The 72,089-nt window shown below is 35.6% G+C and overlaps 2 protein-coding genes across 9 annotated transcripts; both read left to right on the top strand.

Annotated features, from left to right (window-relative positions):
• The first annotated feature begins 24,788 nt into the window (after positions 1 to 24,788).
• BNIP2 (BCL2 interacting protein 2) lies at positions 24,789 to 48,503 on the top strand. 2 transcript variants are annotated; one of them, XM_036903034.2, is made up of 11 exons: positions 24,789 to 25,000; positions 31,720 to 31,826; positions 32,838 to 32,905; positions 33,397 to 33,573; positions 35,335 to 35,511; positions 38,081 to 38,183; positions 38,887 to 39,018; positions 40,174 to 40,260; positions 40,380 to 40,478; positions 41,206 to 41,241; positions 43,801 to 48,503. In XM_036903034.2, exons 2-11 carry the CDS (start codon positions 31,777 to 31,779, stop codon positions 43,850 to 43,852), a joined length of 981 nt encoding a protein of 326 aa, XP_036758929.1. In that variant the 5' UTR covers positions 24,789 to 25,000; positions 31,720 to 31,776; the 3' UTR covers positions 43,853 to 48,503. The 2 variants fall into 2 exon arrangements, with proteins under 2 accessions (XP_036758929.1, XP_036758930.1); XM_036903035.2 differs by lacking the exon at positions 41,206 to 41,241 and having other exon boundaries at positions 24,790 to 25,000.
• On the top strand, positions 44,891 to 68,576 carry GTF2A2 (general transcription factor IIA subunit 2). Of its 7 annotated transcripts, XM_057488857.1 has the most exons (6): positions 49,391 to 49,542; positions 58,907 to 58,979; positions 62,385 to 62,505; positions 63,322 to 63,426; positions 66,662 to 66,788; positions 68,276 to 68,576. In XM_057488857.1, exons 3-6 carry the CDS (start codon positions 62,434 to 62,436, stop codon positions 68,299 to 68,301), a joined length of 330 nt encoding a protein of 109 aa, XP_057344840.1. In that variant the 5' UTR covers positions 49,391 to 49,542; positions 58,907 to 58,979; positions 62,385 to 62,433; the 3' UTR covers positions 68,302 to 68,576. The 7 variants fall into 7 exon arrangements, with proteins under 7 accessions (XP_057344841.1, XP_036758931.1, XP_057344840.1 ...); XM_057488858.1 differs by lacking the exons at positions 49,391 to 49,542; positions 58,907 to 58,979 and adding an exon at positions 44,891 to 45,006; XM_036903036.2 differs by lacking the exon at positions 58,907 to 58,979 and having other exon boundaries at positions 49,386 to 49,542.
• The last annotated feature ends 3,513 nt before the right edge of the window (positions 68,577 to 72,089 follow it).

Genomic DNA, 72,089 nt, shown 5'->3' with positions numbered 1-72,089 from the left:
CAGTTGAAATCTCTCCCGTTTAAAATTAGTGCTGTCACTGGAAATGACCACTTTTAGGATGATCACAGAGAGTGACTTACTGAAGAAGTTATGATTACTCACCAGCTTAATGCCAAATGATTGCTCCCATCTTTAAATGGGATCTGGGGGCTGAATGGCTCTATAATTAGGGATCAAATGCACCATCTTGGGAATGAAGGCAGAATGAAGCTGATTGGGGCTTTCATTAATTCAAAGTTTACTGAGAATAAAAGTAATCTGGGAAGCTCCCTAGTTATGCAGATTCTCAACCACCTCCCTTAGAAATTCTGATTCAGGAGGTCTTGTGTTGAGCCCAGAAATCTTTAACAAGTACCCTAAGGTGTTTCTATGGTCAGTAGAATCATTTTATATTCTTAAACAGTAAGCCCCCTAAGAACCCACAGTATGCTTTATATTCTTCCTGTATCCTCCATAGGTTCTAACTTTATGCTGTAAATGCTTGATATACATATCAATTGAAATCTCTCCCATTTAAAATTAGTGCAGTCACTAGAATTGACCACTTAGCATGACCACAGAGAGTCACCTACTGAAGTAGTTATGATTACTCACTAGCTCAATGCCAAGTGATTACCCCATCTTTAAGGTGTGAAACAGTGTAAGGGAAACAGGTAAGCAAAACACAGAGCCTGCATTTGAGGTAATTACAATCAAATGCAGCAACAGATTTCTTCTAGAAGTAACGTAATACAAAACAGAAGGAAAGAAGGAAGGTAGGAAGGATAGAAGAAAAGAAGGGAGGGAGGGAGGAAGGAAATAAATGGCTATTAGTAGTTGATTCTAAGCCAAATTTCTGTGAATGCAGTCACCTTGAATATTCCAAGGGATTTTACTAATGTTTGGTGTAAAATAATGGGCAAGCTCTAAAAAAGACCAGAAATTCTCATTTACTGAAATGTTACTTAACATTTTACAGATGATAATGTACTTTCACACATATCTCACTGGTCCTGAAGTTTAGCTGCCAAGAAGCTAATCCTGTAATACAAAATTGTTATTACCTTGATTTTTACAGATCAAGAAACAACTGCGTGAGGTCAAGGGACTTGCCCAAGGTGATACTACTTCGATTGCTGGGCACAAACTCTAGGTTTATTTCTTTAAATCCCTCTAAATTAAATTTCTAAAATGTTTTGATCTTTTAAAATGTCCTTCTTCCCTCCCTTATTTATGTGAATAATAAATCTCAATTTGTACATACTGAGTGTGCTTAATGCTAGACACAACTAATTTTCATATAGATAATTATCTCTTCACAGTACCAAAGGACTTTCTTGACAAATATACAGCTGGCTATGTTAATAAGGAGGCTATGCCAAGAGGTTATTGACAAGTTAGTCAAACAGTTTTCACACTATTCAAGTATGCCTTTCTTTATACATGATTTCCTAAAATGCACGAGAGGATTTTGTTATTTAAAGACATCCTCCTTTCAATAGTGAATTCTTTACCTAAGGAAGTAATCATAGATAATGTTATAATTACCATTGCCTCCATGAAGGTTTTCAGTTGTAAGCCATCAAGACCAGTGCTAGATATCTTAAGCAAAGAGAGAATATAGTGGGAGGGTCTTTGGGACTCACTTAATCAACAGGAGGCTAAAGAATCATGATGGAAAACTGGAGTACAAGGGAACCATGCAAACCAAGGCCACCCACAGGAACAGTCTGGCCCTTTACCACCACTCATGAGAAGGACCCTGACCGCCAACCTTCCCTTTGTCTGCGTCGCACTTGGTCAGGATCCAAAGTCCTGGGAGTAAATGCCTGACTGGCCGAGCACACCATGGCACTACCAGGAAATGAGTTGAGGAGGAATCAGGTTCCCTTAATTTCTGTTCATGCTCACCAGTGGGGTGGGGAGGAAGCCCTGGGGGTCGACCTGTCACTAAGACTAGCTACAGTGTTGAATTCCCCAAAAAAGGAAGCTCCAGATACTAAAGGAGGAGGGGTGGGAGTGCTGAATAATGATGGGGGGAAAAAAACCCAGCCCAAAACTGTTGATCACAGAATTGTTAATCATATTTAGAAGAGGAAGGGGCATGGGAACAACCTTCTCTGACAATAAGAGATTTAGTTAAATAAATCACAGTTTGATTTATAAAATGAAAACCCAGAAGCCATGAAAATGATGTTAAGGAAAAATGATTATCTGAGAAGATAGCTATTAAATATTATTAAGAGAAAAATAGATTATAAAGCAATATTTAAAACAGGATCCTATTTGGAAAATAGGAACAATAGAAGGATTTGTGCCCCAGAGTTAATAGTTGTTATCTCTGGGTACCAAAATTAACAATGATGTTTATTTCTTTTCAGTGTTTATCTGTACAATAGCATTGTATTATTTAAAAAATTTTAAGAGCTAGTTTAATGTGTGTATTCTTTCATTAAATAGATAATTCTTAATTTCTTTGCTTAAATATTAATAGCCATTATTTGTATTTACTTTAAATAATATGTGTGTATGTGAATATGTGTGTGAATATATATATATTCATGTATAAAAATGGGTGTTTGGGGGTGTATTTATATTCTTCCAGCCTTGCAAGATTTTACTAAAACTCCTCAGTTGTAAACTCCCCAAGGAAAATGGCCAAGTCTTTACTCCTTTGTATTCTATAAAGCACTTGCCACACACATTGTACATATTTAAGTACTCAGTTATTATTTATTATTGATGAAAAAATCTTATTAGCCAGTAAGAGCAATGTGGAAATTTACAAAAAAAACACAAGTGCTGTTAGAATCCTGACCTCAGTGTTTAATGACTGTGTGTCCTTGCGTGAGTCACTTCACTTCTCTGAGCCCTCTTATGTGTGAAATGCTGCTGTGGTTGAAAATGACCTGTGGATGCATATACTCTGACCCAGGTAATGCAGTTCTCAGAATTTATCTTACAGGTAAACTTGCATCCTTAAGAAATAATTATTTATAGGTTTATTCATTGCAGCATTCTTTGAAGTTACAAAAGATTTAAAATAACCTAACTGTCCAGCAATTAAGATCTGATTGAATAAATTGCGACATGTGTACAATGACAACATAAAAAAGATCGCAAAGGATCTTTTTTTATTGATAGAGTACAATCACTAAGATATACCATTAAATGCAGAACCATTATCTTTAAAAGGGTAGGGAACGAATGTATCCATTTACATATATATGCATAAATTAGCTCTAAAGAAACTGATAACACTAAGTACCTGTGAAATATAACATCACAAGAAATGGTTAACATTGTTGCCTGTGGGAAGGGTAGCTAAGAGGCTGAGGGACAAAAGTAGTAGGGAGTTTTCACTGCATACTCTTTCGGACTTAAAAAATTTTGGAACTTGTGAGTATTTTTAAACTTAAAAATAAATTTAAACCTCAGGGATTAAAAATGAAGAAATAGTGTCATAAATACCTAGCTGGCACTTAGAAATCACCCTCTGATAGGTGAGGTCTCCATCCCAGCTGTGAGGTTTGACAAGGCTGCTTGCTTTTTTCCTCCCAACATTAACCTTGATCACTCTGCTGGAGATGCCGAGGAGTGACACTAAGCGGAAGAATAAAAATTGATTGAATTGTTGGAATACCTACCTTCATCTTCCCTAACCAGTTAGGCCATGCCTTTCTAAGGTAGTAGCTCCAACTTACCTTGACACACCTGAGTACCTCCCCGTGGCACACACAGTTAAGAACATATGTGATTGCAGTGGCCAGGGGATGTAACTCAGTTTACACAAACCAGCAGATGCATCTTATAAAACTCTAAGGCAGCACATTTTACTAGAAAACATAGAAATGTGTCCAACTATTGTCTAGTGATTGAGGTAACTCAACTACCACTGTTCAAACCAAAAGCATGATCTTTGATGAAGATAACTAATTCCAGTAGCTTCCAAAATTCAAGAAGTCCAAGGCAGTTGTGCTATTCTGTGTTAGTTGATATTTGTGTTGTGACAAGGAGTGATATCTCCATCTATGTCAAAATTTTTCCTACCATGGGCCCCAGTGAAACCTCAGGAATGTTTAAATGCCATTAGAACTGCCCCCACTGGAAGAGCAACTTAATTAATTGGGTATCAATACACATTTTACTCCTCTTTGGGAGAAAAATCTCAGGACCTGGGTGTGATGAACAGAAACAGCTGTGTATAGCCTATGAGGAATGATGAAGCTATAAATTTCACCTTTGTTTGCAAAATGAGAAACGCTGCTTTCTTTTTAAATGTGATCCACTCTTTTCCCCCCAACATTATCTGTCTAGGTAAATATAATTAGGTAATGGATGATGGTTTGTTAGCATTTTATTTCCTGTGTTTGCAAGGGTATTAACAGTGAGCATAAAGCTCACAACAAATATGATCAGTTTCTGATTTTCAGAGGCAAGAACGTGACTTTTGAGAATCCGATGGGCCAGAAGCAAGCATCCTTCCAAATTAACTCTTCCTGTATTCTGAACAGGATCAGAGACTTTTGTCTTAGCTGATTTGCATGCACTAATTGCTAGTTCTGAGTAAATGTGGAGTGATCACCTACACAATTACATTCATAAATTAATACTTTTACTTCAGTTATTTACACACAGGAAGAAACAGTATAAATAATTTGAAGGCTGTGTCTACACTTACATAATGAAATGGTTAATTAAAGTAATGAGCTAGTTAATGACAGGCCTAGAAATTTTTCATGAAATATCCATATAAGGGAGGAAGAAATGTCTCTGCCTGAATAATTCTCATAATCGCCTCAACATTTGATTTCACTTTCTACACACAGAGACATGCCCTAAAGGAGACTTTGGTAGTGAATCTGAGTTATCCTTCATTTTCTCCTGGGTGGTATGGATGGCAAAGCTAACTGCCAAGGTAACAGGGTTAAACCAGGGATATCACACAGAAAAGAGATAGCCCTGCCCCCGAAGAAGTGGACACAGGCTGATTCAGGTAAGCAGGTATCACTGAATACACAGAAACAGAGGCTTAAGCTGAGTCTAGAATAAATCAGTCATCAACCCTCAGTACCAAGAGGCTCCTTTATCACCCCCAGCCCAGAGGGACATATTTCAGTTTTAGAGGTGCTTCCTTTTAGGGAGTTCCATCCTTTGGTGCAATAGACCTCTGTCCTTAATGTTGGAGACCAACTTCCCTCTAATGCTTGCTTCAAATCTGGAGTCAAGGGCCCTGCAACAAACCCAATCACCTAGGTTTGGACCTCAATCATTTAGGAAAAGATCTGACTTTTTCCCTATTTCAGTGAATAACATCCCTGTCCACTCAGCCATTCAAAGCAGAACGCCAGCAGTCATTTGATGCGCTGCTTTCCCTTGTGTTGGTCTGAGCCACCGTCCTCACTGACGGGGATCCTTACAACAGCTCGTCCCAGGTCTCCTTGCCTCCGCTCTTGCTCCCCTCAGCTGTAGCACCAATCCCCAAAGCTTATTCCCAGTGAAGCAGCCAGAATAATTCTTTAAAACATATATCATGTCAATCAACCCTCTGCTCAAAACCCTGCAGTGGCTGGGGTGAAGCTGTAGATTACACTCTGGGTCTGGAAGATACATAGAGGAGGTCAAGAGTTCAGCTTCTGAGGGACAGCAGGGAGTAAAGTACCCAAGAAGAGGTGGGGGACTAGAGCCCCTCTTACCATTTGGAGTCGTGAATACGAGTGGAGCTCTTCTGCTTAAGCTCAAAGGTGCTTTGGCACAGGTATGCGTTATGAGAAGATGAGCATCTAGGGAGATGGGAGGCTACAGACCTTGGCCTAACCCAATATTACCTTGGATATTATTAGTATCCCCTAGGATGGGAGCTACAAGTAGCTGGCAAGGATGCAGATGCAGCTTAATTTGAAGTCATCGGACAATGGAAGCAACCCAATTATCCATCAGCTGATGGATAAACTATGATATATCCATACAATGGCATACTACTCAGCAATAAAACAGAACCAACTTCTGATATTTGCAACAACATAGAAAAATCTCAGAAAGCATTATGCTAAGCAAAGAAGCCAAACTCAGAAAACTACAGGCTGTATGATTCCATTTGTATGACATTCTAAAAAGGGAAAAATTATAGGGACCAGTAGTAGATCAATGGTTGTCAGGGACTAGGATGGGGCAGGTAACAGGGAACTACTCAGTATAGTAGAAATATTCTGCACTTTGTTTGTGGTGGTAGTTTCAGGCCTGTATATATTTGTCAAAATTCATGGTACTGTACATATCAATGGAGTGAATTTTAATATATTCAAATTATACCCTGATAAGCCTGACTTAAGGAAAGAAAGCAAAAATTACCATACACCAAGAAGCACTCTATAGTAGCTTCATTACCTGTCTTGTGAAGTAGGCCCCATTCAGATCATTAGAGCTTTTCAAGGCTGTTGGCTAAGCACAGTATCTAATACCCTTCTCCCAGCTCCCCCTACAAACCACCTGCCTGCCGACCTTGGCAACAAATATATATGTATAAAATTAAGTAAAATAATATTTACACAGAGAAATCTCACATAAAAAGCAACAGTAATGGTTGTAATAGAGGGGGAAAAGAGAAGAAAATATTTCAGTAGATCATGTTTAAGGCGATGAAGAGGTCTGAAAGCAGGAGGGCCTGCCAAACCCAGATAACATAAATGCAAATGTGTACTAGGGCTTCCACTCTGATTTAAGCACCGACTGGTAGCATTTCTCCATCCTCCACTCTCTTTGGTACTGTGCAGCAACAGCTGAAATCCTGAAAGAGTTTAGAACCACTCTAAACACAGTACTCTGTGCAAGTTTACCCCTGCTTCCCAGACCTGAGAGAGGTCTCTGCCTATAGACTTACACAGGTGTCTGTCTGTGACAGGTCAAGTCTTTGGAAGGTCTGTGCAGCATTCTCATGTTCATATATCTACTGATACAAAATGCAGACATAACTGGTAGTTTCCTATTATGATTTGACCTGACTTGAATGTAATTTCTGTATGACCAGAAGGGAGTGGACTACTGAAAAACCCATCCCTAATCCTAGGGAAAAGGGGGAAGATTTAACCTATTCTCTTCTTGTAATTTCAAACACAGACACACAAAGCTTCCCCAGGCACCCAAATGACATAGTTTAGGAAAGCATGTCAATGAGAAATTGGTTTGTGGTAGGACAGGAAGGAACAATAATAGTTCTAGAACTGGTGAAAGCATTAATTCTGAGAAGACATCAGAAATGAATGGTAAAAGAGTTCTATTTTAGCATGATGGCATTTACACATTCAGAGAGATGTAGGCATTTCTGTTTTACTATATTGGCTGTCTTTCTTGAATTTCATCTTTAAATTCAAGACAGGGGCATACATTTAAAAAAATGATTAGACACTGCTCCCTTTGAGAACAGAGGAATTTGAATTTGAAATTAATAATATTTCCAGTATGTTAAAAGTTAACTACATCCCATGTTCAATATTTTCTTAAATAATGATTGCATATAGCAGGCCATTCTAAAGTATAATAAATGATGTCTTCTAAATTCTAATAATGGCTGGTATTACTTATGACCCTTTCTGTAGCAATAGCCAATAAAAAAAGATCATATTTTCAGAATATACATATCATTTTGAAGACCCTTACATGCAGAAGTGAGTCAATTTATTTAATTTATAGGAATATGAAAACCATTCTAGGCATTACACTTTATGATTCTACTCTCATCAATATCTGTTACTCTAAATTTTCTTTTAAAGCATCTCCATTTTCTATTGTCATGTCTGAATTACTTTTATTATTGTATTTTACCTATTTCAATGTCTATTTCTTTTCTTTAATAAATGGATTTACCAGTTGAATTCAAAATGAGCCTAGAGACCCTTAAGATTTAAAACATTTTAATTACCGTATATCATGCCATTAAGAAAAATCAGATATAGCTTGCTCTCTGATAAGAATTGTGTTTACATTTATCTCATCAAAGACTTCCTAAAAATAATTTTTAACAGCAATAAAAATGGAAACAACATACTAAAAATTGACTTATTTTATTGTCTTAAATTTTTTAAACAATTGAATGCTGGTACAATCATATTTCCATCATTCCCTTTGCTTGTTTTACTTAAGAAAAAAATGTAATAGAACTTAGACATAAATATATATATAATGAATATATATACATATGTATATCAGCAGACAAAACTGTAAAATGATTCTGTAAAGCCTATATACTATTAAAGATGCTTCAAACACCAGTGATCAGAAAATTATCAGCGATTTCTTTAGTTTAGAGACCAGCATAATTAATTTCATATAAGCCTTGTCTGGTCAATTAAGTCCATGAAAACCTCTTCTGGTTTTTCATTCATCATTTATGTTTCCTCATTTGGCATTTTATAACAAACCAGAAGAATAAATCCTGTTTGTTATGATCTAAGCATTGTGAGTATTTACAGTATCATATTTAACCCCCACACATTTGCATTCCATTTGAATTTATGCTGAGAAAAATGAGAGAGAAAGAGAAATATGGCTTTGTTTCATAAAGACTAAATATCATCTAAAAAGTTAGTTTATTGTCTGTGGTTAAATACTTGACCCTCATAAAGAAATTGCATAATATGCTTTTGAATCACTCTGTATTATTAATCGCATTAAACCTGAAGGAAGCTTTCACTCCCGTAATTACCTTCAATTCTCACCTATCCCTTCAATTACTTTGTCCCTTTTACTAGTTTATTTTAATCATCATGTTCACTTTTCCCAAACTAAATTTGCATTTTCCATTATAAATTTTGTATGTCCATAGAATAAATAAAATTCATTCTTGCCTGAATAACCTAAATATGTTACAAGGGCAGATATTATTAAACGTGTTATAGAGTTTTTAGGATTAAATATCAGAAACAGAAATTGATGACAAGTTTTAAGAATTTTACTGGGAATTTTTGTGACACTATATTCTGATCCTAACTTAGTGTTAGGAACTCACAGCAAAATAACCCATGTACATATCAACAAATAAATAACCATGCCTGACGTAAATGCCTTATTTCTTATTAATGTGTCTCATCTCCCCTACTAGATGATCAACCTTTCCAGGAGAGACCCAAAGTAATGCCCCAAGCATCTAGCATATATCTAGAAAATATTAGGAAATACATTTTTGAGTTGGTTTTGTGAAACCAGTGAATCTTGGCCGTGTGTATTTATTTATCCCAAAATGAAATCTTATGCCATTTAATATGTACTACTACTAAGGTACTTACACATCTTACAAGTTCTGCACAAGTCTAACAAATCAATTAACTTCATTTTCTATTGAGGTCCTAAGTTTACATTTCTTCAATATGCCAATCATTGGGGATTGTATTGTTCCCCTTTTCTTAGATTTTATGTCAGTCTTCACAGTATTGTACAAAGCAGAACATTTCTTTTAGAAAATGTTTGTTTCTGACTTACCCTTTTAGCTTAAGGACATTGTTTGACATTTTATGCTAGTAGAAAAAATTAAAATTTAATCGTGCAAATGAAATAAAGGCCCACAAAATAACTGTTCTCTGCATTGAGTAATAGAGTTTTAATGTATTTCTGCTGTTGGGTTGGTGTATTTATGTGATAATTTTATGTGACAGTGTAATTAAATTGTAAAACAATTCCCATTTCCTATGTATTTTATCTATTTATCATCATTTATTTCTTTACCTTCTTTTTCTGCAATAAATATTATTGTAAGGAGAGTTAAATAAGTTAAACCAATGCAATTACTTTTACAGATTGAAATTAACTTCATATATCAATTTGTATACATTTATACAAAGTACCTACAACTTACCTGGTATAAATAAATGTGTTTATTGCAGTATATTTATGATGTCACTGTGGTTTCCATGTTTGCCTTCCTTTTGAGTAATGATCTATATGTTTAAATTTGACATTTTAACAGTATTTTCAAACAATTTCATTCATTATCAAATAACCATTTATTACACTATGGCAATTTCATACCATTTACTGAATCCTTTAGACACTCCTAAACAATGATTTATCAACCAATATACAGATTTTAATGCTTATCACAGCAAACATAGAAAATAACATTAAACAGTGACTTGACAAGAGATAACTAAATTGTCTTTCTAAAAAAATCTTGATGAGTCATGTTTAGTAATAGCCAGTGTGCATTTATAGCTGTACTAGAAATTAAGTATATTAGATTGTCATATTCTTCATGTGAATTAAGATGGTTAATTATAAAACCTTTATGGACGTCAACCACATAGCCACAAATGCTGATTTTAAGGGAATGAAAGAAGAAAAGGTATTTTAAATGTTTTGGATGCTGACCTGCTTGGTAGCTTTTTGTGTCTGGGCTCCTCAAAAGGAGGCACATTTCTGCTCAGAAAAGTCATCTCTGGGTGACAAAGCTGGGAAGATCCACGTGGAACATGTTGTATGAAACCAATGGCTACTTCAAATAATCTTATATGCTTGCTGCACACAAGACATATTCAGGTCATCCTCGTGAGATCTGACCATATCATCCTCGCTGGAGCTGAAGTTATGTGGTTGTGAACTTTATTAGGGGAGAAATTTAATTTCTCCACCCAAAAGAGTCAAATGAATGGCAGAATGTTATCTTTATAAGATCACACATTTGATCCAGTAGAAGACTATAGTCCTCACAGAAAGCTGAAAGATTAGGTTTAAAAACAAACAATTAACAAGGATGGAAAGGGAGGAGGTAGAAACAAGACAAGCTTCCTTTCAAGCAGGATCATTTCCATAAAACATTAAACCTGATAAAGGTTTCTGTCAGTGTGTGGGAGGGTCTGTATTTCTTTAGTTATCCACATCCGGAATGAATTAATTTGACACTAATTGCAGAAGGATTAAATTTATTCCGTCTCTATAGACTACTCCTTGACTATTAAAATTAAATGAAGATAAAAATGAATTATTATTTCCTAGATCAAAAATTAAACACCAAACCAATTTATGAGGATGTGGGGGAAGATGGGCAGTATGAAGACCACAACCTATGACTTTTTTTCTTAAGTTGAAATAAAATTATTTTTTGAGAGATTTATTAATTTAACAGAAAGATCCCTATTTAGGAGGTCCCTGGAACACCTTTAGAAAATATACCCTAGCTTATAGAACCTAAAAGTGTTGCCGGGCAGCTGCATCTGGGCAGGTATCTCCCTGCACACTAGGTGAAACCTCAGTTTGGATGGGGGAGAGTTCTTTACTATGGACAAGAAAGAATTCTTGAATAGGTCACACAGGTAAGGGAGGAGTTCATTAAAGGGAGAATAGCAGGGAATGGCAGCTGTTTTGCAGGCAGCAGAAAGCAAGAAAGAACAGAGGGAGGAAAGGGAAGTTCATTGGACTCCTGCTCTGCATAGGGCAGATCCCTTGCCAACTCCTAAAGCCAGGGTCACCTACCACCCGAGGATTTGGGGGAGCCACAGAACACTAGATGGAATGAGATTATGTTCTGAGAATTTCCCAAAGGCAAAGAAAGGTTTTCAGGCAGGCTTCTAAAGAGCGTGATCCTACAGCTGCAGTCCTGTCTGGGTCACCCAGGTGATGGGAACATGCAGGCCCAAATCAGAGCCCTCCGTATCTCCTCCCTACTTATCTGGAGTAGAACAGAGACAGAGTGAAGACATGTGCTTACGTCTGAAAAATAGAATGAAATAGCAAAGTGACAAAGACACAACTGGAAGAGCACAGAGACAAAACATAGTAAGTTGAGCAGTGAGAAGGCTTTATTTAAAATATACACACTGGAAGAAAGGGGAGTGTGGGCAGCCTCAGACAGGAGGCACACTTAAGGGCTTAGGAATCTCTCTTTTAAGGCTTTCAAGAATGGGGCAAAGAAATTAAAACCACAATGGGATGTCACCTCATACCAGTTAGGATGGACAACATCCAAAAGACAAGAAACAACAAATGCTGGTGAGGATGTGGAGAAAGGGCAACCCTCCTGTACTGTTGGTGGGAATGTAAATTGGTGCAACACTTGTGGAAAACAATATGGAGGTTCATCAAAAAGCTAAAAATAGAAATACCATTTGACCCAGAAATTCTACTCCTAGGAATTTACCCAAAGAAAACAAGATCCCTGATTCAAAAAGACGTATGCACCCCTATGTTTATTGCTGCACTATTTACAATAGCCAAGACATGGAAGCAACCTAAGTGTCCATCAGTAGATGAATGGATAAAGAAGAGGTGGTACATATACACAATGGAATATTATCCAGCAATAAGAAGAAAACAAATCCTACCATTTGCAACAACATGGAAGGAGCAAGAGGGTATTATGCTCAGTGAAATAAGCCAGGTGGAGAAGGCAAATACCAACCATTTCACTCATTTGTGGAGTATAACAACAAAGCAAAACTGAAGGAACAAATTAGCAGCAGACTCACATACTCCAAGAAGGGACTAGTGGTTAGTAAAGGGGAGGGGTTGGAAAGGGTGGGTGGGGAGGGAGAAGGGGAATAAGGGGCACACAATATAGGTAGGTCAAGGGGAAGGCAGCACAGCATGGAGAAGACAAATAATCACTCTATAGCAATGACTGCAATGAGCGGTGAGGACTTGATAATATATATGGGTGAATGTTGAAACCACAGGGTTGTTTATGTGAAACCATCATAAGATTGTATATCAATGATACTTTAATAAAAAAATAAAATAAAACAAAATAATGGGGCAAAGGCAGGATGGAGAGGTTGTTGGGTATAGGTTTGACTTGCAGTCTCATGATGTCTCTCTCCAGTGAGAAACATTATGTCACTATCCACAGTCAGTCCTCCAGATAATTCTATGAGATAAAATTAACACAAGGAATTTATTAATCCTGTTCTTCTCCAAGATAATGATTTCCCTCAAGCACTGGGAACAAGTCAGTTAGGACTGCTTGCCCTGCCCTAAGATGGGGTGCGTTATTGTCTGACTACCAAAGAATATGTTAGGAATCTTACCTTCTAACTCCCTGGTTTTTAAAATGGAATCTTAGCCTTAGGGTGGAGTCCCTCCTGTTACTATACTGCTTATAGCTTGGCATTTTTCATCATAGGCAGGAAAAGTTAATCACGATGCTTGTCCCATGTCCCTGCCCTACCTCAAAAGTATATACATTTTTTATCAATACTTAAAAAATATGTCACTCCACCAAGAAATTGGTTTGCTGGAGAATAGCTTTTTAATTATCAAAACACAAGAAGAATTATTAAAATGAAAAAGAGGAAAGAGTTTCAAGGGATTTCATTTCAGCACATATCCTCTATACCTCCAGGTCAGACAAAGAATTAAGCACAAACCATTATAAGAGGCCTATCATAAACTAGACTTTGAAGGAACTCATCATTTTCAGAATTGTATTTAAACAAAAATGATCAATTCAGCACAATCCTTGAGACTCCCTTAGACTGCCATCTGTTTCTTCATTTAACTGTTGCTGTTTCCTAGTGTTAGAGAATGCATGTTGCATATTGGAAGTGGAGAAAGTGGGGAGATCTATAAATTCAATGGTCAAGTTGGAATTTTAAAGGAAATTTGCTGATACTGAGTTCAGGGCTCTATTTACTGTATTGTGAAAACAATACAAACCTGCAAAGTGGGAATACGAATATGCCTGGTAAACACCCAGATTCTTTATCTTTCCCATTACCTGGCATGGATCTTACGTATGTATTCGGATTGTTCTATTTTTTATGCCATTTCTTTTAAAGATAGGTGATAACATGTAAGCCATGTTATTTTCTGATGTTGTACTTAAACCCATGTAACATTTTAGTGAACTCCTAAAAGTTAAGGAAATAATGAGGCCCGTGTTAGGGAAAATGCTAAATTAGGTAGAGTCTTTGGTACTTCATGAATTACTAACAGAGAAACTGTAAGTCTGGTGAAGCTAGGTAACTTGTCCAAGGTCACAGAGTCTATAAGGACTACCATGCATCCCCTAATCCCAATCTAGTCCCCATCCTTCCATGTGAGAATAAGGTTTATGTGTTAAACCCATCTGTGAAAAATAATTGCATTTTAACACAATCAGTGTCATAAGCTAATTAAGGAAAGACTAATAATGTAATTTCAGATATTAGTCCCTTTATTTATTCAAATTCACCCCCACACTCTCTCATATCCCAAACTACACAAAAGGCATATAGTCCTTAAATATTAATGCATGTCCTGCTGGAGTTAGTATTCCACTTAAAAAAAAATCTAGAATTCTAAAGATTAAGGATCTTTTAAAGATGATAATTCATGCTTAATTTCTGTCATTGCCTCTCTTCCCATTACATAAAAACCTGAAACTGGAAAGTGTTCTTTTTTTTAGTAAGTATAATTTGGGGCTTTAGCAATTACATTAAAAAAACTGTTTGTCTTTAGATATAAGGAAATCATGCAGATGAAAAATAATGTTACGGTATTAAATATTTTCTCCTCACTTGTACTGAAATTCGTTTAAAAAGAATTAGTATATTTTACCTGTGTACGAAGTACCAGTAATCCCCTAGATTCTCTCATTTGAGGTAGTTATTTTTAGACACTGAAGTATTTTTAGAATTACATTTGTAGAACCTTTAGCGCATTGGAGTAGTGACCTATATGATATCGCCTTTTAATTTTTATATGTGCATTAAATAAAAATGTATTTGGCTTACATAGAGCCATGTTAGCACTTTGTCTTGTTAAACAGAATGAAATTCCCAGTTGACTCAACAATTGCTTGTGTATTTGGAAATGCACTTGTTTTCCTGAAGCAAGTTTGTACTTAAAAGATGCAAAATAAAGGGTTAATGCTTTGTTGAATGACAGCGTTACATCTAATGTTGTGTTAATCTGGATGCAGGGACTATAACTGACTACAAAAGAGTTCACCTTGACTAATCAGTTCTCATTTTTATTTATCCAAACCAGGAAGAATCAAAAAAGCATTATCACTGATAAAAATCATCATCATCATTATTACCAATCAAACAATCAAGAGCTTTTTCCTTTTTTTTAAGTTAAAGTTTCATGGACATACAATCATATGTTGATTTCAGATACACAACACAGTGGTTCAACATTTACCCTATATTATCAAGTTCTCACTACCTGCATTGTGGTCACTGTCCCCCAATGTAGTAAGATGTTACAGAATCATTAACTGTATTCTCCATGCTGTACTACCGTCCCCATTACCAACCTATATTGTGATTGCTAATTATTGTGCCCCTTAATCCTCTTACCCTCCCCTCCCCTTTGGTAACTTTCTTGATATCTGTGAGTCTACTGCTATTTTGTTCCTTCTGTTTTGCTTTGTCTTTATACTCCACAAATAGGTGAAAGAGTTGGTATTTGTCTTTCTCCACCTGGCTAATTTCATTGAGCCTAATACCCTCTAGATCCATCCACGTTGTTGCAAATGGTAGGATTTGTTTTCTTTTTATGGCTGAACAATATTCCATTGTGTATATGTACCATCTCTTTACCCATTCATCTATTGATGGACACTTAGGTTGCTTCCATGTCTTGGCTATTGCAAACAGTGCAGCAAGAAACATAGGGGTGCATATGTCTTTTTGAATCAGGCATCTTGTTTTCTTTAGGTAAATTCCTAGGAGTGGAATTACTGGGTCAAATGGTATTTCTATATCATTATATATATTTTGAGGAACCTCCATACTACTTTCCACAACTGTTGCACCGATTTACATTCCCACCAACAGTGTAGGAGGGTTGCACTTTCTCCGTATCCTCTCCAGCATTTGTTATTTCTTGTCTTTTAGATGTTGGCCATCTTAACTGGTGTGAAGTGATATCTCATTTTGGTTTTGATTTGCATTTCCCTGATGATTAGTGATGTGGAGCATCTTTTCATGTGCCTGTTAGCCTTTTGTATTTCTTCTTTGGAGAATTGTCTGTTCACATCCTCCACCATATTTTAATCAGGTTGTTTGTTTTTTTGAGTCTTGAAGTGCATGAGTTCTTTATGTATTTTGGATATTAACCCCTTATGAGATAAGTCATTTATGAATATATTCCCCAAACTGTAGGATGCCTTTTTGTTCTGCTGATGGTGTCCTTTGCTATACTGAAGCTTTTTAGTTTTAAGTAGTCCCACTTGTTCATTTTTTATTTTGTTTCCCTTGCCTGAGGAGAAGTGTCCAGGAAAAAGTTGCTCATGTTTATATTCATGAGATTTTGCCTATGTTTTCTTCTAAGTGTTTTATGGTTTCATGACTTACGTTCAGGTCTTTGATCCATTTTGAGTTTACTTTTGTGTATGGAGTTAGACCATAATCCAGTTTCATTCTCTTACATATAGTTGTCCAGTTTTGCCAACACCAGTTGTTGAAGAGGTTGTCTTTTTCCCATTGTATAGTCATGGCTCCTTTATCATTTATTAATTGACCATATATTCTTGGGTTTATATCTGGGCTCTCTATTCTGTTCCATTGATGTATGGGTCTGTTCTTGTGCCAGTACCAAATTGTTTTGATTACTGTGGCTTTGTAGTAGAACCTGAAGTTAGGGACTGTAATACCGCTAGCTTTGTTCTTTCTCCTCAGGAATTGGTTTGGCATTCCAGGTCTTTTGTGGTTCCATATGATTTTAGAACTATTTCTTCTAGTTCGCTGAAGAATGCTATTGGTATTTTGATGGGGATTGCATTGAATCTGTAGATTGCTTTAGGTGGGATGGCCATTTTGACAATATTAGTTCTTCCTGTCCATGAGCACAGGATAGATTTTCATTTATTTGTGTCTTGTTTAATTTCTCTCCTGAGTGTCTTGTAGTTTTCAGAGTACAGGTCTTTCACCTCCTTGGTTAGGTTTATTCCTCAGTATTTTATCCTTTTTGATATAGTTGTGAATGGAGTTATTTTCCTGATTTCTCTTTCTGCTAATTCATTATTAGTATATATGAATGCAACAGATATCTGTGTATTAAATTTGTATCCTGCAACTTTGCTGAATTCAGTTATTAGTTCTAATAGTTTTTTGGTGGGGTCTTTATGGTTTTCTATGTATAATAAACAGTCTAAACTCACATAGGGTTTTTTATGTCATCTGCAAACAGTGACAGTTTAACTTCTTCCTTACCAATTTGGATGCCTTTTATTTCCTTGTGTTGTCTGATTGCCATGGCTAGGACCTCTGGTACTATGTTGAATAAAAGTGGGGAGAGTGGGCATCCTTATCTTATTCCTGATCTTAGAGAAAAAGCTTTCAGCTTTTTGCTGTTAGTATGATGTTGGCTGTGGGTTTGTCACATATGGCCTTTATTATGTTGAGGTATATACCTTCTATACCCATTTTGTTAAGACTTTTTGGATGTTGAATTTTTTCAAGTGTTTTTTCAGTATCTATTGAGATGATCATGTGATTTTTGTCCTTCTTTTCATTGATGTGATGTATTATATTGTTTGATTTTTGAATATTGTACCATCCTTGCATCCCTGGAATATATCCCTCTTGGTCATGATGGATGACCTTTTTGGTGTATTTTTAAATTTGGTTTGCTAATATTTTGTTGAAGATTTTTGCATCTGTGTTCATCAGGGATATTGGTCTATAATTTTCTTTTTTTGTGGTGTCTTTCTCTGGTTTTGGTATTAGAGTTATGCTGGCCTCATAGAATGAGTTTGGAAGTATTCCCACCTCTTCTACTTTTTGGAAAACTTTAAGGAGGATGGATATTAGCTTTTCTTTAAATGTTTGATAAATTTTAGCTGTGAAGCCATTCTGTGCCAGTGGGGTTGGTCTTAGGCAGTTTTTTGATTACCAGTTTGATTTCATTGCTGGTAATCACTCTGTTCCTTCCTGGGTCAGTCTAGGAAGGTTGTATTTTTCTTGGAACTTGTGCATTTCTTCTAGTTTGTCCAATTTGTTGGCACATAATTTTTCATAGAATTCTCAAGTAATTCTTTGTATTTCTGTGATGTCTGTTGTGATTATTCCTTCTTCATTTCTAATTCTTTTTATGGGTGTACACTTTTATTCTTGATATATCTGGCTAGGGGTTTATCTATTTTGTTTATTTTCTCAAAGAACCAGTTTCTGGTTTCATTGATTCTTTCTATTGTTCTATTCTTCTCTATTTTGTTTATTTCTGCTCTGATCTTTATTATGTCCCTCTTTCTACTGACTTTGGGCCTCATTTGTTCTTCTTTTTCTGTTCCTTTAATTGTGAGTTTAGACCGTTTATTTGGGATTGTTCTTGTTTCTTGAGGTAAGCCTATATTGCTATATACTTTTCTCTTAGAACTGCCTTTGCTGCATCCCAACTACCTTGGGCTATTGAATTATTATTTTCATTTGTCTCTATATATTGTTTTATCTCTGTTGAATTTGGTCATTGATCCACTGATTATTTAGAAGCATGTTGTTTAGTCAGCCTGTGTTTGTGGGGTTTTTTGTTTTCTTTGTGTAATTCAAAACATACTATTGTAGTCTGAGAAGCTGCTTGATACAATTTAATCTTTTTGAAATTATTGAGGCTCTTTTTGTGTTCTTGTATGTGATCTATTCTGGAAAACATTCCATGTACACTTAAGAAGAATGTGTATCCTGCTGTTTTTGGGTGGAATTCAACAGCTTTTTTTCTACTTGGAGGCTTTTATTGGTCTGTTTCTAAACATAGATGGTCACACTGCTACTAATATTTCATATCTTAAAGGAAAAAAGGAAGTGTGAAATCTACATCCCTCTTCAAAATTAATCTTTATTTTAGTAATAAACCAAGTGTGGTGATATCATGTCTCAGTAGTATTGCAAGAGCATCAATTAATAAGTGATTTTTTTTGTAATGACTCCTATCAGGGTAGATGGATCTGAATATCATCTTCTTTCCAAATGACAACCATGATCTCCAATCTACTTTTTGCTATGATTTTGCCACATTTTGTCCCTTCTTATTATAAAATGTATTGCCTCAGATTGTTTTAAACTCATATTTGTCATATCTTATATGACATTGCAGAGATATGTTCAGAGAGGACTTGAATATGAACTCTAAGACTTGTTCATAGTATTTTTTTTGCTAAGAACTCTGAGGTAGTATTATTGGTCTTTCCTAACTTCTGTTGAATGAAATGCACAACACTTCTAGTCCTCACCAAACATGGTTTTCTCCAGATCTGAACTCTTGTTCTCATATGACTTCAACCCAAAACATTGCTATTTCTCTGAGTGAGTTGAATTCTTAAAGTCCTGTGGACTAAAATTCTCCACCAAATAAGCCTGGTTTTCCTCCTGAATCGCCATAATCTAACTCTGCATATGGAAATTTCTTAGAAATGTGTGCTGCTGTTTGCTTCTATGTACTTTGTGGAATATGCAAGCATCACACAACAGTGATGTGTAAAACATGTGCAGTCCAATTTGATTTTCTGAAGGAGGGAAACACAAATTCTCTCCATAACAATTTTCTGTATCAGTTCATTGTAGGAAAGAAATTGTCATCATGCCAAAGATGAAACTATTGCTGGGTTTAGCTTTGAATTTTATAAAGTGAATAAGTGAAAAATATATACACATTCATTCCAGACTCAAATTATGAATAATTAAGTGAATATATAATTGTATCCTGTTTTATCCTCAAGCTGAACCAACAAAGAGGAATCTTCAGCCCATGTAAAAAGGATATGTCACATTTTTTTCAAAAATTATGAGTGAGTTGCCAAACATCACTGAATTTATATGCTCATGAACAAGAACAGTAATCTGTGCATAAAAATATACAGTGGAGAGTGCAGAAGCATTCAAGAGTTTAATTTAATGTACTTATGTTTCTGAAATTTGAATTTACATGGGCATTTTCTTTGAGTTGTCTCAAATGTCTTCATCATCTGTCATTTACCTCTAATCCAAGGTTGGGGTAGGATGAGGACTGGGTGCATACTCAACACCTCTTCAATTCTGTTTTGGCTAAGCGCTTTTGTTTCAATATATAAAGTATGACAAAGTAAAATGAATGATTTAAATATACATATTGAAGCATATATTCAAATGAACTTTGTTCCTCTCAAAGTTGTTCTCTTAGAACTTATCCTAATGATGGAGTTGTACAGGGCATGTTTAAATCTCTTCTTTTGGAGCATGATTATAAAGTAATAATTGATTGCTTTTCCATGTTGCTCATTATATTGGCTCTGATGAATCCCTGGCATTAAAAGAATCCATTTTAATCTGGCCTTTGACTACCTATTTTTGTTACTGGCTGTTCACACTCACTTATCCCTCCACTGCTTGTGCTCTAGTCATGATGAACAATCTGTGGTTCTCAGAAGCCTCTGTGCATTTGCATATGCCATTCCCTCGCCTTGGAAGATCCTCTTATTACTCAGCTCCAGATCACCTCCTTCAGAAATGCTTCCCTTATTGACCCCAACACTTCCCCCAACCCCAGAATGTTTAGCTCCCTTCTATTTAGCTATACCTTGGAAGTACCAAGGTCACCTCAATCCACTAAATTGTTTACTGCCTTTATTTGCCCCGCTCCCTGACTAGTCTGTGAGCAACTTGAAGGCAACATTGTCTTTTCATCTGTACCCTCAGAGCCCAACAGTATTTATTGACTCATAATACTACTTAATCAAGGTTTGTCCAATGGTAGTTTGTGATTAGAGTAAATAGATACAAAGGTTTGTCAAAAGATTTGTGAAGGGAGACTTGAAAGAAGTGGATAACCTAAGATAACTTTGAAGGTAAACATTAATTTGATTGTATCCTAGTCAAGTTCAAGAATTACTGAATTATTCAATAAATGTTAGGTAAACTGTTTCACCAGTTCAGTAAAATCATAGTCCCTGTCTCATATCATAACATATACAGAAAATTCCAATTGGATTTAATGTTCCTATTTTTAAAAAGATGAAATTATAAATAATTATGACTACTTGTATAATTTTAGAGTGAGGAGGGCCTGTTTAAACATAACTCAAAAACCACAATGAGATATCATCTCACACCAGTAAGGATGGCCAGCATCGAAAAGACTAAGTACAACAAATGCTGGCAAGGATGTGGAGAAAGGGGAACCCTCCTACACTGCTGGTGGGAATGTAAGCTAGTTCAACCATTGTGGAAAGCAATATGGGGGTTCCTCAAAAAACTAAAAATAGAAATACCATTTGACCCGAGAATCCCACTCCTTGGAATTTACCCAAAGAATACAACTTCTCAGATTCAAAAAGACATATGCACCCCTATGTTTATTGCAGCACTATTTACAATAGCCAAGATATGGAACCTAAGTGTCCATCAGTAGATGAATGGATAAAGAAGAGGTGGTACATATACACAATGGAATATTATTCAGCCACAAGAGAAAACAAATCCTACCATTTGCAACAACATGGATGGAGCTAGAGGGTATTATGCTCAGTGAAATAAGCCAGGCGGAGAAAGACAAGTGCCAAATGATTTCCCTCATTTGTGGAGTATAACAACAAAGCAAAACTGAAGGAACAAAATAGCAACATACTCACATAGTCCAAGAAGGGACTAGTGATTACCAAAGGGGAGGGGTGTGGGAGGGCGGGTGAGGAGGGAGGGAGAAGGGGATTGAGGGGTATTATGTTTAGTACACATGGTGTGGGGGATCACGGGGATAACAGTGCAGCACAGAGAAGGCAAATAGTGAATCTGTGGCATCTTACTACACTGATGGACGGTGACTACATTGGGGTATGGGTGGGGACTTGAAAATATGCGTAAATGTAGTAACCACATTGTTTTTTCATGTGAAACCTTCATAAGAGTATATATCAATAATACCTTAATAAAAAATTTTAAAAAATAATCACTCAAAAGCCAGAAACCACAAAGGAAAGGTTGATGGTGGCTCTGAGCTACTGTATCTTTTTCCAAATGATAGCTTCTATTTAGGGTCTGCAAACCACACTTTTGCCCCCCTCTGAATTATTTTCCAATTTTTTTTTTTTTTTAATTATTATTTTTTATTGAAGGGTAGTTGACACACAGTATTACATTACATGAGTTTCAAGTGTACAACACAGTGGTAGAACATTTATATACATAATTCTAGGTTCCAGCTATCACCCTACCAGGCTGTTACAATATCTTGACTATATTCCTTATGCTATACCTTACATCCCGGTTACTAATTTATTTTACCATTGGAAGTCTGTCCTTTTTTTTTTTTTTTTTGTGAGGGCATCTCTCATATTTATTGATCAAATGGTTGTTAACGACAATAAAATTCTGTATAGGGGAGTCAATGCTCAATGCACAATCATTATTCCACCCCAAGCCTAATTTTTGTCAGTCTCCAATCTTCTGAGGCATAACAAACAAGTTTTTACATGTAGAACAAATTCTTACATAATGAATAAGTTACATAGTGAACAGTACAAGGGCAGTCATCACAGAAACTTTCGGTTTTGCTCATGCATTATGAACTCTAAACAGTCAGTTCAAATATGAATACTCATTTGGTTTTTTTTTTTTTTTTTTTTTTTTTTAGCTTTTAATAATTATTTTTTATTGAAGGGTAGTTGACACACAGTATTACATTACATGAGTTTCAAGTGTACAACACAGTGGTAGAACATTTATATACATAATTCTAGGTTCCAGCTATCACCCTACCAGGCTGTTACAATATCTTGACTATATTCCTTATGCTATACCTTACATCCCGGTTACTAATTTATTTTACCATTGGAAGTCTGTCCTTTTTTTTTTTTTTTTTGTGAGGGCATCTCTCATATTTATTGATCAAATGGTTGTTAACGACAATAAAATTCTGTATAGGGGAGTCAATGCTCAATGCACAATCATTATTCCTATTTTCCAATTTTTAAGAATCTAAATATCTGCCTATTCAAGGAGACACATAAAAGAAACTAGTGATTGTAAAAATACAATGAAGATTGTCCAAAAAGTCTGGGAACACGGGAAAACAGTGTCTTTGTCACACTTTTCCAGATTAACAGTTGGACCCATTGTTCAGAGGTACTTCACCTAAAAATTTAAGGAAAATACATTGAGTGTATTATTTGAAAACAAAACTAGTATTTTGTTTGAAACTAAGTCCTGTGTTTCTAACATTTTGGACAATCTTTGCAGTGTGGTTCTTAACTACAAAAAAAAAAAAATGGAGCAACCTAAATGTTCAGTAAGGTATTGTTAGTACATAAATCATCCATAATAAAAATGATGTCAGAACATACTTATTGACCTGAAAAGGAGTTCATGATATTTTTAATGAAAAAAATTAGATCTTAAGCTATTAGGTACATTATTCCATTTTATAGAAACATATATGTGCTATTATTGTTATATGTGTATAAAAATCTTAAAAGGATATATATAATGAATTAATAGTGACTTTTTTTGCCTTATCTGTAGTTTTTAATGTTTTGCCTTTCCTGTGGTGTTTTAATGTTTTAACGTACAGATAATTCATGAAATGGGGATAAAAAGACAAACAGTAGAATGGCTTATTCAAACCCAAAGCAACCACTGATCCAACTTACTAATAAATTTATTGATATGAAAAAGAAACTAAAGATTACACAATCACATAACTGTGTATGATTTCAAGTGATATTCTGCCACCCTGTGGGGAATACTACTCATTGCAGGACTGAAATAAGCAAAAGACGGAACTATGAAAAATCTGTAAGTAAATGTAAAATTGCTTATGGGAACATGGCCCAAGAAGTTCTTTAGCTAAAGCTCAATTTATCAGTTGATCAGTTTTGTTTTCTCTGCCAGCTATTTAACAAAAGTGTTAGACTGTGGGGAAAACAATACCTAACGCACATATGATTACAATATACTAAGCACTGTTTTAATACACATGTGTGACTTTACCTCACAAAAGTTTTCTACTTTTTCCCTATTTTATAGATGAGACACAGAGTTTAACTCCCCGACAACAGTGAATAAATGTTGCCAAAGCAATGCCACCTCTGGGAGCTGCATTTGGGGTCAATTGTTAAAATTTTGAGTTTTTCAAGCCCTACCATTCCCGAATGCATTAGCTAAATAATTGACTGCTGGGCTTTTGTATGAACTGAGTGGATGAGATTTCTTAGAGGAATTACTGCTTTCTCCAAACTCATCTCAGTTCCTTGAAGTTGTAGGGCAGCATTGCTACTCAAAGTGCGGTCCACAGAACCGGGCCCTTCAGAAAACTCTTAACTGGTCCATGGTGAGACAAGTCGAGAAATTAGGAGTAACAGTTCACAAATCTTTATTGCAATGTTCTGGTAATTTTATGGCTGTTGACTCTAATGATAAAACGTTTCTAGTGTTTTCATTTTATCTTACCAAGCATAGTCCACAACTTATTGGAAATTTAACAAAATAATAGGTTGATCGTTCGTTCCCTCGTTTGAGAAGCACTGCTGAAGAGCTATTCACCATCAAGAAACCCAGGATTCTTCTCAGTTTAGCCCCTCACAATGAGGCCTCGGATATTTTTGTTACCCTCTTTTCATGCATTTTATAATATACAATTATTGTAATGATGAATGAAACCAACACAAAGAACGTAAAAATGGCTCTTGGAGACTCGAGGGCAGCGTCCGAAGCGGAGGGAGTGGAAGCCCCTGCAGCCTCGGAAAGGCCGCGGATGAGGGGTAGACGCGCCCCGACAGCCCCGCAGAACCCTGGCCGGCCCGCGGGAGCATGCGCGGGCCTCCGGCCCCCGCCGGCGGGAGGAAAGAGGGAAGGGACTCGGGAGGGTCAATAAAATGCCACGCCTCCGCCCCCGCCCCCGCCCGCTGCCGCGCCTGGGAAGCTCGGCCTGTTGTCACTTCCGCCGAGGCAGCTCTGTGCATCCGGGTCACTGCTGCGGCTGTCTGCCGCTGTCGCTGCCGCTGTAACCGGGGTCCTGGGCCTGGGTCTCCACCGCCGTCCGAGGGGAGCGGGCTCCGCTCGGCGCTACTTTCTACGACCTGGCCGTCAGCCCCACATCGCCAGCCTGGAGGGGCGAAGACGACGAGGGGGCCAAGGGTTCCTCCGGGGTGAGTGTTGCTCGGCAACGCCGGGCTCTGCGGGTCTGGGCTGGGGGCAGGCCTGGGGCGGACGTCGGAGGGTCGCGGGCCCCCGGCCGGCCCGAGGGAGGAAGCCCGGACGCTCATCCGTGTAGGGGGCGCCACAGAACCTGCCCGGCCGGCGCTTCCGAGATCCCCGCCTAGTTTAGGCCCCCGCCCTTGGCTTGGCTCCCGTTCGTATTTGCCATCCTTGCCTCTCTACCCCGCCCCTTCCCCTTTCCCGTCTGTGATGGTTGTGCTCGGGATGGAACCGGCCCCTCTTCGCCCCCGTGCACACGCCCCGGTCTGGGTGCGGTGACTGGGCCACGTTGGTTTCGCGTTTATGGCAGCGTCCGTCCTGATGCAGAACAAAGAAACTTGGACGTTTGAAGTGCCTCGTACCCTTGGGGAATAGACAGGGAAGAGGCATTCGTAATGAGAGCTTTAATAGACTTTGCCAAGTTGCAAAAAAGCCAAGTTGCGGATTCAGACACTGCAGTCTGTCTGCTTAAATACCTGGCAGAAATGGTTTGAGTTCCTTGGGTGCATCTGATGCCACTGAAGATACAGATCGACCCATGTTAAATAAGAAATGTATTTGGTTTTATTAAGTTGTTTTGAAACTTCCCTTGTGTGCCTGTTCCGGGAGTTCTTTAAGGGCATAGTTTGTATCGCGTTCATTCAGGTAAGTCCTAGCGCCTTCCATGTAGTTAGTTGAATGAAGTGTGTGATTGGATTTTAATGTTGCTTTTTCATCATCACCTGTTTTGAATAGGATCCTTTTTTTCCAAAAACTTAATAACTTTTTTAAAATTGAACGTGTTCTTTCTCTCAAATTTTATTAGAGTTGCTGCAATTTGTAAAGGAATGTTTCCTCAAAATTATGTACCCAGTTTAGTTACCCTGCAGACTATTTTCTTGATGAGTCTGCACATCTTAATTCTTGACATTTTACATTTTCTCTAAACTCTCTGCTTAGTCTTCAGAATTTCCTCTGTTGCAGCCTAATATTGTTGGGCTCAGCCAGCCAGTTGACAGATCCACTTCTGCAAACACAGAACTTGAACTAGATCACCCAAGTCAGGGCTATTGTAGACTTTAGCCATTACAGGACCTTTGAAGCTAAGCAAATCTGGTATTACAGGCTTATTCTGTATCAAGTTGCCAGGGAACTGGAGGCAGTGTGCTGTATTAGAAACAGTCTGTGTCTGGGAACCAGAATGTAGTGTCATTTGCCTCATATGATAAAGTGGGGATAACACCCATATTCTAGACCTCACAGAATTCTTGGTTGAAACATAAGAGATGGTGAGTGTACAAGTGGTTGGCAAATATGAAAAGCATTCTTTGGGAAATAGTTCTCTTTTTTTACAAGGTTGGCAGCGCTAGAGGCAGATACTTTAGGCCAGCCTGTATGTTTATGAAGATCACCGAAACACCTTTGGAAAAACCTTGAGAGCAGGGTAATGTAGGCTTTTAAGAATGAAATGACACAATGAGCTACACACCTGTTACTCCATTTGGAGTGATGCTGGTAAAAGGAGCAGCAATGGAGGAAGGCATCTAAGAAATGAAGTATATATAGCAATCTGATAAAGTCACCTTGGCTGTCAGTGAATTAAAAGATGTCTTTTAAACTTACATCCTATAAAGCAGAATAGTAGTATAATATGATGGTAATTATCCAAAATTATAATTTTGTATTACAACAAACATTTGTAACTCTATACTAAAGTGTTAGAGATCAGTTATTAGACTTTAATCTTTACAAAGGTCTCAGAGTTTCTCCAGTATGTTCTGCATACTGATAGTAACTCTACCTTTTATAGGTAACATAGCTACCCTTTGCTTTGTTTTCATAATTTTGAGAGAAGTCAGCACCATTTGTAATTTCTCTTGAATTTTATGTTAAAATTTCTGATAGAGTATGTCATTTCATTCTTTTTTGAATTGAGGCATAACTGATGTATGACATACTTGTTTCAAATGTACAACATAATGATTCAATATATGTATATATTGCAAAATGATCACCACAAGTCAACATTCATCACCACATATTGTTACAGATTTTTCCCTTGTGATGAGAACTTTGAACATTTATTCTCTTAGCAATTTTCAAATATGTACTATAGTATTATTAACTGTAGTCACCATGCCGTATATTACACCCCTAGAACTTATTTTACAAGTGGAAGTTTGTACCTTTTGACTTCCCTCCCTTATTTCACCGCCGCTACCTGTGGCAACCAGCAGTCTGTTCTCTGTACCTATGAGCTTGGGGTTTTTTGTTTTTAAGATTCCACATACAAGTGAGATCATATGGTATTTGTCTTTGTCTGACTGACTTATTTCACGTAACATAAAGCTGTCAAGGTCCATCCATATCGTCACAAATGGCAAGATTTCATTCTTTGTTATGGCTGAGTAAATATTCCACTGTGTGTTACATCACGTTTTCTTTATCCATTCATCCATGAATGGACTCTTAAGATTGCTTCCATATCTTGGCTATTGTAAATAATGCTGCAATGAGTGTGAGGGTGCATATATTTTTTTGAGATAGTGATGTCATTTTCTTTAGGTAAATACCCAGAAGTGGAATTGCTGGATCATATGGTAGTTGTATTTTTAATTTTTTGAGGGATCTCCATAGTATTTTCCATAGGGGCCACACCAGTTTACATTACCACCAACAGCGCATGAGGATTTCCTATTTTCCACCTCCTTGCCAGCGCCTGTTATTTCTTGTATGTTTGGTAATAGCCATTCTAACAAGTGTAAGTCTCATTGTGTCATTTCATTCTTAAAAACCTGCACAACCCTGCTCTGAAGGAAACAACACAGGCAAGCATAAGGATTTCTCCGGAGCTGTTCTGGTACTCTTCATAAACATATAGGCTGGCCTGAAGTATTTTACTGTAGCGCTGCCAGTGTTGTCAATCTAATTAAAAAAGTTGTCATAAATGTTTAGGATGAAGCCCTTTTGTTTAAATAGAGAAATGAAAGTCTTGCCTGGGCATTTCCTTCTGCCAACTGTAATTGATTTCAGCATGGGTAGTGGTTACTAGCACCTACTCCTGTAGCAGCATTGACTACATAATAGTAAAGTTGTCCTGTAAAGTTGTTAGTTATTTAAATATATATAAATAAAGAGAAGTTGTAAGTATAATTCAGACAGTCCTAATTTTTGCTTATATTGCTAAGCTGCATGGGGAAATCCCCTTCTTATCTTGGTTGAATTTACCACCACACCTCCCTTCTGAAGTTAAATCAGGAGATCCGTTCTCCTTGATTTTTAACCTCACTGAGATAAGTGACTGTTTAGAATTGATTCTATGTCCTCCACCGATAACTGACATAAGTAATGATGTGCCACCACAACACGTCTGTTGAGAAATCAAGTTATTCCTGTTGCATTAGGCTATTTTAACAAGTAACATCTTAAAGTGTTATTTCCCCATTCTAATGTACCTAATCTATGAACAAAAAATGGGAAACAGCCAGTTTACTTGTGAGTCAGCACTATCCTCATTTCCTCCAAAGTGGTTGTGCTTATACTGCTCCTTTCTTGTTTGTTTCCTGTTCTTACAGCTGCTGCTGATAAAGTGCTTCCAAGAACAGTACTCTCAATTGTTTAAAATTTTTATCTACCTAGTGTACTTTTCCCCTTAAAATCCATAATGAAATGGTCAAAACTGAATTGAACTTAATTTTTCCTGCTAGGTTTTGTTTAACTAGCTTAATTCATTGTCCTCAAACTAAATATCCATGTCCACATACTGTGGTGTATTAACATCACATGATTCAATATGATATTAAAGTAAAAATGAATGAATTAAGCTAGAGAGCCAAAGGACTTGGGTGGGCCGTCTGTGTTTAAAGGAGCTATTTTTCAATTGATAGACTTACTCAAGTGGTAAAGCAGCTAAACGACATGGTTTGTCTTCTAGAATTTCACCAGATATATATTTTTTCTTACAAATAAGCAATAATTTTACCAAGAGAAGTTAATACTGCATGCATATAGGTTACCCCAAATATTTTCATTATACTTTTTGGGAGTAAAACTAACAGGAAGTCCATTTATGTAGCTTAATAAGAAAAATAAGCCTAAGAGGTTGAGTAAAACAAAGGTTTGCTATCTAGTGTCATACTGTACAATTAAATATTGATTTGTTTAACTAATATTTACAGGTCTGTAATGTCCCAAGCCCTGTGTGAGGTGTTGGCAATAGAATAGTAGCAACTTTCAGTCACTGCTTTTACTTTTTTAATTTTAAATACTTTCTGAGAATGTAGGATATTTGAAAAAGACACCCAGAACATCCTGACAGGTTTTTACAACACTCAGTAAAAAGGTGAGACAAAATAATGGAAAGCTTTTCTGATTTGAATTTAGGAAAATATGTTAGTTCACATTAGAGTGAATAGCAAAGACTTGAGAAAACACTGAGGTATGGTGAATTTAAAAATTTGGAACAGATTTAGTTCTCAACCTGCAATAGCAAAATGTATCAGTTTCACTTGAGCATCAATTCTAGAGTAATAAGGAATCAGCACCTGGGTTTGTTGGCCATAATTTTGGGATCTTTTCTACTAGTTCTATGTTCTAAATAGAAGATGTTGTTTGGCAAGGTAAGTATCCCCTTCTTTTTTTTTTTCCACTCTACAGAGAGGAAGAGTTGCTGCCAGAGAAGAGTCTGTGGAGTGATCACTGAAGATGTTTGTTAATTACTTAAAAATATAGACTATGTATTAGAAGCAGAGAAGGTGTTAAATAAGTCAAGATTATTGTATTTTAAGTGTGTTTTCCATTAATTTCTCAACATTGTCTAGCTTATGTTTTTCCAGATAATTAGAAATGCCTTACTCCTACATACCAATTAACTGACTTTTCGAAGCAAACATGTTTGTGAGGAAAAGACAGCATTTGCCATTTATTCTGTGCTTATATAAGTGGGTGCTCATAAGTTTAAACCTTTTGAGAATGTTTGAAACCTTCCTTTGGGTATAAGAGAATACAAACTGGGAAGAGAGCTTTCCAGTTTGGGCAGAGATATGAATTTAGTTTACCTTGTGAAATCTAATAAATTTGAAAAGTTCCAATGTGATTTTGTTGTTCTAGAACATTAATGCTTTTTTTTGTACAACTTAGTGCATCTTTTGAATATAATGACATAGCAGATAAGGCAACCATAAAACAAGACCATGTCTTTAGAAGACTAGCTGAAGTAAATGTGAATGACTGATACCATTTGTTTGATTTAATAAGTATTTCCAAAACTTATACATCCAGGATTTTAAAATCAAATAGTTTAGAAGGATTTAATGTGAAAAGCATTAGTCATTCTCCCCATCCCACCCTCTTTCTTCTTCTACTGGGGTCAACAACTTGTAACTTTTAGATTTTAATGCATCCAATGACATCTAGTGATACTTTCTTAAGAAATAAGTTTTAGCTGCTTTTTAAAAAAATAACTTAAGTCATCTATTAACTTACTGTAATGTAAGCAAGCTAAATATTCATTTATACCTCTTGCCCCCTAAAGTTGTCACAATTTTTGTTACACTGTTAACAGGTTGATTCTTCATGACTTCTTAAAAAGTATTTTTTTTTTTAAAAAACCTCTCTTATCCCATCAACCAAACCAATTTCTATATTCTTCATTTTCTAAAATGAGGATATTGTCATCCACACCCTTCCTTGGGACAACTGAAATTTATGGCCTAAGTTAAAACATGTAGTTTCATTAATAGAAGTATTCACTAAGGTCAGTGTCTGAACACTTAACACTGAACTTTATGAGGAAAGCTTGATATAGATATGAAGTAAATCAAAGTAGCATAATTCATTTACTGGCTGAATAGCCTTTTTTAAATGGCTTAGGAACTGTGGCTCTGAAACTGTAGAGAAGGAAATAAAAGTACACCATTTGCCTGTGCTGAAGCTTGATAGTATAAATACTATTTACTAGTCAATTTCTAGGATCAACCTCTATCCAGAGGACAGAATATTTAATTATGGGTCTAGAGTAGAGAATATATTTATTTGCTTGTATTCCTAATATACACCCCTCCCAAATTGTTCTACATAATTAGCAATAACAAATTTAAAATCACAACTTGGGACACACAATCATATATGCAAATAAAAACAGATACTTTCAATTGCAAAATACCCTTACTACAAATAGTACTTAACTTTACTGAGAATGTATGTATAGTTTACCTTTGAATAACACAGGGATTACAGGTGCCTGACCCCTGTGCAGTCAAAACCTGCATGTAACTATTCACTTCCCAAAAACTTAACTACTAATAGCCTACTGTTAACTGGAAGCCATACCTGTAACATAAACAGTATATTAAAGCATTTTGTATATTGTATGTTTTATATATTGTCTCCCTATAATAAAGTAAGTTAGAGGAAAGAAAATGTTGAAATCATAAAACAAAACATTTATTGTACTGTATTGAAAACAAATCTGCTTATAAGTGAACCCACACAGTTCAAACCTGTGTTGTTCAAGAGTCAACTGTACTGTTTTTTATTACAATTCTTAAAAAAAAAAGTGGTAGTTGCAACTCAGTAAACTGATTTCATGACCAGTGTGGAGGTGTGAACTAAGGTATAAGATGATTGTACCTTTCAGCAGATAAAAAGTAGCATAGAAAGTAAGTTGTTATAAATTTTTCTCTTTTCATAGGACATTGGCTCTTTGGATTATCAGGAGTTGGTAGTTGACATTGAGTCTAAGCTGAGGATGGAAGGTGTGGAACTTAAGGAAGAATGGCAAGATGAAGATTTTCCAATGTGAGCAATACTTTTAAATGAAAACAAATTTAAAACAAAACTTCAAAATTTCTTTATCAAGGTGTCACTTATTATTTTAGGCTTTTTAAAAGAACCCAGTATTGCAAGGTATTCATTTGATACTAGGATATCAAAGTTCCTTTCCAACAGCTAGACTAGTTCTCTTGTATCTTACTCTCCAACCAAATATATGCTTGATCTTCTGTAATCTTTCATTTTGATTTGAACATTAAAGTTTCACAATTTTTGCTGTTACAATGTTTTAATGTGCTATTTCTTAAACTAGAGTCTGAGGGGTTCCTGGGAGAAGGGGGCCTTTATGTGTAAAGATTGTTAAAATTTTGTGCTTTTAAGAAAAAAATCTTAATGAATAAGCAAGGATTTCTAGATCATCTGGCCAGCTACCCTGACATATTTGCATATATATTTACAATTTTGTTGGCATAGTTAAGAAAAAGAGCAAAGGCGGGACTTGTATTTAAATGATGCTCCCATGCCACCATGGTCAGAAGACCATCACAGTGCTCAGGAACGCCCCTCAGCACTTGGAATGTGGACAGCTGGTGAGAGTACTGAGTCATTGCATAGCACATGATGATAATAGTAATACAGAAATGCTGAGCTCTAAAGAATTTTAGTCATCATAACTATATTACCATTGTGAGGGATAATTTACCTTCCTTATACATCACATTAAATTTGTGCATTTTAATTATGTTTGCTTTGTAGGTTGTTTATAGTTTCTATGTTTGTTTTATACTTGTACTTAACAGCATTTACATAAGGAATTTTAATTTACTTTCAGTTGTTACTTATAAGAATATGTAAATCAACTCTGATAGTCTGAAAATTTTTTCTTTAAAAATGGCTTATAAATTAGTAAAGCTTCAGAAACACTGCTTTATTCAGTTCCACATAACTGTTTCTATAAGCTATTTTTAATAGATATTTGAACATCAAAAAACTTTTTTTTTTAATTTCTGGGTTAAAAAGTATGTCTATATCTTCTAGACCTTTACCAGAAGATGATAGTATTGAAGCAGATATATTAGCTGTAACTGGACCAGAGAGCCAGCCTGGTAAGAATTTGACACTTTGAGTTTCGTTGAAATAATAGACTTTGTGCTATTTTTTAACATATTTCTTTTCAAGGAAAAAAATATACTATTTTCATCCCATTGTAGGGAGCCAAAGGATAAGTTGAGTGTTTAGGAAAGCAATTTTGAAATGCTTTGGAAATTTTTGAAAATGTAACTTTCCAAAAATATACCGTTAGTTTTTGCAAGTTTCTATAATAAAAGGCTGAGAGGAGATCATTTTTAGTAGTAAGAGGTGACTATAAGGTCTACCTCTAATTATTAAAAAAGACATATTCTTGCTGGGATACATCATCTTGCCATGAAGTAGAAGCAATGGTGATTAGAATCGAAAGTTTATAAATTAGTGCTTTGGGTTATGTTTAATTAATGTTACTTTTCTCAAGAGTAAAATGGTTAAACTTTTTCTCTAATTCAACCTGAGCATCTAAGCATTCCTTCAGTATATCTTTCACTTTGTTCACTCATTCCAGGCTCACTAGAAGTTAATGGAAATAAAGTAAGAAAGAAACTAATGGCTCCAGACATTAGCCTGACCCTGGATCCTAGTGATGGCTCTGTGTTGTCAGATGATTTGGATGAAAGTGGGGAGATTGACCTAGATGGCTTAGACACACCATCAGAGAACAGTAATGAGTTTGAGTGGGAAGGTAAAAGTTCATTGTTTTTATCTGACCTTTATTAATGAATGTTTGTCTTTATATACATACATGTTTTTACAGTGACATTCTCATATTAAAATAATTGAAAAAACTTAAAACTTATCATGAAACCAATTAAAATCAGTAATTAAGGGATGTTGAAATATGTTATTCTTTCTAAAGTTTAGATATTTGTTACTCAGATATGAAATTCTGGTAACAATAAATATTCTCATGGCTTTCAAAATTGTTTATAGTAGATTACACAGGTGGTTTTATTTTCTTAATTGCCTAATACTCTTAAATATGTCCTTTCATATTACTTCCAAAATACTACTTGATAGTTATGGCATGTTCTTTTATTCAGTTCAGTCAATCAGCTAAGAAAAAAAAGCTTTGAAAAGACATATAGTTTATGGAATGTGCTAAAAGTAGTTAAGGGTTTGCAGAGAGGGAGTTCTGGAGGTAGGGTTTTTTTTTGGTATCATTAGTATACAATTACATGAGCAACATTGTGGTTACTACAATGTTTAGGGTGATTTTTTTTTTTTAAGTAGGTTTGCCTGAAAGTGCTGCACTTTGTAAACAATCAACTTGAATTAATGTATACTCTTAACCCCAAATCTTATATTCCTTATCATTTATCATTAGTTGTTTGGAATTCACAGGAATTGGCATATGTTTTGCTTTGCATACTTTCTTTACTTAGATAGTCGCTGTCAACAGTATCTTTATATAGTTGTTAATAAGTTATATGTGTATATATACACATATATATGTATATGCATATATTCCCATCTTTAAAGTGATTTTTAATTCAAAGCAGTGTTTAGCATTAGGTGTCTTATCTGCAGTAAAGACTAAGGTCCTTAATATGCTGTATCTTCTGTTCCTTTTCTTTTTCCCATTTTACCAGTTCAGTAAGCAGTCCAGTAATAAGCAATATTTTATAAAGATACTGAAATAGTTTTCTGCCTATGTGTTTTGTCTCTCCTTTCTTTAATGCTGCTGTAGTCATTTCCTGGAAGGATATTTTCCGTTAACAGCTTTGTCTTGGAAACAACTAACATGCAGTAGGTTTCCCCTCCCCCCATCTTTTGGTAAGACTATGATACTAAAATTTTGAAAATCATTATTTCTTAAAGATCAGCTAAAATGCAATCTTGAAATATAAATTACACCTAATCATTGGTGCTTATGCTTTCATTAATGACAAGTTAAAATAGACTTTTGCATGTACACTTCAGAATATTATTAATAAGTTCCTGCTTTATAAAACTGATCAAATGAGAAATAATCATTGACTTGTTAACCACTTTCTATCTAGTATTATAATGTTTGGGGAATAATTTATGTGCTCAACAACAACAAAAAACAATTGGCTCCCAGATAGTTATTATTTAGCCTATGGTGGTAAAAATGTTGTTAAAAAAAACCTGAAAAGGCATTGTAGAGCCAATGTACTAAGATTTTGATGGCTGTATGTAGTATCTTTTCTGGATATAGGGATATACATCGCACTGTAATTAGATGCTATTTGAACTAGGCAGTACAATCAAAATTAAAGAACCATGATTTCCAAAAACATAAAATGCCTTAATATCAAGAGCAAGCCTTTTCTTCGACTATGGAAGAAATATTTAAAATCCACAGAAGATATAATAAAAAAAATCCTCTGAACAATCTACTTAGATGGTAAAGTGGTTAACATGTAATTTGATTTTTATTGTATAAATAACAATTTGATTCAAAAACCTCTTATTTTCACAGATGATCTTCCAAAACCCAAAACTACTGAAATTATTAGAAAAGGTTCAATTACTGAATACACAGCAGCAGAGGAAAAAGAAGATGGACGACGCTGGCGAATGTTCAGAATTGGAGAACAAGACCACAGGGTTGATATGAAAGCAATTGAACCATATAAAAAAGTTATCAGCCATGGAGGTAAGAGTTACTGAGGATTGTTCAGATTTTTTAATGCAATATCTGAAACCATTTACTTAAAGAAACCCTCCCTTGAGATACTACATAATTTGGAAAGTATGTTAATTAGGTTATTTTAGAAACATAACAGGTTTGAAGTAAAAGGATGAAATCGGCATTTAAAAAATCATTAATACGTTCATACATTATGTTCAAAAGGTACAAGAAGGTGCAGTGAAAACTATCTCCTTGCCCCTATCCCGTAGCCTCCTAAAACTAGGACTTTACTTTGTCCCCTTTTTACCCATTTATAGTTTATATAAGTAAAATGATCTAATCCCTTTTTTAAATCTATCTTTAAAATCTCTATCTACTTTTTGTAGCCATTTGCAAATTTCTTTTTTTTCCAGCTTCATTGAGATATAATTGATATATAATATTGTGTAGGTTTAATGTGTAAAATATGTTGATCTGTTATGTTATATATTGCAAAGTGATTACCACTATACTGCTAGCTAATACCTGCATTATGCCACATAATTACCATTCCTTTTTTGTGGTAAGAACATTTAAAATCTACTGTTAGCAACTTTTCAAGTATGTAATACAGCATTATTAACTATAATCACCATGCTGTATTCCCAGAATTTATTCATCTTGTAACTGAAAGTTTGTGCTCTTTGAGCTACCAGACCCTGGTAACCACCATTCTAATCTCTGTTTCTATGAGTTTAGCTTTTATAGATCCCATGTAAAAGTGATATCATATAGTATTTATCTTTCTTCTGACTTAATTTCACTTAGAAATGCTCTGATCTTAAGTGTATGGCTCAGTGAATTTTGACAAGTGTCCATATAACCATATATATATATAGATATATACCCATGTATTCTACACTACTAGACAGAGCATGTTTTCACTGCCCCCCTCAAATTCTCTAATACTCCCTCTCAGTGAATACCCCCTCTCCAGTACTTCTATTCTAATGTCTACTCCCATGACTAGTTTTACCTGTTAACAGAATTTCATGTAACCAGAGTCATATAGTATACAGACTTGTCTACTTCCTTTTGCTCAGCTTAATGTTTTTGAGATCCATTCATGTTGTTGTATGTATCTGTAGTTTATTCCCTTTTGTTGCTGAGAGGCATTCCATTGCATGGATAAACCATAATTTGCTTATCCATTCTTCTTTTGATGGAGATGTGACCTGTTTCCATTTTGGGCTAGTATGATTAAAATTGCCATGAACATTCTTCTACAAGTCTTTGTCGATATAAGAACTGGCTTTTTAAACTGTGACTCTTAACTTACCTTAAACCCTGAACAAATCACTTAGCTTTACCACAAAGCAGAGAACTAATTCATTTCACGTTTTTATGGAGCAGCTACAATGTAATTTATCCCTTTCCCTAAGAAATTTACAAATCTTATAGGAAAAGCTATGAAGTGCAATTCTATCAGTCTATGCTGTGTATAGAAGCTTATCCAGGCACAGTATAAATAGTGCCAGAATATTAATGACAGTCAAAGTGCAACTTACTCTATAGAGCACGTTATATTACCTGAAATCCTTCTAACACAGGACAGGAGACCAGTTTGGCCAAGCAGATTGGGTTTTTTTCCATGTACAGTCATTTCCACTTAATTTACTCTCTGCCAAATGCCTTCCCTGCTTATTTCTATAGTCTTCATTCATCTGAAAGCAAATCACTTGAATATTTGCAGTTACATTATTCCATCTAATTTAATCTTATTCAGATGAAGAAAACAGGATAAACTGGATCAGGAAGTCCACAGGCACCCATTAACTCAACTAGTTCATAGGAAGCAAGTTGTGAAACCTGCCTCATGGTTTAAACCTAATGTCTCTCAGGAATAGCACTTTTTCTTAGGGGAATATAATTAGGGCCATTTTATTCTATTGAATTATCACAGTGTGTTCTGTGACTCAGGCATTAAGAAAAATAGTAAAAATTTTAATGTACTTAAAATAGTTCAAACCTTTTCAGTGCATGTTTGTAAATAATAGAAATGAAAAGTTAAAGCAAAATGGTTTTTTACTGGATACAGCTTAATATCTAGAGATTATAACTGAAGCACACATTTTAGCACTTCACTTAAATTTAATGTCAGTTAAAATTTTCTTCACTTAAAATTAATGTCAGAAATGTAATCTTTTCTTAGTTTTTAGTACTGTAGTATCTACCAACTATAGGCATTTTGAATGTAAAACTTTTTCAAAAAGCACCCACTTTAACTATAAATTGCATAGGAATATTTTTATTGTAGATGTTGTATCTGCTTTAATTATATAACTGTATTTGTCTACCTGCTAAAATAAGGCCAGCTTTCAGTTTAAGTGGCTTTCTGGTTTTTATGCCCACCATTTACTCTTCAAAATTTATTATTCTCTTTTTGAGAAGAGAGGATTTAAAGATCTCTATATAAGGCAAATAAGGCTTAAAAAAATACTCTGATCAGAAATTTGTGGAAGATAAACCACTCTAATCTATCAACCACATAGATGTCCTTTGAAAAATCTTCAGAGTAAAATGCTGGTGATTTTATCTTTGGTTTCCTTTTCAGGATATTATGGGGATGGATTAAATGCCATTGTTGTGTTTGCTGTCTGTTTTATGCCTGAAAGTGGTCAACCTAACTATAGATACCTGATGGACAATCTCTTTAAGTAAGTATATCTTCACAAAAAGGTTTGGACAGAATTCTGAGTTAATTAGATCTCTAATTTAAGGAAGTGTGCTTTAGTTGGGTAAAAATGATAAATATCCCAGTTCTGGGTCTCTTAGTCCTTACTATCTGGCATTATGAAACTATCCCATTTTCCAACTCGACAGAAAAATTGTCATTTTAAAAATGAAAGGGATATTTCAGATTATCTGTTCCAATTTCTTTATTTTACATTTAAGAACACATTAAATGTAAAGAGTGACTGTATCGCAAAGTCACATTTGCTCCCAAGAAGCCAAATATAACTGAGCTGATTCAGTTCTGTTGTATTTCCATGGTCATTAACTTAGTGCAGCTTTTTAAAACTTAACTGTGGAAAATTTCAAACATACACAAAGGTAGAAGTAAGCTGAATCTTTATGTACCAATCACCCACTTCCACAATTATTGATTTGTACTTCATTCCCACAATTTATTTTGAAGCAAATCCCAGACATCATATCATTTCTTCTAGAAACATTTCACTAAGTATTTCCAAAAGATAGGCACTCTTTTTTCTTTAAATAATCATAATACCAACTAATCCAGTTTTAAAATTTTAATTGCTCTCACTGAAGGAGAGAGAAGGGAGTTGCATGCTTTGGATAACCTAGTTTTGTTCTGCAAAGTGATATTTAGTACTTAAATTTAATTTGTTTTTACAGGTATGTTATTGGCACTTTGGAACTATTAGTAGCAGAAAACTACATGATAGTTTATTTAAATGGTGCAACAACTCGAAGAAAAATGCCTAGTCTGGGATGGCTCAGGAAATGCTATCAGCAAATTGATAGAAGGTATTACAAGTACAAGTTGAAAGCTAGGCTGAATAATTTTTACAGTGACATTACAAATCAAGTTTTATTTTCTATTGCCGCTTTTAAAGGCACCATGTGTCCACTTAAATCATGTTAATTTCATAACAAATTTCTATTTTCTCAAGACTTTTACAATGTCATGAAGGAAGTCAGCTTTGATATTTTTATAAAAAATAACTTCAATTCCTTAAACAAGCTTATAAATGGCTTTTTTCCTTACTTGCACATTTTCTTATAATTTACATTTTAGGAAAGGATGGAGGGCTTATTACATTTCCTGTTTTATTACATTCTGAATTTTGCCTTGTTTATAATGCTTAGCATATTTTATATTTCTTAAGATGCCTAGGTAATCTTTCTTTGGAATAAGCTCTTGAAGTATATTCTCCTGGGAGGTAGTAGTCATCCATGCTAATGGAAGGAACTTTAAACTTAGAGTTGGTCTGGCTTGACCATAGATAATTTGAACTAGTTTAATCAACTCAGACCCATTAATAGGTTTTTCTTCATACTTAAACATGACATTGAGTAGTTCTTATGATTTAAAAATAAAATCCTTAATGATCACTTTATTAGTTGTAAAATATGCATGATAAAACAGCAGCTTTTATTTAGTCATTTTAAGTTATGTAGGATGATGCCTTTAATTTTTATTTAAAATTTTAGACTTTAAGAATGCATCAGATCTGATTTCTGTTGCCTGATTCTGTGGTGATCTCCATGGCTACTCTTCTGCCTGCATGATGCCTTTCATCATATTGAAGAAATTAGTATCAGTTTCCCCCAAGTCCTGAAAAATGAAAATAGTTTACTTCTATATTCAGTATTATCCTCTACTGTTGGTTGACAGAGTCCTGAAGACAACTGAATGTATGCCATCAGACGTTTAATAACAGGTTATACAGTGACATAAATTTAACCAAATGAATAAAGTTCATTTCATAGCAGTATGAGGGACCATTGGAATTCAAAAATGCATATTCTTGTCTATAGGAATATCACATCCAAGTGAGAACTCTTGGATAAGGGTTTTTTCATTTAGTTTTTTGCTTAACCTTGCACATACTTATTGATGCCTTAACTTCTAACATTAGAATTTGTAGAACTTTTTAATTTTGTTTTTTTAAACTCCAGGTTACGGAAAAATCTAAAATCTCTAATCATTGTACATCCCTCATGGTTTATCAGAACACTTCTGGCTGTTACAAGACCCTTTATTAGGTAATTTTTTGAGAGCCATTGACTTTTAAGAAAACAAAAATCCAAACTCCTTGTTTGAATTTCTTGTCAGTTCTGTTGGTCACAAACATTGAGGTAATTATTTTTATTTTCTTCCATAGCTCAAAATTCAGCCAAAAAATTAGATACGTCTTTAACTTGGCAGAACTAGCGGAACTTGTCCCTATGGAATATGTTGGCATACCAGAATGCATAAAACAGTATGTTTTGTTTTATTTCTTTAATTATATTGGGTCTTTATATTTTGATGTGCAAGAGGTAAATATTTTTCAATACTTACTCTTTCTCAACTCATTTGTTATAAATATTTTGTAACTCTTGTTTTTGTAACAAAAACAAAGGGGATTTTCCAACACTTTCCCCATTAATCACCATTTTCATGAGGCTCGCAGTTGAAGGAATAAAGGAATTATTTCTAGTTGTTTCATTTATATTGTTGAAGACTTGTTGCAATTTAAGATAATTTCATGGTTGGTATATACTAAGAAACATTCTCCAAACTTGAACATGCTGCTCTCCAAATTTGAGTAAGCTCATCATGACATCAGATAGTCATATTACTAGAAAAATAAAATACTATTTATAGCAGCCTAATCTTAATACTTTCCAGTGACTGGAATTTGTTGTGTTTATCAAATTTACTTACTTCCATTTAACTTGTAGAAGGACTTGGTAGAAGGGTATTAACAAATACTTGAATATTATAGTGCTATAATACAGAAAAAAAGTTTCTTTGTTAATCTGAGGTTTTCGTCTGTTTAATGTGCCAAAGCCAGATTTCTTAAGTTGGTTTTGACTTTCTACATAGTGTATTAAATATTTTTGATTTGCCTGCAAACTTTATGAGTTTATTTTTAGTGCCTTTTTTCAAGTTTTTGTTCATCTTCATAACATCTATATTTACTGAAATAACTCTTCCCTACCAAGGTATGAAGAAGAAAAGTTAAAAAAGAAACAAAAAAGGTATATGCACACCTTGACTGGGTTGCATCTAGACTAGTCCATTTGCATTGCACAGACTAACTCTTCCTTATTGGTTGGTTAGCTTGTAGACAAAGATAATAGCATTTGTAAATATAAATATACCCCAGAATCCAAATGCAGAGTGAGTCCAAAGTTCCTGATGCTGAATATGGCTTGGATTCACCCTGTTTCATCACCATGTATAATGCTAATTAGGAATTAACAGCCACAGCCCCTCCTCCCTCCTTTCTGATATAAAAAACAACTGATGGTTAAAACCAGAGAAATGACTAAAAATGCTATTTGAAAAACCATTTACGTTTAAGACTTTGTTTCACCACATTCTTTATTAAAGCTCTAACTTGTGCTTTTGAAATATTTATGCACTTTTTTAAGAAATCAATTAATTTCCCTGGGGTTGATTATATTTGCAGTGCACATATTCTTTGGCTAACCAACACTGATTTCCTTATTTGCTTAAATGGCCTGCTAACCAGTCAAATTCTACATGTGGAAAAATACCTAAAAGTTCAATGTACTATTTAATAATTAAACACTGCTTTCCATCTTAAATTTAATTTTAAATACTTCTGCTTTGAGCATAACAAACTATTACCTATTAATGTCTTGGCATAGAAGATGAAAGGCAAGGGTATAAAGTAGTTACCATTTCATATAGTAATTTAGAAAAGCATGGGATTTAGATCTAACTTATTAATACATTTTTAAAATATTGACAAATGAGCAAAAACAGTTTATTAAAGTCTGAAGAATTAGGGTGAGAGGTTTATGTGCAGTTACCAATTTTTACCATTCTAAGGAGCAAATTGTAAGCTACTGGATTTGGAACATTCTTAACTGTGAAAACACATTTTGGCTCTGTTAATGATCAAGAATTCAGTTGACCACGTGATAGAATCATAGCTTTACATTTCTGTATGACACTTTACAGTTTAACAAACATTTTTACATGGATGTGGACAGTGATTTTAACTCTTGCTAATTTCTCATTCCTTTGTCACCATTGGTGTGCATTTGCCAGACAATTGTCTGAAATTAAAAATATGTGTCATTATAGAATATTTTGAAGCCAGCTGCTTCATGGATTTCAGAATGCCTTTACTGATAAAATTGTGCCTTTTAACAAAGTTCTTAGTGTTTAATTACCTGTTAAGTAATTTAGGCATCAAAAAAGTAGAACTGTACTTTTCATTTAAATGTAGTGTTTGCAACCTACCACAACTGTTTTATCTTGTTTTTTTTCCTAATTTTTGTTCACTTTTGTTTAACCTTAAGTAGATCATTATGTATTTCTCTGAGGCACTTCTTAATTTTTGTACAAAGTTTCTTTAGCCTTAAAAAAAAGAATTTTTTTTGATAGCTTTAAAATGAAAGCATTATGTTTTAAAAATAGAGGGATATGTTTTTCAAACCAAAAGTTAACAAAGGCTGCATGTAGAGGAGCTTACTTAAGGTGAAGTCTCTGTAATGAGCACTGGTCATAAGGAGGATACGGAACTGTCGAAGTATAGCATTTTTAAATATTTTAGATGTTTCTTTCAAACAAGTCAGTTCAAGTGTGGCTAGGCAGATAAGGATTGTTAAAATGTTTGCAGTTTAAAAATGAAGTAATTGTGTAATTTGTTGATAAGGATATTTCAGATCTTGGAAAGACTGGATGTATATTGCATGCCTTATCAAGAATATCTACCTTTCAGATTTTTTTATACCAATATAAGAAATATTTTAAATGTTGTTAATCAGGCTTTACCACAGGTCAGAGCTTTTAGGTTTGATTTACTAATGTTTAGGTGATCATAGTATCTTCATACCAAATTGTTTTAAGTACCCTACATCAGTAATTCAAATTACTACAAATATAATAGTAATAGACTGTATTATCTTTGACGAGTTTTCTGTAATTGTGATAATTACATAATTCTTTAATTCCCTCTTGCCCAAATTTTAATATGATCTCTGTACAACCCACTACTAATCCAGTCGCATTTTTAATCTACATCTAGATATTCCTGATTACTAAGTTCTGTGGTTTCTTACTGTCAAAGTAAGTGAAGGGCATTCACATGCTAAGTGTAACCAGTACATTTTGGAGAATAATATGGTTTTAGTAAATTTTTATCACTGAATTTAAAAAATACTAATTGATCAATTGGGGCATTATTGGCATTTTAATATTTCAGCTAACAAAAATCATTTTTAAGGGAGTTCTTCCTGTCAGCTCCTCTCTTATCACTTAAATCCCTGCCCCAGCCATGCTGCAGTTCAACATTTTTGTATGCCTGTTGTAATTTGAACTTTTTGTAAAATTTATGTGTGCATTCATATGTAAAGTATACAGTCATATTTCTTGCCAGTGTCCTCTTGTCTTTAAAATTTATCTTTTCTGGTTGGGAAATGTTTGGTAATCTTTTTACTGTGCTTCTTTGCAAAGCTTTGTTTTTAACAATAATACGCTATCCTAAAAGTAGTCATTATTTTTAGAAAGAAAATTGTGCAGTTGCTAGTGTCTTATTTTCTATGTTATTTTTCATTAAACAGAGTTGATCAAGAGCTTAATGGGAAACAAGATGAACCAAAAAGTGAACAGTAAGTTTGGCATCTAGTCCAAACAAGACTGAAGAATGTGCTGATGAAGCAGTGTTCTTTTTTGCATCTGTAATGCATTATTGGCTCTGATTTTTATGTAACCTGTTACAAAATTGATTTGGCATTTTCTTAATGGACTTTTGTATAAGGGACTGTTCACTGCTGTATTGGTTTTCAAAACTCATGAATTTAGCTCTTACTAGCTAATTATATTGTAATCATTTTATATTTTATATTGCTAAATAGAGAACCATACTTTATATAAAACAGTTTTTGCATTTGTTTATTGAATGATGCATCTTCAGTAAAATATTTATATACCTAAATGGTAAAGGAAAGAGATAATATATATTTTTATGTTTTTGAGCAATATTGTTTAATGTATACCTGTCTTGTGGAAGAATATGCAGGTAAATAAGACCATGATTTTGTAAAGTACATGTTAGAACTTTTGTTTTTGTAAATGGTTAAATACATTTCCTGGGTAGCTTCTAAAATAAAGTTGCTCATAAGATGAGGGACAGTTAAACTGGTTCTCACGAATGCCCAGAGGTCATGTACATAGTCTAAGTAGACTAGTGCCATCCTATGCTTTTTTCTCACTTAACATATGTTGTTTCTTGTATCAGAAGTGCAAATATAAGTGTGTTGCACACTTCTTCCTTTTTAAGCTTAAAGGCAAGTCAAAAAGCCATTTTTAAAACTAGGGAATTTAAGAAGTTAATAATTGTTATTTGTATATGTGTATATATGGGACATTTTATCTTCTGGCCTAAAGTCAGAGCTTTATAATAATCTTAGGTTTGTTCACTAATGTGAAATAAGCTATGTAAGGGTATCACTCTCCTGTATCTGTGTGAGTGCAGGGTAGTATGTAGAGAGTATGATGAGTTATTCACTGTCACTACTTTTCTATAGAAAACAGGATGCTTTTTAACTGTTCTCAGTGTGGGCACTTCATCAGAATATACCTCCCTGTCAATTATTTGAACTTGGTAGGTATTGACCTAGTCACATATGGTTTGTTTTCACATTTTCTGTTGAATCGTTTTACAGTGCTGTAAAGGAAGTTATTTTGTTAAGTCTCAGAGCATCATTGGAGTACGTTGTTTTACATGGCACATTTGATACAAACATATAAACTCCTTGTTTAATTTGGTAAGTATCTTGACTCTACATTAAAATAGAATTTACTTATTCCTCAAACAAAGCTTAATTACCCACAAAGTCATCCTAATACAACAGATTGGTCTAATATTGTATCATATACTTGTGTGGCTCATATACATTTAGTCTAATATTGTGTCATATACTTGTATGGTTCATATGCATTGTTGAATACATAATTTGAGGGTCATACCACACTCCAGCCTGTCCTATAAGGTAATTTACAAGACTGTCCCAGAGTGGCAAAATTGAAGTGGATGAGAGCTAAACTTACACTGAATACACATATGGCTTTTACTATTGACATTTTTAGTATAAAGTTTCTATTACAAAAGAGAATTCACACTGAATACACATATGGCTTTTACTATTGACATTTTTAGTATAAAGTTTCTATTACAAAAGAGAATTTTCCTTTACCTTTTATCCTCCTCAGTCATTAACCTAAGTCCAGTTATGGAAGGTGCTAGAGGATTCCCAGGATGAGATTTCCTCCAGTAGCCTCCTGAAGTCACTTGGATCCAGCAGCTGTAGGCAGATCCTGAACTCATGTCATTATAGCAAATAAAGCCAAAACCATTATCGCTTGCTCAAATCTTAGAAACACTTTGTGTTGAAAAAGCAAACTTACTATAATGACTTAGGCATTCCTTCTGAATTTACCATATGGGGATTATGAATATTAAATTGAATTGTGATTAGAGTCTATATGTGTAGAGCTCTTTCAGCAGTCTTTCATCTGTAAGTCTGTCTTGCTCACAATGGGCTGAGCTTTTTAAATAGGTGGTTTCTTCCACATAAAGTACCCAATTCTTTAGTTTCAGTGCTTTATTGTGTTTGTTGACTTTTGCCTTTGCAAGCGTTCTTCCTAACAAAAGATGTAACTTATTGCAAAAGCGGTTCATTTTCCTAATTATTTTTTTTAAGTAGAAGTAAGTAGCCTATATTTTGTTAGAACATTAAAAGTCAGAGGAAATAGTTATAACACTTAGGATATAATGAAAAGGATGTGCTTTGAATCACTAGATTAAAAGATATGTGCCCTAACCTATACCTTAACAGAAGCTGGTATAGGAACATGCCCCATAATAAATATTTCATAACTGTAAGACTTAAGATCATAACTAGTAGGTTAGAGGGAAGGGGCTTATTAAGTTTGTAATTTGTAGCTATGTGACATTTTCCCCATTCAATTTAATTTTCTATTACTGGTTGATGTGAAAGTGCTTATAATTGTTTTATTTTTATCTTTCTGCTGTGGTCATGAATCTAACTTAACTGATGTGATGCTTCTGTCACTTTTTTGTTATACTTGGGCTCTGAGTGCCTCCTTTTTAATCACAGGTTACTTGTATAAAGTAATTCGATTGTGTCCTGGTTGGTCATATTCCCAAGTAGTACCAAGAAAAGACTCTTGACTTCATAGTTTAAGCCTAATAGTCTTTAACTCAGGGTGTGGGAGGTGGAGTAAAGAAATTGGATTCTAAGTAGGGCCAAGAAGCATAATTTTAAAGGAAAATAACAAAACAAGAAAGTAAGGGAAAGAAAATTATATAGGGATGTTAGCTGTTATCTAAGGTACCACTGAATATGTCTCTGTTAAGGGAAGGGCTGTGCATGGGAGCTTTTGGTGCCATTTCTTGTATCCAGCAGGAAAACCTGCAGGCTACACACAGATTATGTAAGGAGACTGGAGCGGAGGGAGGAAAAGCTGATAATACCTATAATGAGAATTCATATTTTCCTCTACTTTGTCTCTTCATGCAGAAGCATGTTTGAACAAAGAGGGTCAGCAATTAACAGTGCTCAGATTAAAGTTTAGGACTAGGTTATGTTTCATATTTCATGGTTGGTAAACATTAATATAGTCTTCCAAAGTAGACATCATTATTTGGTGACTGCACTGAATGCTGATATTTGCTAACTGACAAGTACATATATCTAGCTAGAGTTACTTCAACTGCAGTTTCAGGGTTTAAAAAAATAAGGAATCTGCTTTTTTGTTAGAGACTTCCTGAAAATGACTATATGGCATTACTGTTTGGCTGTTTTTATGTGAGTGCTTACGAATTTGGAAGTGTTTGATTTAATGCAGAAGTGGCCTTTTAGATTTCTTCAGTTGATCAGTAATCATTGGGATATTTTGGGCAGAACAGGCCAGTTTCCTGATGAGATTGGTAAGGGTGTATATATAAGGTAACAGTAGATTCATCCTACTTTTTTTCCTATGTTGTATGTGGAAAATTGCTAACATTGCTCAAACAGAAGGGAGGAAGAAAGAGGCTGAAAATAGAAATTGCTGCCCCATTCCATTTTGTTTTATGCCTGTTTTATCCTCATCCTATATATAGATCACAAATCTCAGAAGGATGGGATAGAGGAATTAAAGTACTTATGTTAGACCAACTATTCTGTTTATCTTGTCATAGTGAACAGGAATTGCATAATTGCTGGGAAAAAGAGTCAAAACAGACTTGCATGGGAAGATCAGCTGGCAAGGAAGTGGGAGATTGTCTACTCTGTACTCTAGTAGTACAGAAGAATTACCTAGGGAGCCTTTTATCTGCCTCTTCCTGTCTCAGGATTCTGAATGGACTAGGATCAGATCAGTGGTGAGTCCCAACAATGCAACGTTCCTTTAAAGTTTTAAATGGTAATTGAAAATAAGGTCATATGTTGAACAGTAAGGAGAGACACTAAAATTGGAACAGAACTATTTATTACTTTGTTGCGACTATATGTGATAGATGTACTTAATTTCTTATGTTTTGAGAACTACTTTAAAAATGCTATGAAGAGCTCACATACAGCACTTAATAACATTGAACACTAGATGAACAAGTTTAATGCCTTCAAGTTAGTAAGAGTTGTATTAAGCTGTTTGCTTCTGGTGTCTGATTCTCTTAAAAGATATTCTACAAGGAGTTAAAACATTTGCATTTAAAAATTTTTATGTGTTTTCACATTCTGTGTGGCTAAAGAGGAACTTGGACAATATTAACTACTCCACTGCACTTTTTGTATATGGGCTTCGTAAATCATGTTCCTTACAGTTTATTTACATAAAGCTAGCCAGTAAATATTGGTGGTGTTCAGGGCCACTGATTTGCACAGCATTTGGAGCATCATTCACATAGAACACAATTCAGAGTTTGTTAGACACTAACACTTTGATACATGCTTCAAAAATTCAAATATTTTTATTACCTTAAATTCACATGCTGCCATTTGGACACAGTTAATGTACTGTGGTCATTTCACGACTATTCAAATAATGTTGCCTAGTGCTGTCATTTTACAGTGTGAGAAATTCAGTTTGGATGACTGTGTGCAAGACGTTGATGTGGTCCCTGTAAGAAATACTAGTGTTGGTCGTAATTTACCATTTCCCCTTGACTTACTAGGAATATAATAACTATGTCTGGATTTGTTGCATATAGTATTTTTGCAACGTTAATGAATTTAAATAAATTAATTGGAAAGTTTGATTTTGACTCATTTTATCACGTTCTCCTATCTCGCTATTAAATTTTTACACTGTCATCTTGTCTTTCACAGTTTTAGACTTACTTTTACTTCTCTTCTATAGGTGCTGCTTCTTGTTCTTTAAGGGGTGAAGAGTTCATCCTGGTTTAGTTTTAAACATCCCAACTATAATCAAACTTTTAATTTTATAGTTTAGTTATTTTAGTTAGGGGGAATCCATTGGTGAAATCAGTTGAGTAAGTAGCTGAGAACATGGCATAAATGAGAACCTGTTTAGTTCATAGAGCTGCTCAGAGGTTCTAGTTTGTAGCACTTGTTTTTGCATTTACTCCATAATCACTGTTCAGCTATTTAATGCAAACAGCTGTACATATTACTGCTGCCTTTAATCCAGTTAAAATACCATTTGGGATTATGTACACTTGACGTACATATTAAATTGTCTTGTATTAGGCATAAATACTAGGTAAACTCCTAAATTAAAATTATTCATGAATCAAACTAAAAGGTTTCTGGGCTAAATGAATTGCAGCCCTGCTTTTAGTGGTAAAGAAATACGTGTTGTAATCTTTTCAGAATCTGTCAATTTAGTATTGCAGGGTCTTAAGTATTAACCCGAACACAGTCAGGCATAAAATGTGACTGTCCGACATTTCTTAATTGTGCATTTTACGGTAAAGAAGATGAGTCTCTAAATTATCGTTCCCTTATGAGTCGACTTAGTAAACCTGGTGAGTCACTGGAAAAGGGAGGCTGTGCACGGGATGGGGCTCGGAAGGCCGGGCCCCACGCCCCTGCGTTCTCCACACCTCCCCTGTCGTGGTTTGAGTGACTTGAGGGAGCAGGGGTGGGCGGGGCCACCGGCCCGGGCGGGGCCGGCGTGTTGTCACTTCCAGGTTCTGCGAGCACTTCCGGGTCGTGGGCCGAGCTTGGCGGGTTCTGCGGCGCCCGAAGAGACAGTTGGGGAGGTAGGCAGCTCCTGCAGGGCTGCTGGCTGCACCCCTTCTGTCCGCTCAGCAGCGGGAAGCACTTTCCCCAAAGGTACTGGGTGAGCGGGGCCCGCGCCCCTTCCCGTCCCCGAGAGCTGCGGCTGCAGTCGCTCGGGTCTCCTCCGAGGCCTGAATGGACAGTGAGGGCCCTTCCCTCCCGGCGCCCGGGGTTGGCCCGTTACCGCCTCCGCTGCCGGGATGGCCCCGCGGCTGGTACTCGGGAAGGGCAAGCAGGCGGCGGGAGATGGGTGCGGCCTGTGGCGGGAGGCCTGACCGCGGGGCGCCACCGGAACGGTCCTATGGGGAGGTCCTCAGCCCAGCCCCGTTTTTTTTAGCCAGGTGAATTATCTTAAAGTGTCCAGGGGTTTTTTTGTTGTGTTTTGCTTATTTCTGAATATTGGGAAACGCATTCCTTAAGTGTCTCCTTGTACTGCTTTGCTTTTCGGAAGTCACCCCTCCAACTTAACGCGAACTCCAAGGGAACGAATTTAAACTGAATGGTTTGATAGAGGAGGAGGAGGACTATTGAGTTACTTCCGAATGTGGACCCTTTAAAATTTCTAACCTGCAGAATGGAGTACAAAATTCATATGGATGATACCACATCTAACAGATTTGAATATTTCACAAGGAATTTTTAAGAGTATCTTTAAAGCAAGTTATTTCAACAAACATTTAAAAAAACATATTTATTTTAAACTTATTGAGGTGTAATTGACAAGTAACATTATATTTCAGTTGTACAGCGTAATGATTCGATATTTGTATATACTGCATAACGATCACCACATGTCTAGTTAATATCCGTCACCATACATAGCTTTTTTTTCTTGTGTTGAGGACTTTAAAGATCTCTGTTAGCAACTTTCAAATGTGCAGTACAGAATGATTAACTACAGTCATCATGCTATACATCTCAGGATTTACTAATTTTATAACTGGAAATTTATACCTTTTGACCCCCTTCTCCCATCCTTGCCTTCAAACTCCCAATAACCAGTCTGTTCTCTGTATCTATGGGCTTGGGTTTTTGTTTTGTTTTTTAGATTCCACATACAAATGAGATAATAGGATATTTCTCTTTCTCTAACATATTTCACTTAGCATAATGCCCTCAAGGTCCATACATGTTTTCTCAAATGGCAAGATTTCTTTTTTGATGGCTGTGTAAATTCTATTGTGTACGTACCACAGGTTCTTTATCCATTCCTTCATTAGTGGACCCTTAGGTTATTTTCCCCTATCTTGGCTATTGTAAATAATGTTGCAGTGAACATAAGGGTGCATATATATTTTAAAGTTAGTGTCTTGGGGTTTTTTTGGATGAATACCCACAAGTGAAAAGCTGAATCATTTGGTAGTTCTATTTTTAATTTTTTTAGAAACCTCCATACCAATTTCCATAGTGGCTGAACCAATTTGCATTTCCAGTAACAGTGAACAAAGGTCCCCTTACCTCCCACAGCCTCACCCAACACTTGTTATTTCTTGTCCTTTTGGTGATAGCTATTCTAACAGTGTAAGGTGATATCTCATTGTGGTTGTGATTTGCGTTTTCCTAATAGTGATGTTGAGCATCATATCCTGTCTTGTTGGCCATCTGTATGTCTTTGGAAAAAAGTCTGTTGGTCATCTGCCCATTTTTTTAATAAGATAGTTTCATGTTTTGCTGTTGAGTCGAAGGAGTTCTTCATATCTTTTAGATATCGGCTCCTTATCAGATAGGTGATTTGCAAATATTTTCCCCGTTCAGTAGGTTGCCTTTTCGTTTTGCTGATGCTTTACTTTGTTTTTGTGCAGAAGCTTTTCAGTCTGATGTAGTCCTGCTTCCGTATTTTGCTATTGTTGCTTTTGCTCTTGGTGCTAGATTAAAAAGTCATCACCAAGACCTATGACAGAGAGCTTCCCATCCTAGAAGTTTTATGGTTTCAGGTCTTATGTTTAAGTCTTTATTCCACTTTGAGTTATTTTTTATGTGCAGTATAAAGTAGTTGTCCAGTTTCATTGTTTTGCATGTGGTTGTACAGTTTTCCCAGCACCATTTTTTGAGAAGACTTCCCTTTCTCCATTGTCTGTCCTTGAGTCCTTTGTTGTGAGTTAATTGACCGTATATGTTAGGTTTATTTTTGGGCTGTGTATTCTGCTCTGTTGATTTATGTATATCTATTTTTATGCCAATACCATAATATTTAATTACAAGAGCTTTCTAATCAGTTTGAAGTCAGGGAGCATCATGCCTCCAACTTTTTTTTTTTCTCACAATTGCTCTGGCTATTCAGGGTTTTTTGGGTCCCATACACATTCTAAGATAGAATGTTTCTTTGAGAAATGCATTAGAATTTTGAGGATTGTGTTGACTCTGTAGATTGCTTTGGGTAGCATAGACATTTTTAACAATATTGATTCTTCCAATCTATGAGCATAGAATATCTTGAATATCTTTCCATTTATTCTTGTCTTACTCAGTTTCTTTCATCAGTGTCTTGTAGTTTTCAGCATACAGGTCTCTGACCTCTTTGGTTAAATTTATTCCTGGGTATTTTATTCTTTTTGATGCAATTGAAAATGGGATTATTTTCTTTACTTCTATTTCTGATAGTTTACTATTAGTGTACAGAAATACAACAGACTTCTGTGTATTTTGTATCCTGCAATTTCACTGAATTTGTTTAACAGTTTTTTGATGTAGTGTTCAACATTTTCTATATATAATACCATGTCACCTGAAAATAGTGACAGTTTAAATTCTTCCTTTCTGATTTAGATGCCTTTTTTTTTTCTTGCCTAATTGCTCTGGCTGGGACTTAAAACTACTGTGCTGAGTAGAAGTGGCAAGAGTGGGCATCCTTATCTTGATCTTAGAGGAAAAGCTTTAGCTTTTCACCATTAAGTATGGTGTTAACTGTGGGCTTATAATATATGGCCATTATTATGTTGAGTTACATTCCCTCTATACCCACTTTGTTGAGTTTGTATCACAAATTTATGTTGAATTTTCAGATGCTTTTTATGTATCTATTGAGATGATCACATGATTTTTACCCTTAATTTTGTTAATGTGTTATATCTCATTGACTGACTTGCAGATCTTTAATCATCCTTGCGTGCCTGGAATAAATCCCACTTAATCATGGTGTTTGAGCCTTTTACTGTATTGTTGAATTAGGTTTGCTAATATTTTATTGGGCAGTGTTACATCTATCTTCATCAGGAATATTGGCCATTAATTTTCTTTTCTTGTGCCTCCCTTAATTTTTGTCTGTGGTGTAAGATAGTAGTCTGGTTTGATTTTTGCATGTGGCTTTCACAACACATTTATTGAAGAGACTATCCTTTCTCCATTGTATATTCTTGGCTTCTTTGTCATAAATTGACTGTATACGTGTGGGTGTAATTTTGGGTTCTCAATTCTGTTGCACTGATCTAGGTATGTTTTAATGGCAATACCATACTGTTTTGATTACTGTAGCTTTGTAATTAGGTTGAAGTCAGGGATCGTGATGCCTCCAGCCTGTTCTTTCAGGAAATTACTTTGGCTATTTCAGGGTTTTGAGGTGGTCTACATAAATTTTAGGACTATTTGCTCTATTTCTGTGAAAAATGCCTTTGGAATTTTGATAGAGATTGCACTGAGTCTGTAGATTGCTTTGGGTAGTAGGGACATTTTAACAATATTGTTCTTTCAATTCATGAGCTTGGAATAGTTTTCCATTTATTTGTGTCTTCAATTTCTTTCAGCAGTGTCTTGTAGTTTTCAGTGTACAGGTCCTTGACCTTGATTACATTTATTTGTACATGTTCTTTTTGATGCAGTTGTAAATGAGGTTGTTTTATTAATTTCTCTTTCTGATAGTTAGTTGTTAACATATAGGTATTTTCTAGATAACCCTTAAAGTTTTGTTAAATGGATATGACACAGATTCTGTACTCCTACTTTAAGTTTATATCTCTATAGAGACTTCTCCTTGCCCTTTTTAAAAAACCTCCTGCAAGCCCCCTCCCCCCCCACAAACACATCATATTTAGTGGTTTTTGCTTTCATTAATTCAATGAAGAAACATTTATTTGGCTCCTATTATGTGTCAGGCACTGTTTGTTCTAGATCCCTGGTTTACCTCTGTGAACAAAACAGACAAAAGACCCTGCCCTGTTGGATCTTATATTCCTTTTGGAGGATGCAGAAAATAAACATAAAATAAGGAAATTATATAATGTATTAAAAGGCGCCATCAAAAAAACATAGAAGAATAAAGAGGACTGATAAGTTCCAGAGTGGAGGTGGGAGTTCTTTTGTAAATATAGAGGTCATTTTAGACCTCACTGAGTATGTGCTATACTTGGAGGAATTAAAAGAACCATCCAGATATCTGAGGAAGAGCATTCCAGACAGACAGAAAGAACAGCCTCTGCGAAGACCTACATAGACAGCCAATAACAAGGAAGCTAGTTTGGAGAAGGGCAAGAGTAAGGCAAAGATAGTAGATAAAGTTGGAGCGATAAAAGGTAGCCAGGTTATTGTAAGGACCTTAAGAAATGGAAACCATAGGAGGTTTTGAGCTGAAAAGAGATATGTTCTAACCGATGTTGTAAATATCATCTGGCTGCTGAATTGGAATGAGTGTAGGGGCCAAGTGTTGGAAGCAGGAAAACCAGTTACAAAGCTGTTCCCCTGATGCAAATGACAGATGATAGTGGCACAGAACAGGGTGATAACAGAAGGAATGGTGAGAAATGGTTGGATTCCGAATGCATTTCAAAGGAAGACTCTACAAAAGAGTGCTAGGGATTGAAGGTAGAGTTTATAGGAATTGCTAAGGGTAAGACTGGGGGCAGGGGAGAGTGGCTGATAACTTCGAAGGTTTTTGCTTAAGCTCAACTTCCAAGTGAGACAGGAAAAAGAGCAATTAGAGATGTTAAATAAGCGGTTGAATTCAGGATTGAGTTTAAGTGTGATGTCTGTGCTAGTATATGAATTTGGGGATCATCAGCAATGGTATTAAAAGCCATGAGACTGAATGTTATTACTAAGGATAAGCATTAGACAGAAAGCAGCAGAGCATCAAGGAGGATGTCATATGACATTAAGAGTTCAGGGAGAAAAGGATCAACCAATAAATGATATTGAGAAGGATGAACCAGTGAATTCAGAGAAGAACACAAAATATGGTGTTCCAATAGCTAAGCCAAGATCCTTCATCAAGAGGGTAATCAGCTGTGTCAGATACTTAAGTCTGGTAAGGACATTAGCTTTAGCAATGCCATTGGTGACCTTTATCATCTGCCTCATTTAAATGAGTGCAAACTCTTATGAGAAGTGAGTTTAAGAGAAAATGGGAGAAGAGGAATGAGACAATGAGTACAGACAACTCTTAGGAGTTTTGCTTCAAAGAGGAACATAGAATTAGAGTATAGCTGATGAGGGGAGTAGGTTGAAACTTTTTTCTTTTGAATGGAAGAGTAGCCATCTGGTTGCTGATGGGAATGATCCATAGAGATGGGAAATTTGATGTAAAGGAGAGGAGGAATAATAGAATTGTTGGAACAATATCCTTGAGTGTATTAGAGGGGATAGGACCTGATGCACAGGTAGAAGGATTGTACTTAGACAAGAGCATGGATAGTCTAACCTATAATAATAGGGAGGCCAGAGTATAAAGGTATAGCTATATTGGTAGGTGGTTAGATGTAGTTTTATGAGTCTAGAAGAAAATATTCATTACTTTAGTTGCCTCAGTGCAGTAGAAAACATTGTATTACACTTAGATACTTTTGTAATATTTGATACTTGAGTTTGACTTCAAATACTCTATACCTGCTACATACTAGATGTTGTTTCAGATATAACTGAACAAAAGTCCCTACCTTCATGGAACATCCATTTTAGTGGATGGAAACAGAATAAACATTACATGTCAGCCTCATTTAGTGGTGTGAATGGAAATAAAGCAGTATATGGGAGAAGGAGCTAGTTCCTTTTTATAGTTCCAGTCACAAAAGTCCTTTCTGATGCAGTGACATTTAAGCAGGGGTCTGAATCACGTGAGGGAGGGAACCCTGCAGGTTATCTAGGAAAAACATTCAAAACAATAAGAAAAGCCATTGTAAAGGCAGTAAGGCAAGAACTTCTTGCCATAATGAAGAATATCAGGGCACCAGTATGACTGGAACAAAGTGAGAGAGAAAGTTAATGGAAGAAGATAAGTTCAGAAGGTAGTGGAGCACCCTGATCATGTGTGTAGGCCTTGTAAACCATTAGAAGGATTTTGTTTTTTACTCTGAGATAAGATGCTGCCATCGGAGGTTTTGAATAAATGAGTGATGTGGTTTGCTTTATATTTCAAAAGGCTCAATGTGGCTGCTCTGGGAGCAGGAGTGGAGTGAGTGCAGGAGACCCCTTACTGAGTATTCACAGTAATTTTGGTGACAAAATATGGTGACTTAATGCCATCAGTGAAGAAGTCAGATTCTGGTTAGATGTAGGAGTCACTGAAAGGACTGGCTGACAGATTGGATGCAGGGTGAGAGAGAAATTAATATTGACTAAGGTTTTGGGGCTGTCTTACTGGATGACTAGATTTACCATTTACTGAGGCTGAGGACAGAAAAGATTTGGAGGGGAAGTATCAGGAATTTGGTTTTTGACAAATGTAATGTGAGCTGCCTACTTGGTATTTCCCGTCCAATGTCAAGTAGGCAACAAGGGGAAAAGTCATGAATGGAGATATAAATTTGGGAGTCATCAGCAGATAGTATTTAAAGTCATAACTCTGGATGAGGCAACCAAAGGAGTAAAGCATATAGAAAAGAGAAGACGTAAGAAGTCTTAAGGCAACTTAAGCAGTTAAGAGTGAGGTTGCTGAGGAGGAACCAGCAAAAGAAAACAAGAAATGGAGTAATATCCAGTGAGTTGAGAGAACTGAATGTGGCGTCCCAGAAGCCACAGAAAATGTTTCAAGAAGGCAGAAATGATTGACTGCATCAAATTCTCACAAGATATGTAATGTGAAGGTCAGAGTCCCAGTGTTTAATGCCTATATTTTCTTTTAGGACTTTTTTATTTCAGGCCTTACATTCTTACATTTAGGTATTTAATCCATTTCAAGTTCGTTTTTCTATATGGTGTAAGAAAAATGTTCCAGTTTCCTTCTTGTGCATATAGCTATTCAGTTTTCCCAAAGCCATTTATTAAAGAGACTGTCTTTTCCCTGTTATATATTCTTGCCTCTTTTGTTGTAGATAGGTTGCTCATATAAGTGTGGGGTTTTTTTCTGGTCTCTGTGTTCTCCATTGATTTGTGTGTCTATTTTTGTGGCAGTAACATACTGTTTTGATTATCACAGTTTTGTAGTAGTTTGGAATTGGGGCACGCGATACGTCCAGCTTAGTTCTCTCTCAAGATTGCTGTGGATGTTCATATCTTTCGTGGTTCCATACAGATTTTAGTATTATTTGTTGTAGTTCTTTAAGAATTGCTGTTGGTATTTTGATAGGGATTGCATTGGGTAGTATGGCCATTTTAACAATATTCTTCCAATCCATGAGTATGGTATATCTTTCTATTTGTATCATCTTCAATTTCTTTCATCAGTTTCAGAATACAGGTCTTTGACCTTCTTGGTTAAATTTATTTCTAGGTAGTTTATCCTTTTTGATGCAGTTTTAAATGGGGTTGTTTTCTTTACTTCTCTTTCTACTAGTTCATTTTTAGTATATAGAAGTGCAACAGATTTCTCTATATTGATAATTTGGGTCCTGTAACATGACTGACTCACTTAAATTCTAAAAGTTTTTGATGAAGTCTTCAGAGTTTTTTAAATATAGTATCATGTCACCTGCAAATACAGTTTTACTTCTTTACCAGTTTAGATGCCTTTCATTTCTTTTTTTTGGGTCTCAATCCTGAGACTAGGGCTTCCAACACTATGTTGGATAAGAGTGGTGAGAGTGGACATCCTTGGCTTGTTCCTGAACATAGAGGAAAAGCTTATAGCCTTTCACCATTGAGTATGATGTTAGTTACTGAGTATGATTTGTCACATAAGGCCTTTATTACGTTTTCTCTAAACCCACTTTGTTGAGAGTTGTTATCATGAATGGGTATTAATTTTTATGAAATGCCTTTTCTGCATCTATTGAGATGATCATATGGTTTTTATCCTTCCTTTTGTTAATGTGGTGTATCGTGTTGATTGATTTGTGAATATGTTATGAGAATTTCCCAGGGAAATGTAAGAGAAATGTCTTCCCCCAAATTGTGAGGGAACCAACAGGCCAAAGAACAACTCAGACAAGTCCAGCTTGACAAGTAAGTGAATTTTATTAAGGTTTAACTTACAGAGCAGTGGATGGCATTCAGGCATCTGCTCAACTGAAGTCACTGTCTCCTGCCCATTTGGCTAGCTTTTATTAGTAAACAGGAAAGGGTGCTATGTGCAAGCAGGCAGGTAAGCATGGTGGTCCTTTCTCTTATCTTGAGATTCAACAGACTCAGTAAACATTCTTGCAGTCCATAGGTCTCACCTGCATCAGGAGGCAGAGGAAGTAGTCCCCCCTCCCTTTCCCTTTGAATGCAGCCCAGCAACTTGTTATAAAATGGCTACTTTAATCAAAATGGCTTTACTTTGGTCAGGTTTCAGAAGGTCATCTATATTATAGGATATTGCACCATTACATCCCTGCAGTAACTCCCACTTGACCGTGATAAATGATCCTTCTAATATATTTTTTAATTTGGCTTGCTAATATTTTGTTGAGGATTTTTGCATCTATGTTCATCAAGAGTTTTGGTCTGTAGTTTTCTGTTATGTCTTTGTCTGGTTTGTATCAGGGTAATGCTGGCCTTATAGAATTAAGTTTTCAAATTCCTTCCTCTTTTTGTTTTTTGGAATAGTTTCAGAAGGATATGTGTTAACTCTTCTTGAAATGTTTGAGGTGAAGCCATCTAGTCCTGCACTTGTGTTTAATGGGATTTTTTTTATTACTCATCCAATGTCATTACTAGTAATTGTTCTGTTCAGGTTTTCTATTTCTTTCTGATTCAGTCTAGTAATATTGCATGTTTCTAGAAACTTACGTATTTCTTCTAGGTTGTCCAGTATTGGTGTCTAATTTTTCATAGAATTCTCTTTAAATCTTATGTATTTCTGGTGTCAGTTGTAATGTCTCCTTCATTTCTGATTTTATTTACTTGAGTCCTCTCCTTTTCTTGATGAGTCTGGCTAAAGGTCTGTCAATTTTATCTCTTCAAAGAACCATCTATTAGTTTCATTGATCTTCTCTATTGCTTTCTTAATCTCTATTTCATTTGTTTCTGCTCTGATCCTTATTATGTCCCTACATCTGCTAACATTGGGCTTTTCTAGTTCCTTTACCTTTAAAGTTAGATTGCTAATTTGAGATCGTCCTTTTTTCTTCAGGCAGGCCTGTATTGCTGTGAACTTCTCTCTGAAAACTGCATTTGTTGTATCCCAAAGATCTTGAACAGTTTTCGTAAGTTTCTATGTATTTTTTACTTTGTCTGATTTGTTGTTTAGTAGTAGCATGTTGTTGATCTGTTTTTTTTCCAGTTTTTTTTTTACAACTGATTTCTAGTTTCATACTGTTGTGATTGGAAAAGTTACTTCATACTATTCTGTTTTTTTAATTGTATTGAAACTTTTTGTGGCCTAACATAACCTATCCTGGAGAAACTTCTAGTGCACTTGAAAATAATGTGTATTTTGCTGATTTTGGATGGAATGTTAAGATTTATCTGTCTGGACAAGTAGTGATTTTACAGCATCTTACTACGCTGATGGTCAGTGACTGTGAAGGGGTATGTTGGGGGGACTTGGTGAAGAGGGGAGCCTAGTAAACATAATGTCTTTCATGTAATTGTAGATTAATGATACCAAAATAAAAATAATAAAAAAATAAAGATTATCTGTCTGGATAATCTATTCATTGATGTAAGTGGAGTATTAAAGTCCCCTATTACTGTATTACTGTCAATTTCTCCCTTTATGTCTGTTAACATTTGCTTTTTATATGTAGATGCTCCTATGTTGGGTGTATAGACAGTCACAGTTGTTATATCCTTTCATTTGGACTGAGTCCTTTGTCATTATATAATACCCTTGTCTCTTGATACAGTCTTTAAAGTCTATTTTGTCTGATGTAACTATTGCTACCCAAGCTGGTATATTTTTTTCCAGCCCCTCCCTTTCAATCTGTGTCTCTTTAGGTCTGAAGTGAGTCTTTTGTACATGGCCTATAGGTGGGTTTTCGGGTTTTGTTTTGTTGTTAATCTGTTCAGCCCTCTGTTTTTTGATCGGATCATTTAGTCCATTTACATTTCAGGTAATTATTGATAGTTATGACCTTTTTGCATTTTGTTGACTGTTTCTTAATTATAGTTCCTGTCTGTTACCTCTCTTCTTTTGCTTTCTTCCCTGGTGATTTGATGACCTTTAGGGTAATGCTTAGATTCCTTTCTCTTTATTTTTTGTGTATCTGTTACAGGTTTTTGGTTTGTGGTTACCATGAGCTTGACACATAGCATCCTGTATATATAGCAGTCTCTGTTAGGTTGATGGTTACTGAAGCTTGAACACATTTTAAAAGCACTTTTTAAATCTCCCCTCCATGTCTTATGTATGTTAAAATTTACAACTTTTTATATTATTTATCTGTCCTTTGACTAACTTGTGTGTATATAATTGATTTACTACTTTTGGCTTTTGAATTTAATATTAGTTTTATAGTGGTTTTCTACCTTTACTGTATGTTTTAACCAGTAAAATTTTTTTCCTTTTCTGGCTTTCTTCTGATTATGACTTTTTCTTTCTACTTAACCAAGTTCATATAACATTTCTTATAAGGTTGATTTAGTGGTGATGAACTAGTTTCAGTTTTTGTCTGAAACTCTTTATCTCTCCTTCAATTCTGAATTATAACTTTTCTGGATAGAGTGTCCTTGGTTGTCCATTTTTTTTTCCTTTCAGCACTTTAAATATATCATGCCAGTAACTTCAGGCCTGCAATATTTCTGATAAAAAGCAACTGATAGCCTTATGGGATTTCCCTTGTATGTAACTGTCTGCTTTTCTCTTGCTGCTTCTAAGATTTTCTCTTTATCTTTAATCATTGCCATTTTAATTGCTGTGTGTCTTGGTGAGGATATCCTTGGGTTCGTCCTGTGTGGGCCGTTCTGTGCTTCCTGAACCTGGGTGTCAGTTTCCTTTCCTGGATTGTGGAAGTTTTCAGCTACTCTTTCTTCAAATAGGTTTTCTGCCCCCTTTCTCTCTCTCTCTTCCTTCTGGGCCCCCCCTTTAAGCAAACATTGTTTTGCTTAAATGATCTCTTAGTGTCTTTTAACTTTTTTTTTAACTTGTTTTTCTTCTCTTCAGCTTGAGTGCTTTCCATTACCCTGTCTTCCAGATTGCTGATCTGTTCTTCTGCATTCCCTAATTTTACTGTTTGTCCCTCGTGTATTTTTTTCATTTCAGTAGTAGTGTTCTTCAGCTCTGACTTACTCTTTCTCATATTTTCTATCTCTTTGTTGAAGTTGTCACTGAGTTCATCTACTTTTTTCTCCAGTCTGGTGAGTATTTTTGTGACCATTACTTTGAATTCTTTATCCAGTAGATTGTTCATCTCACTTAGCAATTTTTTGGCATTTTGTCATGTTCTTAAATTTGGAATATACTTTTGTCTGGCTTTCTGTGTTCGTTTCTGTGTATTAGATAAGTCAACTATGTCTCCTAGTCTTGAAAGCATTGGCATTACATAGTAGGTGTTCTTTGGTGCCCAGAAATGCAGTAACCTCTGATCCCCAGAACCAAGCTTCCCAGGGGAGTCCCTTGTATGGGCTCTGTGCACCCTCCCATTGTGTCTGAGCCACAACTGCTGCAAACGGGCTGGTGGGCAAGGCCAGCTCTCTGCCTGGCTGTCAGCAATGACCAGTGTGACTACTGTGGTTGCACTAACTTTACAAGGCTCACTCCAGGTGTGGCTGGCTGAAAGGCTCAGCTGCAGCCCCTGCTGGTGCACTGGTGGGCAGGGCCGCCATTAGCAATGGCTGACAGGACTGTGGCAAGGATGCTTGTGGATTGAGCTATCTTCTTCCTTCCCAGGGATGGGCACCTGCTGGGCAGGGCAAGTCCCCAGTGTAATGCCAGTCCCCATAGATGGAGAGTATCAGAATTGCCTCCCACAAGCCTTGGGCCAGCTAGGCTGAGTAGAGCAAGAAAAATGGTGTCTACCAGGCCCTCCTCCCCGAGAGAAATCTGCAGATCCCTGCCCTCTGGCACATGTCCCAAAATTAATCAACAAATCTCCTTCACGTTATAACTCAGACACTTTTCAAACTGGCTGCTTCTGTGTTGAGTCTCAGACCAGTTTACACAGTCCAAGAGTGGAGATCAGCCCCCTGCAGCCCTCTGGCATTAAGCCCTGCTGATTTTCAAAGCCAGGTGTATGGCAGCTGGTATTCTTGGTGCAGATCCCCAGGACCAGGAGTGCCAAGTATGGGGCTTTACCCCCTCACCCCTTATAACCTCACTTCTACCCACTTATGGGGTGGGGTTTGGATCTCTCTGCCCCTGTTGCCCTTTTCTCATTGTGGTCTTCTCTTTGGCATTAACTATGGAAGGTCTGTTCTGCCAGTTTTCAGAGTGAGTTGTATTACGTTTAGTGGCTGCTTCAGTGTGTTCGTGGGAGGAGTTTTATCACAGGGATCTCCTATTCTGCCATCTTCCCAGAATCTGTTTCTTGTAATTCTTGAAGTATCATATGGTAATTTACAATTAGTAAGAGTATATATTATATCTGGTAGTATATATTAGTATATATGAAGACTGTATTACATACATGATTTGTAATTTTTCTTTTAACACTTTTATATTAAATCTTTAGGACATCAATGCAAGCCTGAATAAGAAAAACAATTTCTTCCTCCTAAGCCATGGCATATCAGTTATACAGAAATACCACTTTGGGAAACAGTCTTCAGGAGAGCCTTGATGAGCTCATACAGGTGAGAGACTAAAAATCAACATTTAGATGCATCTGTAATTATTATTGTTATATCCCTTCTCCCAGGCAAAGAGATATAGTTAAATATCTTAGACTCTTTGACCCAGCAAGTCAGTACTCAGATAAATAACCTCAAAATCCTGTGCATTATCCCATCTTTACATTTGGGCAAATTATAATGGTGATTGAATGATATAGTTTGATATATCAAAATTTTCAAAGATTTTTGTTAAACATAAAAATTGAGATTTGTATATATTTTCTCCTCACGTCTATAACAAAGGCATATTCTATGTAGCTTTAAGATAATTTTGGACAATTTAATAAAGCCTTGAAATTTAGAAATTTGAATTTATATTTCAGTTTCAAACTTTGTATATAAACCTCTCATCTAAGAACACTAAGTTTTTCCATTTGTTTTCTTATACCTTACGAGTTTTAATAAGAGTTATTAGATTTTTTTAAACATATTTGTCCAATGTGTTTTATTTAAAAGAACTTGTTGGTTCCTTCAATTTATTGAATACCTCTGTCCTTGAATATCTTCAAGAATACATCTTAAAGAAATAATAGGCAAAGTTTTGTCCTGGCATTCTAAACTCACTGCATATTTTCTTTTCAGAATTATGTTTGTGTCAAAATAGTGAAAGAGTATTGTCAGGCTTTGCTTCTTAATTGTCAGTTATGGTAAAGAAGAATAAGGGATCCTGGTTTAGAGACTGTGGTTAACCTCAGTTAAATTTTAGGCAATAATCTATATATACTTTTACTTTAATGTTCTTTCTGAAGAGGATTTATGACCTTTACTTTCTCTCAGTCTCAGCAGATCACTCCCCAACTTGCCCTTCAAGTTCTACTTCAGTTTGATAAGGCTATAAACTCAGCACTGGCTCAGAGGGTCAGGAACAGAGTCAATTTCAGGGTAAGAATATTTTCTTAAATCTCAAAGTATGTGCCAGTAGTTGTTACAATAGTGCTCTTTTTTATTTACCAATAATATTTTTAAAAATTTTTTGCCTGTTTACTAAACCATTAAAGTAAGAGATGATTTAAACTTTGGAACTTGTTTTATAATAACAAATTATACTTTACATTTAAATGATCAATATACCAAGCTCATTCCCTTAATATGAGATACGGAGTTGTTTTCAGAATTTATTCCATTGTTTCACAAATCAGCCTATGTGTTTGGCTGCCTTCCTTGAAGAGTTAACTGAGATTTCACATGCCTAAACCATTATGTGCAGAATTGAAGGTTAAAAAAATACTTCCTAAGGCTCAGTTATATTTTTCAAACTCTGACCTTCACCCTTTCTAGTGGTAGTCAGTGGTCTGTCTGTTCTGGTAGCTGGGTCTCATATGAGTCATTAATACTTTGAACAGTCATCCAAAACTGAACAAAATTATCTTTCTCCATATGATGGTAAATTTAAATTAATAGCCTATTGAAAAGAAAGATCATGAAAGAAAAAATTTTAATGTATCATGATATTGATGGGAGTCATTGAGGGAGTCATAAGTGTATAATGATGTCACTTGATATTTATGCTTATGCTATAAGGGATAACTAAAATATAAATTAAAAGGCTAAAGTATGTGAAAATCAAAATATGAAAACAACATAGAGGTTAATTTGCATTTAAGATAACCTCAGTGTTTGAGGATGGTGAAAACACAATTTGTCATTTATTCAGTGAACATTTCAATACCTATTACATACCAGGCATTGTCTTGGGTATTTGTTTTACAGAGGAGAACAAGACAGACTAGGCCCCATTTGACTTATTTTTAGTGAAGGGATAAAAGCTGCATGTATTTACATTCATATAAATAAGTCTTTTGTCAGTTTCTTGTGCCTAAAACTTATATGGGATAAAATGTGACTTTAAAACTATAAAATTTTATCAGTGCATTCTTGAATTTAACACTGTTGATTCTGGCAAAATTAGTTCGTATAACCATAATGTACAAATTTTCCCATCTTTCAGCATGCGATCATTTAATTCTAAATTGAACTGTGTAAATACATTAGCTTTTGCCCATGCAGAAACTTTGTTTGACTGCTTATCACAGTCAATAGGGTTGACAAGGCCTGAATGGTCTTCTAGTTGTATTTATTTTAGGTTTCTAGTTTGGATCTATTTGGCTAAAGTTAAATGTAATCTGACATTTGCATTTCTCTTGCATAGTGTTTTGTAAGTTTGACTATATTCCAAAAGCAAAAAATAATATACTCTCAGTCTTTGACCTGATCTGACTTTTCTATTCTTGCTTTTTCTTTCCCTACTACCCCTGCTTTAAGCTCAGGCTCTCATTACACACCCCTTCCCAAGCCCCATTACAGCAGACTTGATCAGTTTTAAGTTCAGAATGTTTGGAAATAGCTAAACAGAAGTTAAGTTTGGTGGGGCCGAATATTTAGCCTTCCAAAGGCTCAGACCATTAGGCAGGGAGCTGATATAATTAAAGAAACTTTTTTTTTTACATTTACAATTGTATGCTTTTTTCATTTGACAGTATAAATGGTTTTCCATGCATTAATCTCACCACTCCACTGAAACTTCTCTTGCCAAGTTATTGCTAAATCTAATGCAGTCTCTTTTGAAACCCATACTTCCCTTGAAACCGTACTAACCTAGCTTTTTTTTTTATTCTCTGGCCTCCCTCTCAGCTACTGCTATCAGTTAATTTTGGTATTCCTTTAGGGATCTCTAGGGCTCCACAGAAACTCTTTGAATCATCTCATCCAGCTACTTACAGAACAAGGAGGCTTAGATCTCAGACTCAAGTTCCAAATTTAACTTGCCTCCCAAACTAGCTCTTTCCATGAATGACATTGTTACTTAAGCTAGAAACTTGGGTGTTACCAAGATTTCTCGCTTCCCACCCTGCCCTACCCTACCCAGTTGCTTGGCAAGTCCTGTCAGTTCTGCATTGTAATTCTGTTGACCTTGCTACTGCTTTAGCAGAGGTTCTTTCACCTCTGACTCAGTCAGCTAAGAGGCTTTGGTCAGACTCCCCTCTAATCCGTTTTTCGCGGCATCATCAAATATGCAAATTTAATTGTGTTACTCCTGTTGCTTAAAAATCCTGTGTTAATCTCCTGATACGCTTAAAATAGGGCAAAGCTTTCTCCAGGATCTCCTTCACCTTCTGTTTTTCTGGATCTTACTATCCCATTCCAAGTATTTATCTTACTTTCCATTGTCCCCAGTAACCTACTCTTTCATGGCCCCGTAATACTGTGTACTTATTTTAACGCTCTTTCCTACTAATCAAAGCTCATGATGGCAGGGATCATATGTATTGCTAACCATTATATTCCCAGAGCCTAGCACAGTCCAACAAATAGAGATTATTCATATTTACTAAGTAATCCATCTATAGCCACAGTTTCCCTAATGATTCTCACTTGATAGAACATTTGGATAGATCCCAATTTTTGCTGTTACAAGTAACTACAGGGAACATGTTTGTGTTGGATGCTTTTTTTCTGAATTGAAAGCTTTAAGCATATAAAATGTCTTATCAGATAACTCAGTCTCATATGTGAATATGCATGTGTATATATCTCAGGTTTTGTTTTTTGTTGGTTCTATCCTTACACCTTCACCACTCTTCAGAAATGTCCTTCTAATGTTCAAGAAGCATTATTGCTCCGTAAAAAAAATTTTTTTTAATTAGAATTTAGCTGCACAGAACAATAATGCTGTTCTTAATAGCTGATACAGTAATTCATCTCAGCTAAGTCACAGATTAAAATTAATTCCCTGCTTTTGCACAAGTTTAGAGAATTAACTTAGATAAATGTTATTTTGAAAATGTATTTAAAATGAACTTCCGTAATTTAGCCACATGAGGGCAGTAAATACACAGATTGAAATTTCCATTCAGCTTTTCTTCAGATTTCAGGTAATTTGCAGAATCTTACAGTGCTGAAAATAGTCTGCTAACTACGTATGTTTTAATTCTTCCCTTAGCAAATTTAGCTAAGACTTTCTTTAATGATAAGATGAAAATTAAGAGAAGTCTTAAGCTAAGTTTCAAATAAATAACCCATACCGTTTTAAGAATTATATACTTGCTAGTGGAGTTCTCAAATTGCTTTGGGGGAAAAAATGACTTTTCATAATATGTCTAAATATTTTGTTTTAAAGGGCTCTCTGAATACATACAGATTCTGCGATAATGTGTGGACTTTTGTATTGAATGATGTGGAATTCAGAGAGATGACAGAACTTATTAAAGTGGATAAAGTGAAAATTGTAGCCTGTGATGGTAAAAGTAAGTGTTCACCTAATTACTGTGAAAGCAAAGCTATTTGAAATCTTGTTATTGTGAGTCTAGAAATTTTTCATCTGAAGTTAAGGGGGAAAGTGACCACTGACAACCAGATGGAGGTCTGGCTTCTATCTGGGCTAGGTAATGAATTCCAGATCTCAGACAGTCCTCATATTGACTAGGCATAAACATTTCGTAGGATTCAGACTATTGTCACAGATTGGATTTGTGTGAGGAAAATTGTAAGGAAATTAATAATTTTCTTCCCTGTGCCACTTGGAGATTTTTCTCTAAGGAGGTGGTTAACTTTAAGAAGTTACCTATAGTTTCTGTGTTACTGGGGTCACCTATGCATTTTCAGTTTTAGAGGTGATTATTTACAAGAGTTTAAGTGTTTCAAAAACTATACATCTGTGCTTTTAGTTCCATGATTACTTATTTACTTTTTGCTAATTTTATTTTAAATATATACTCTTGACTGTATGGTCTGTACCATTTGTGTTTAAAGCAGCTATTCCTGCAATTAAATAGAGAAGACTGTCACTCTCCACAAAGGGGAGTTTTGAAAAAGTGAAAGACAGAAATGTAAGAAGTAATACCCTTAACTTTAAACAGAAATGACTCTAACGTAGTCAACAATTACTTTGTTCCTTACTATAAGAAGACAGGTCTATGTTTTATAGTTTATGGTTCACAAGAAAACATTTCTGTCAAATAATGTATACTTTTAAAATATTTTTCTTATAATTTAGGCTAATAGCATCCTTATAACCCTTAGGTGTTTGAGTTTTTTTCTAGGCTGTGGAATTTGGACATTAATTTATAGTTCCTAGATGTCTGTCAAAATGAGTTAATGATATAACATGTACACCTTCAGCACAGTGTAGTAAAAAATTGTTGAGTATTCTGGAAAAGCATACAATCTTAGAAATTTTTCTTTCCAAAATATAAATAGTTTGGTATTTAGAGGTAGAGTTTAAGTAATTAAGAAAATACCATTCCTTATGACCAGATAAATGCAGTGCTACTATTAAATAAGTCCATTTTTCCTGACAGTCAGCTTTCTGAAATAAAGTTGAGTTCCTAACATAGAAGCAGAGAAAAAGTAAAAAGTGGCTACAATTTTGATCTGTTTCTCACCAAGAATTAAATACAATTCTCTTATTATTATTATATGCTATGGGCTTTTGTGGTCTAAAATTTGGGGACAGTAGAAAACCTGAAAAAATATGGTTATGTAGCAAGTACAGGAACCAAATGTAATATAACTTGTTTTTTCTCTAGCATAAATGAAAGCTAAGCATTGTCTTTTTACCTCTGCCTTAAAGGCTATAAGTTCTCAAGGTATTTCCAAGGTCAGCCTTCCTCTTCAACCTTGCTTCCTCTTCTTCCTCACCCCTCAGCCAGCACCACCTTTAAGATAGTCTCAAAATATTTAACTTTACATTTAAATTGCTCTTTGAATTTACTCTCTCTGTTCTGTTTCCTAGATACTGGCTCCAGTACTACAGAATGAATAGAAAAAAATGGCTTTTTTATGCCATCATGTTATTATTCATCACTTTTGAAGAGAAGCATAGAAGAGACTTTTTTTTATTTGTTCTAGCATTGCAGCAATGACTACACTGTGCTGTCAGAGAATTCCACTAGAAAGAAGCTTGCAGCTTTATAGCCTCTCACATTATCTTCACTAAACTGCATGAAGAAACAGAACTTTTTTTTTAATGACAAATCAAACCTTGCCTGAGAACATTCTTTAATAAACTCATTTTAAAACTCAGTGTGAATGAATATTAACTGGTAGAGTTTTTAAACTAGCAATATGAAGACATTAGGTAATAAAATTAGAAAATATTTTCATCAGCTTTGATGACAGAAAGTACGTCAGCAGGGGCAAAACCAAATTCTGGATTGTAATTTTACTTAGAAAATACCTTTTTTAAAGGTACAAAACCAACCGTTGCTATGAAGAACCTATTAAATACAACTCAGGAAAAATTAGATACATGCAGCTTCTACAGCCAAAACAAATTTAAAAATCTCTTTCTAACAACAGCTTTAAATGACATGTAAATTATTTGAGCCATATTACTCAACTTTGATACATTTTTAAGTGATCCACTTCTTACCAGTTACTAGACTTGCACTAAAAAGTCCTACTAAATGTACAACATGCTTGAAGAAAAAATTTCCTTTGTCAATCTGAGAGTATGTAATAATGTGCCATTTCTGAAATATCAGAGGAAAGAATGTCAGGCACCAGGTAGCTGAGTAGCTAGAACTTAGCAGCTAATTAATATAAATGAATCAAGACCAACTATTTTTAATAAGGGCCTGGCCCTGTTTATCATTTAGTAGGACTCCTGCGGTTAACCCCTGTTCAACCCTAGTTCAGTGTAGTAAAGCTACCACATAAGGATGAAAAATCACCTTTTTCTCTCTCAAGGATCCTGCTACTGAGCGATAATAGAGTTGGTAGTAATCTTCAGCAAAATGGCTTTTCATAAACCTATTAAAATGTTAAATGCCTTCATATTGCACATGGTCGCCCCCATTTTCAATTGTACAAGCATGTTATATAAATGTCATCATTTTTAAGCAGCCAGTGCTCACGTTTGATGCTTTTAGCAACACAGAAATGAGACTTGTTTGTAAGATAATAGCCAACATAACTATATTATGGGTAAGACCAAGTGCTCTATGTGTGACAAATATTCTCCTGGATAATCCTCATAACAACCCTGGCTGAAGTTTCTTTTACAAATTAAGAAATTGAAATTCAGATTTTTCTTAATTGCAATTAGTCAAAACTGGGGCCACCCTGCTTTGGAGATTCAACATAGCAGTTAGGAGACAACTGTGTTGATGATCAAGTAAACCTAACAATGGTTGTAGAAATTTATGTTTTTTCAGGAGTCATAGTCTAAACTTTTTACCTGTTGCTCACAGTCACTGAGCTCGTAACAGAAGCATAGGGCTGGAGTTGTATACCTGTTTTTGTCAATTTAAAATTATGTAAATGATGTCAATACATCATTCTTGAAAAAGACAGAAGCATGGTACCCTAAAAAGACAGAAGCATGGTACCCTAGGTGAGGAGTTTCTTATAAGGTGGTTGGCATGACCTCCTACCTTGACCATCTACAGAATGAACCAATAATGACTACGCCATTCTGTGGGTGATCCTACAATGTTGCCTCAGCATGTCAAGTGTAGTCCTGGGTGCTCACATTAAAACTCATCTTTGCAACCCATTTTGTGTGATCTATTCTGGTGTTCTCTTCATAACCTTCCCTACCAACCATCACATAGTCTGCTCTGGTTAGGTTTGAGAAAGAAAAAGTCAGACATAAGATTTCCATTCTTTGGTTATGCTGTTTTCTCCATTTCTCATGCCTTTCCTTTCAGAATCAAAATCTTACCCATCCTTCACAACTTAAACCCAGTTGTATCTGGGTGTATAACACAGGAGACATTTAAATACATGAGAAAAAAACAGCAAAGGACAAGAACTTAGGTCAGTTCCAGTTCTCACTCATATACAGGTAACAGTTAAGAAATGCCTAGGATTTATGCCAGTAGTTGAAACCAGTTCTTGTATTAGATTAGCCACCACACGCACCTCCGCTGTTGCCTGGGCGGGGAGCACAGAAGTCACAGCCTGATGTTCCCTCCTGGCAGTTCTAATTACTTGCATACACATCACACAGCTGTCGATTGTGGTGTAAGTGTTCTAATCTTCCCATAGTGGTTCTTTTGGACTTGGCTGGAATTACAGAAAAGGGTCACAGCAAGAGCTCGCACTACTTTGTGGTCTCCCACGGGCCACAGGCTCCAGAGATGATAAGCTGATGTGCCTGTTAGCATGGAGGACCGAAAATCCATTAATTCATCTACTGTTAGTAAAAGCTGGTATCTGTGGTGATAATGTAGTCAGTCCTCTCTAGATTTATTACCAAATGCTATGTTAACATGCAAATAGAAGAGAAATAGCCTCTGGATTTAATGCAATATTGGTCGTTGGCTGAATTGTGATCTACAGCTAATTTTGGGAAAAATTTTCTCTTAGTAGACATCAATCACTCACCCAAATTTTGAGTGGGTCATAAATTGCTACTAAAGTTTAAAATGCGTATGAATATTTGAATATAATATATCTCAACAGTGAGGAGGCAATTATTTTGAAAGCATAGTTATGAAATTTGGACTCACAGGAAAGTGGAAATACAATTGACATGGTAGAATGAGCATATTACCACAAGTCGTGAAAGCTGGGCAGGGAATTTTTATTGGGCCTTTATATGGTCTGTGAGGAGGGGAGACAAATGAAACAAAGCTGAAATATTCAGGAAAGATCAGAGTATCCAGTATAGGAGTTAAAAACTTGACTAGAAGAGTAATTATGGGAATGAGAGAACCTCAGATCAGGGAAATTTCATTGAAAACAAAAGAGCCTGGAATTCAAGTGGACATTTGTCAGGACCTGCTATCCAAGATGCCATCTCTTGGTCATGTGATGAGGCTTACAGCTCAGAAACATCAAAACTGATTGGAACCTCAAAGATGACCCAATAAATCCAAATTCATTCAATGCACAGGAAAGTTAAGACCCTGAAAGGGATCTACTTTTACAAGACTAAAAAGCAAGTTGGGAGGAAAGCTAAGTGTAAAAACCTATGAATGCTGTGAAACTAGAATGCATGAAAATACAAGCTTCCTTCATGGCACTGCTAATTATCAAAGCATCTTTGGATAAATAACTCCCCCAGGAGTGTATTATACTAAGTTGTCCAAGTGAGAACTCAGTGGATCAAAATCCATGCTTCCTACTAAAGTATTTGAATGAAAAGATATTTTAGTGAACTAGCTAATATTTGACTTAAATATGTTACAAAATTTCTTATAAGTTTTTTTGACATGGTAGAATGAGAGCATATTACCTACCATTCAATGCCTGCAATGTGTAGTAGGATTTGGCCCGAAATGTATTTGGGACTTGTTTACTCTGTCTACATCATCTTAACATCATGGTGCATGAGTCTCACATAGCAACCTCATAACTCAGTTTCAGCTGCTTTGGACAGTGACTTGCCATCTCCTGGTGCCTTCCAGGACTCTTCTTGGAGACGTTTAGAAAGTCCTTGTCTTGTTAACCCATTTTAAAGATGCTCTCGAATTTGGTGAAAATTAATCCAGCTTTTTTTTTTTACATGCTTTATTAATAACAACCTTATTTTCCTACTGCATAGGTACATAGAATCTGCAGGGGTTTAGGGAAAGGCATTTCACCTTATAAGAAGTACA

This window comes from Manis pentadactyla, chromosome 11, assembly GCF_030020395.1.
Source record: "Manis pentadactyla isolate mManPen7 chromosome 11, mManPen7.hap1, whole genome shotgun sequence".
NCBI classification, from domain to species: Eukaryota; Metazoa; Chordata; class Mammalia; order Pholidota; family Manidae; genus Manis; species Manis pentadactyla.
This window is presented reverse-complemented; position numbering and strand designations above follow the sequence as displayed.

Coding starts and splice junctions, on each gene's coding strand:
- BNIP2 (XM_036903034.2), top strand. CDS start 31,777: ATGGAAGGTGTGGAACTTAAGGAAGAATGGCAAGATGAAGATTTTCCA. Junction 38,184..38,886: donor CTGATGGACAATCTCTTTAA/GTAAGTATATCT, acceptor TTGTTTTTACAG/GTATGTTATTGGCACTTTGG. Junction 40,479..41,205: donor ATACCAGAATGCATAAAACA/GTATGTTTTGTT, acceptor TTCCCTACCAAG/GTATGAAGAAGAAAAGTTAA.
- GTF2A2 (XM_057488858.1), top strand. CDS start 62,434: ATGGCATATCAGTTATACAGAAATACCACTTTGGGAAACAGTCTTCAG. Junction 62,506..63,321: donor GCCTTGATGAGCTCATACAG/GTGAGAGACTAA, acceptor ACTTTCTCTCAG/TCTCAGCAGATCACTCCCCA. Junction 63,427..66,661: donor GGAACAGAGTCAATTTCAGG/GTAAGAATATTT, acceptor TTTGTTTTAAAG/GGCTCTCTGAATACATACAG.